This window comes from Podarcis filfolensis (assembly GCF_964270895.1).
Source record: "Podarcis filfolensis genome assembly, chromosome: 16".
In the NCBI taxonomy this organism is placed as follows: domain Eukaryota; kingdom Metazoa; phylum Chordata; class Lepidosauria; order Squamata; family Lacertidae; genus Podarcis; species Podarcis filfolensis.
Window position 1 is genome coordinate 27,749,916 of NC_139620.1, and position 62,515 is coordinate 27,812,430.

General features: G+C 44.7%; 1 protein-coding gene across 4 annotated transcripts; it reads right to left on the minus strand.

Moving 5' to 3' along the window:
- Positions 1-918: 918 nt before the first annotated feature.
- On the minus strand, positions 919-43,683 carry LOC310751246 (carbonic anhydrase 15-like). Of its 4 annotated transcripts, none has more exons than XM_083590502.1 (9): positions 43,090-43,683; positions 16,665-16,685; positions 16,027-16,062; positions 11,618-11,788; positions 10,586-10,746; positions 5,624-5,716; positions 4,431-4,497; positions 3,440-3,606; positions 919-1,358 (listed from the first exon to the last, which is right to left on the minus strand). In XM_083590502.1, exons 1-9 carry the CDS (start codon positions 43,157-43,159, stop codon positions 1,146-1,148), a joined length of 999 nt encoding a protein of 332 aa, XP_083446628.1. In that variant the 5' UTR covers positions 43,160-43,683; the 3' UTR covers positions 919-1,145. The 4 variants fall into 4 exon arrangements, with proteins under 4 accessions (XP_083446628.1, XP_083446627.1, XP_083446629.1 ...); XM_083590501.1 differs by lacking the exon at positions 43,090-43,683 and adding an exon at positions 17,377-17,512 and having other exon boundaries at positions 16,665-16,849; XM_083590503.1 differs by lacking the exon at positions 16,665-16,685 and having other exon boundaries at positions 43,090-43,682.
- Positions 43,684-62,515: the final 18,832 nt, after the last annotated feature.

Below are 62,515 nucleotides of genomic sequence, written 5' to 3' on the forward strand. Positions count from 1 at the left end.
TGATTTAGCGTGTTCTCCAATAAATGAGAGCACGTGTTGCGGTGTGGGCCACCGGGCCAGGCCTCTTGTTGCCAGGCAGGTTAATAGTTGTTGCCTGGCATTGTGATTGGATAACCGGGTTGCTGGGGCAAATTGTATGTTGCAAATTGGGTGGGTGGGACCATAGTCTTTAAATATTGGTGCACTCTGGTTTCTCTTTCTCTTTGCAGAGTGCATCGGATCACCTGCCCGCCCGCCCTCTTTTCCGGTTGACCTTGCTTTGCCTGTCATGGGGTCGTCTGCCTTGGCGCAGGGGCCTAGTAGGAATTTTGCCATTTGGTGATTGGCTGTGCCATTTGGTTTTTGCCTACTACTCAGCAATTCGTCACAACTTGTAAGGTTGCGGTTAGGCATTGGTTATAATATGCTGGTGGTGGAGGGGTCAGGATAGGCTGTGCCTGCCCCTCCTATTGCACTGAAGGGAATTCCGTTAAAGGAATCCTGGGGCTTGCCACAATTTCGTCCAATCCCTGTCATGGGACCAGGGCCGCCCAATCCCTGTCATGGGAATCCCTGTCATGGGACCAGGGCCGGCAAGCTTTCGGGGAGCTGCTGGGGTGAGCGGCGTGGGTCCGACGCTTAGCTCAAATGACCCCCAAGTTTGACTTTCCCTTCTACTGGCTACCAAGGACCTCAGGATGTCAGTTCTGTCCCAGGCGGGGGGACAGATAGTCATAACCAATGTCTAAACAACCACTCACTGATTTTGTATTTTAATAAAGTTGTGGCCAAAATAGTGCCCAAAAAACCAAAACTAAATTACGTGTTAGGTGTGAAGTTATTTGAGGGGTGGCCTGGGGACCTACACACGCAAAGCACACTTTTTTTTTTTTGCTAAGGAATTAATTCCTCAGCAATGCCAACAGGATTTCTGGAGGCCTCCTCAGGATTTTGAGCCAGTCTGTTAACAGAATGAAAGCACCTTTCCCCAAAAAAATAAGCAAAATACAATCGTCAGATATTGCGTTCTTTTCTCTTTGCCAGTTTTGTTCCAACTCATTCAGCGTTCAGATCAGTGGCTAGAAAAGGATCACAGTGAAGATGCATGGATATGAAGATGCCACGAATCCATCACCCATCATAATTATTGAACTCGATAGAGACACCTAGGAGGGGCCAGAAAGCTGGCCAATCAAAACAGCCAAAAGCAGAGGGAAGAGATGATTGACAGCCAGCAGGGAGCCATGGCTAACGGTGGCGTCTCTGGAAGCGTAGACTTTGCGACCATGAAGAGGCTGCGGTGGGCGGAAGTTGTTGGTCATTTTCAGGGAAGTCGTTCCAGCGCTTTTGTAGTAAAGGGTGTTGACAAATGCATTCAGCTAAATAGAGGAATGAGAGAATGGTTTAGCAGTTACTAGTGGATAGGTGCTGGCATGTATTCATTTAGAAAGATTTATAAACCGTTTGTCATATGACGCTGAATGTGGAAAGTGTCAGTTTGCATTTCTTAGTGCAGAAAGCGTTGATCTGATGTGTAGAGATCTTTCCTATTCTAATAAATTCAAGAGGGTTCTGGAGGCTTCTCTGTGTGAAAGAAACAAGCAGAAGGTTCGTGATGTTTGGCTTACTCCTTCAGAGAAGCTGAGTACAGCTGGCTTAAACTGGTCCTGTTATCTCTTCTGTCAAGGTCATGCTGGCTATAATTATAGGCCAGGAGGAGCCTGGGTTTCACTTTCTCTTTCTATCGCTCTCCCTTCTGGTGTGGTGTTCTGTACATAGCTTGCTTAGCGTTAAGGTTTAGACTTTTTATAAGTTATTGTAAGTTTAAGTTATGTTTGCTGCAACTGGATTTCCTATGGACTGTGCCAGTCCTGAATGTATTGGATTTGTGACCATTATGCTCATTTGCCTTCAGTAGCAGTAAAGCTCTGCTGGATGAAATATTAATTGCCTCTGGTCTATTTTTGGGGAATCCTGCAATGTGTTTAAGTTTTTACTCTGCTAACTATACAGTGGTACCTCAGGTTAAGAACTTAATTCGTTCCGGAGGTCCGTTCTTAACCTGAAACAGTTCTTAACCTGAAGCACTACTTTAGCTAATGGGGCCTCCCGCTGCCGCCGCACCGCCAGAGCACAATTTCTGTTCTCATCCTGAAGCAAAGTTCTTAACCTGAGGTACTATTTCTGGGTTAGCGGAGTCTGTAACCTGAAGAGTATGTAACCTGAACGTATGTAACCCAAGGTACCACTGTACATTGGAATCTGCCTCTGATCAATACTGAGTGGAATTCAATGACATATGTCAATATATACCAATATATCACAGCATATACCAGGGGTCAGCAAGGTTTACTGGCCATGGGCCAGACTGGTACAGCACAATGCCGGAAATCGCATCTGTGCATGTCTGTGGTGCCGGAAATCGCTTCTGCGCATGTCTGTGGTGCCGGAAATCGCTTCTGCGCATGCCCAGATGCTGAAAATTGCAACTGCGCAGAAGCGATTTTCGGTGTCTGGGCATGTGCAGGCTCGCTTTCTGGTATCTGCGCATGTGCAGACATGATTTCCGGCACCACTCGGCGAGTCCCCGCGCCGCGCTGCACTGGTTTAGCGTAGTGCGCAAGGGACTTGCCGAACAGGCTGCTCAGTTCGAGGATGGCTCATTGGCTGGTAAAACAGTCTTCGTGGGCCGACCCCTGGCATATACCAATATATCATGATGACTGAAATAGGGATGGAGCTCTGTAGAGGCATGGGCTGGCTTCATGGTTTTTCCCACATCGTGATTTTTGCTGGCACCTGCTCTTGCGATTCGCTGCCCCCCTGCATGACGCTGGGGAGAGCTGAACTGGCCAAGTTAACAAGGGCTGCAGGAATCGAGAGAAGCATTGGCTGGCTTCACGGTTTTCCCCACGTTGTGATTTTTGCATAGCACACACTCACACATTGTGATTCACAAGATATTGCCAGGTCAAAAATTATGAAACCAATAACGCAATATGGACTTCAAACCACTGTGGCTAACAATGGCTGTGTTTTCAGCTGACAGAGGCAGTATTTCTTTGAATACAGTGGTACCTTGGGTTACATACACTTCAGGTTGCAGACTCCGCTAACCCAGAAATAGTGCTTCAGGTTAAGAACTTTGCTTCAGGATGAGAACAGAAATCATGCTCCGGCGGCACGGTTGCAGTGGGAGGCCCCATTAGCTAAAGTGGTGCTTCAGGTTAAGAACAGTTTCAGGTTAAGAACAGACCTCCGAAACGAATTAAGTACTTAACCTGAGGTACCACTGTACAGGATGCTTAGCTAGATAGGCCATTGGCCTGATCCAGCAAGGTCTTCTTGTGTCATTTTAGATTGGGAGCCATTTTTGTTTTTCGAAAACCACAGCCTTTTTTGGCTAAAAGGAGAAACATGAGCAACAACACAGAGACATAGAAATGTTTGGTTTTCTCACCTGTGGCTTGCTGATTGGGATGTTCTCTTCGAACACAGTCCATTGCACCACTTCTTCGCAGTTTGGGGTGGTGAGGGAGCCCTTGTAGCGATAATATTTGGAGAGTAAGGCCATGTTGGGGAGGAGGTTGCTCAGAGAAAACGTGGAAGCCAACTCGACATAATCCTCTAAGCAGAGAAACAGAAACAGAGAATTGGGGTGTGAGGAAGGGAAACGAGAACTCCATTTCAAATGGAGAACTTACAGAAATGCATTGCCGTAGGGGAAACTGCTTTGCTAAAACATGCCTGTGAGGGAAATTTGCACTAAGATCCTGCTGGATTTTCATGAGCATTTTTATTTATTTTTTAAATGAATTGATGTGAAGAGGGAACACAAGACTACAAAAATAAGGCATGATGGTTAACAGCAACAACCGGGGGAAAGAAAGACATAACATCTTACAAGTACAGGAAGAAACACTACAGACAGAATAATTGCCACACACAGGAAGAGTGAAGATATAGTTTGAGTTCCTCACTTGTAGCTTTATAAATCATTTAATGTGTCAACACGAATAGAAGTTATTAATATTGCAGTTGTTGTATAAGAGATTATTATTATGACCAGAATGTAATGGAAATTAATAAGATTTTGGAGCGCAGAGATAAAGCAAATAATCAATTCATCAAATCTAGCACACGGGGGGCACTTTATCTAAATGATATAATTCAGTATTTGAACAGTTGGTATCAATAATTGTATTATAAATTGGCATTGTTATAATGAGGCTATTATTGGATTGTAAGTGAAAACTAATAAAATTATTATTGAAAAGAAAAGAAACTGAAATTGGTAGATTCACCCAAACTTGCTGGCATGTTGCTTTCCCTTAGGCAATAATCAATTGAGACCAAGCACTAGCAAGATCCCCAAAAATGTATGGTGTGCGTGTGGCCCTGATCCACCAAATCCAAGCATTCTAAAGGATTGCCTGAGGCTCGGTGCTCACCTGCACGAGTGATATTCCTCAGGCCAGTGACGATGGTGTTGTAATTGGTATTGTCTGCATCAGAAACCTGCAGAGCAAAAATCTAGTATGCATCTTTGGTACTTGACCCATTGCAAATTCCCTTCGTCCTCAAGCTGTTACCCCTCCAGCATCAAGCAGACAAAGGTAACCAAACAGAATAAAGTCTCCTCCCCACATTGTAAACATGGCCTCCGAAAACCTTGCTTCAAGTTAGAATTTTGCGAATGAACCTAAATTATGGATGGATGGATGAATGATAGATAGAGATAGATAATAGATAGATAGATAGATAGATGATAGATAGATGATAGATAGATGATAGATAGATAGATGATAGATTAGATAGATAGATAGATAGATAGATAGATAGATAGATAGATATTGATAGATAGATAGATGATAGATGATAGATAAATAGATAGATAGATGATAGATATAGATAGATATAAATAGATAGAGATAGATGATAGATAGATGATAGACAGATAGATATAGATAGATAGATAGATATAGATAGATAGATGATAGATAGATAGATAGATAGATAGATGATAGATAGATAGATAGATAGATAGATAGATGATAGATAGATAGTAGAGATAGATAGATAGATAGATAGATAGATAGATGATAGATAGATAGATAGATAGATGATAGATAGATAGATAGATGATAGATAGATAGATAGATAGATAGATAGATAGATAGATAGATGATAGATAGATAGATAGATAGATAGATAGATGATAGATAGAGATAGAGATAGAAAGATAGATGATGATAGATAGATAGGTGATATAGGTAGATTAAACAGATAGATGATAGATAGATAGATAGATAGATAGATGATAGATAGATAGATGATAGATAGATAGATAGATAGATAATAGATAGATAGACAGAGATAGATAGATAGATAGATAGATAGATAGATAGATGATAGATAGATAGATAGATAGATAGATAGATAGATAGATAGATATAGATAGATAGATAGATGATAGATAGATAGATAGATAGATAGATGATAGATATAGATAGATAGATAGATAGATAGATAGATAGATAGATAGACAGATAGCTAGATAGAATAGTGAATGAACATATAGGAATGTATGTGTCTCCTGTAGGTACTTTAAATAACATAACAGCAGCTGCTTCTCAGGAGATACCTTAAACAAGAAGCTCAAGACAGCAAGTCCATTGGGGTGCCCTTTGGCTTCTGTGATGGTTTTGTACTTGGTGTTCATGTGAACAATGTGGAGCTGTGGAAAACAAAATGAGAGTTATTCAGAGCAACTTTGGGGATATTCATTCACTGGCAGACTTTAAAGCAGGGGAGGGCAGGGTCAACTGGTAGGTCCCTGGGTGACTTGTCACAGATTGACATTCCCAATTTGCTTAACAACAAACGGGACTTTTCCCTGCCTAAATCCTGCAGCTGAAATTAAGAGAGTTGCCCAGGGGGTAATTTTGTCTCAAAAGAATGCAAACTCAGTCTTGAAATCAAAGTCAAAGGTCTAGAACAGATAGAGTTGCCATATTTCAAAAAGTAAAAACCAGGACATCCCAAAAGTGTAGAAAAAATTGACTCGCCAAGACCCAGGACAAATCCCCCCCCCCCCCGGACGTAAATTACACCATTGAAATCCCGGTGATGTGGACATATGGCAGCCCTGATAATAGAGCTTTCCAAACCCTGTGTAGCGACATTTGTGTATCGGCTGCAGTGTTTAGGTGTGTCGCACGAACACTCCCCACATTCCTCCAAGGGCTGGAAAGGGGTTCGTTCTGGTTTGCTAGTAAAACTGAACTACTGTGTTGTGAAATGATGAGTGTCTAAAATGTGTGTTACCAGCATGAAAAGTTTGGAAAGCTGTGATCTAGAATGTGCTCCAAAACACCCTATTCTTTCCTTCTAACTATGGTTACACTTAAAACACTATTTAGTAAGACTACCAAAAGAAACTTTGCCACGGCCACTGTGATATCATTAGACTTGTATAGTAGGCTTCAGATTTACCAGGCCGATTTGCCAGTAGGGATTTAATCAATAGATCCCTTAAAAGGTAAAGGACCCCTGACAGTTAAGTCCAGTCGCGAACGACTCTGGGGTTGTGGCGCTCATCTCGCTTTACTGGCCGAGGGAGCCGGCGTTTGTCCGCAGACAGTTTTTCCAGGTCATGTGGCCAGCATGACTAAGCCACTTCTGGCGAAACCAGAGCAGCACACGGAAACGCCGTTTACCTTCCCGCCGGAGCGGTTCCTATTTATCTACTTGCACTTTGATGTGCTTTTGAACTGCTAGGTTGGCAGGCGCAGGGACCGAACAACAGAAGCTCACCCCGTCGCGGGGATTCAATCCGCCAACCTTTCAATCGGCAAACCCAAGGCTCAGTGGTTTAGACCACAGCTCCACCGCATCCCAATAGATCCCTAGCTTGCTCATATTGTCCGCAGTGCAGTAGGATATGCCTCATACAATCGACACCCTGAGAGCATACACAGAGCCTATTCTGATAAGGGATCCCTCTTAGTCTGCCATTTAGCACTTCTGATGGAAATACATTTAATCTGGCTTTGGTAAAGAGACGCCGATAAGTTGGCGCAGACAGATTTCTAAGATATGCCGGTATCTGAAAATTGTACCCGTAATGATTTCCTACTGCTATTGGACCACAGATAACATGAGATTGAGATTGGAGATCGCTATGTGATATGTCCCAAGCCTTTGCCTCAGAGATTCAAGGCCGGTATCATAGCCCAGATGGTACAAGACAGAAGGTGGCATTAAGACTAAACAAATATCGTCTCGGTCTCCCTCTCCCGGGGGGTTGTCTGTACGAATCTGCATTTTATTCTGAATCTATGTTACTGGTTTTTGGACCACAATAAAGATTATTCTTATTATTTACCATATTTTTTGCTCCATAAGACGCACTTTTTCCCTCCTGAAAAGTAAGGGGAAATGTGTGTGCATCTTATGGAGCGAATGCAGGTGGGAGGCAGGCAGGAAAAGCCCCCAAGAGCTGCACACACACTCCGTGCGGCTCTTGCAGGCTTTTCCCCAGGAGGGAGAAGGGACTGACTGGCCACGTCAGTCCCTTCTCCCGCCTCGTAGAAAAGCCCACAGGAGCCGCACACACTTTAAAGTGTGTGCTGGCTTTTGTGGGAGGTGGGGGAAGGGGACAGAGGGCAGCCCCTCAGTCCCTTCCCCCACCTCCCACAAAAGCCCCCAAGAGCCGCACTCCCTTTCACTAGCTGCGTGGAGCATGTGTGCGGCTCTTGGGGGCTTCTCCCTCCTGGGAAAAAGCCTGCAAGTGCCGCACACACGCTCCACGCGGCTCGTGAAAGGGAGCGCTGAGCAGAGCCTGGGATGCATGCAGGCTCTGCTCAGTGCTCCCTTTAAAAAAAAATTTTTTTCTTGCATTCCCCTTCTAAAAACCAGATGCGTCTAACGGTCAGGTGCGTCTTATGGGGCGAAAGATACGGTAGTAGTCACGGAGAATCCTGGGAATGGTGGTTTGCTAAGAGTGTGAGGAACAGATTTTAAATTCTGGAACAGGCAGCCACATATAGAACAGAATAGGCAGCCACATATAGAACAGAACAGGCAGCCGCATATAGCTAAGGGGGGCTGCATTAGCTAACCAACTAATGATGGCTGAAAATATGACTAAATAAGGAAAGGAATGTTCAGAGGGTAAGAGGAAAAACAAGATAAGGTACCAGGCATAGTAACAGGTACCAGGCATCTAGCAGCACCACATACGTAATAATCACGTGCACACAGGTATGTAACATTTAACCAATGAATGTATAGCACATGAGCTGATCACGCGTTGCACAGGGCTGGGGAGGGGTACGTGGGGAAGTAAAAGGTATAAATGTCACTGTTTTGATACTATGTGGCGCAGCCATCTTTGCAGAACTTATCTGCTGGTTGCCCCTGCATGCAGAGCTACTGAATAAATCTCTTTTCTTCGACTGAGAAGTCTCTGGAGTCATTTCTTCCCCCTGAGGTCCTGGGGTCGAGGGACAGCTGAACAGCCGGACCTTTTAACTAAGGCTTCAAGAGCACTGAGATCACAGAGCTGCAACTCCCAGAACCTTTAACAAATGACAGTTCCCAGGATGCTCCATGACAGTGAAAGGGACGTCATGCTATGAGCGTATGGTTTGGACGGGACCTGTATGTCTTTTACCCCTTCTCTTGCCACTTCCACTATCTCTGCGGAATTGCTCTGTACATCATTTTGTAGACCGATCCCACTTCCATGGAACTATTATGGCATTTGACATACTGTCCCCAAAATGGCCGATTGTAGCTCTGAGGTAAAAACAAAACACCTCATTATATTTTTACAACCTGTTTTCATACTCTGTATTTAACAGTTAAAGATAATCGAAATGATAGGACTAGTTGCCTGTAATCATCCCAGAGTCTTCTTCTCTTTTTTAATAAAGAAAAAGACGCTTTCATGTCATCCTCATTTCAGCTATCATGGTGAATGGCTGGTTTGTCCATCGTTTAGCAAGATCAAAAGGTGGAAGCGCCAGGGGTCTTGCCTAATTAGTAGCTTCTTGCTAAATATAATACAGTGAGCTGATTTAGGGTTATTCACTGTACGGCATTTAATGGAGTGGCTGTTCCCTATTCCAACAAACAATATCAGAACCTTGTCTCCACTTCTACCCTGAAGGTTGGAGACAGATCAATTTCTGAATAGATCAGTCTTGGAAAATTGGAGGTGGTGTGATTATGGGAGTCATTTCAGGCACTGTATTTCTTGATTTTATTTTATAGTACTACAGTGGTACCTCGGGTTACATACGCTTCAGGTTACAGACTCCGCTAACCGAGAAATAGTACCTCGGGTTAAGAACTTTGCTTCAGGATGAGAACAGAAATGGTGCTATGGCGGCGCGGCGGCAGCAGGGGGCCCCATTAGCTAAAGTGGTGCTTCAGGTTAAGAACAGTTTCAGGTTAAGAACAGACCTCCGGAACGAATTAAGTACTTAACCTGAGGTACCACTGTACTGTATTTTTGTTTTGTTTTACACGAACCTCTTTGAGCATAGATGTACTTGGGGGAAATGTGGCCTACGACTGTGATTATGACTAAAAACACGTTCGCACCACAGATTTACAGCACAATTTTTACTTATTTCTTGCATTTATATACCCCCCCCCTTTTCCTCCAAGGAGTTCAAGGTGGTACACGTGGTTTGCCCCTCCCCATTTTAAGCTGACAACAACCCTGCAAGGGGTGTTAAGCTGAGAGGCAGTGACTGGCCCAAGACCACCCAGTGATCTTCATAGCTGAGTGGGGATTTGAACCCAGGTCTCCCAGGCCCTAGTCCAACACTCTAACCACTACACCACACTGGCTCTCACAAGTATACAGTTTCAAACAGTGATGGCTTCCACCAAAGAATTCTGGGAAGTGTAGTTTGTTGAGGGTGCTGAGCCCCCTATTCCCCTCACAGAGCCACAGTTCCAATTGTTCCCTGGGAAGGTTAAAAAAAGGTAAAGGTGAAGGACCCCTGGACAGTTGAGTCCAGTCAAAGATGACTATGGGGTTGTGGTGCCCATCTCGCTTTCAGGCCGAGGGAGACGGCATTTGTCCACAGACAGATTTCCGGGTCATGCGGCCAGCAGGACTAAACCGCTTCTGGCACAACGGGACACCGCGATGGAAGCCAGAGTGCACCTTCCCGCCGCAGTGGTACCTATTTATCTACTTGCACTGGTGTGCTTTCACACTACTAGGCTGGCAGGAGCTGGAACAGAGCAACGGGAGCTCACCCCATCACGGGGATTCACTGACCTTCTGACCGGCAAGCCCAAGAGATCAATGGTTTAGACCACAGTGCCACTCTGGGAAGAGGGAGGGATTGTTAAACCAGTCTGAGAACTGTCAATCTGTGAGAGGAACAGGGGTCTCTCCTAACAACTCTCAGTGCCCTTAATGAACCTCATCTCCCAGAATTCTCTGGTGGAAGCCATACCTATTGAAAGCAGTATCCTAGTGATTTTAATGTGTGAACATGGCCTATGACTATTCTAGACGGGGCCTTTTCAATACTGCACGACATTGCTAAGAAAATCAAAGTTGGGAAGCTCAATGTACCTCCATTGGGTACTGCTGACCATCAACGGTGTGTTCTGAGCCATTTCGACTGAGATCCCCCCAGTGGAAGTGGAAACTCAAGGCCCGGTACGTGTCCTGAAGTCCTCCTTTGGTGATGTTAATTTGATCTGCAGTAGATGCTCCATCTAGGTTCATGACAACTGCCAAGGAGGCCAGGTCAAAAAGAGAGAGATCAGAGACAGACAGTACTACACTAATGCGACAGAAGACCCCAGAAAGGTTCTCTAAACCTGCATTAGAAAACACTTGGCCCAAGGTTATTTATGTATGCTATTACTGCAGCCCGTGCTTTGTTAGCCCAAAAATAGAAAGCGAGCGAGGTCCCAGCCAAAGAAGAATGGCAACTCAAGTTGAGACTTAACATATAGACTAAGAGAACACGAAGAACATACGTTTAGAGAAGATTGGAAAATGTTTATTGAATTGGGGGAAACTGTGTACACTTGAAAACGTTTGGCAGCATTAAGATAAATTCAACAGTGTAAATAAGTTTTGATAGATGTAATAATGGAATACTGAATGGTATAGTTTCTGTAAAATATGCAGGGATTTATGATATGTAAAATGAACCATGGAAAGAGAGGAAGGGACGTCATTGATATCTTAAGGATGCAAAAATGAGTACTATATAGAAAACACTTGGCCCACATTCACACCAGACCTTTAAGTCACTGTGATGCCACGTTAAACAGTCATGGTTTTGCCCAAAGAATTCTGGGAGCTGTGGTTCAATAAGTGTGCTGAAAGTTGTTAAGAGACCTCCTATTCCCCTCAGTTCCCAGAGTTCCCAGAGAAGTGGGATTGATAGTTGAACCACTCTGTGAATTGTAGCTCTGGGAGGGAATTAGGCATCTCCTAACAACTCGCAGCACCCATAACAAGCTACAGCTCCCAGAATTCTTTGGGGGAAGCCATGACTGTTTAACGTATTCTCATCGTGCTTTAAATGTATGGTGCGAATGTGGCCTTGGGAAGCCTCTCCAGAAGAAGCTGTGTCCTCTCCATGCCCACCTGAGTGCCCATCGTTTATCAGTCTCCACCTGCCAGGAGGCGCCTGGTCGTAGCCTTCAAACAAGATCTCGTCGAGGTTCCTGTCTCGTTGAGTTTTCCTCCTGTCAATGTTAATGGGCGACTGGTTCTCTCCCCCACAGGTTATCATGATGTCCTTCCAGTGCAAAGGACCTAAGGAGAAGGGAAGAGTGAGGTAGAAAGGAAGAGATGGGCCCGAAGGCAGATGAAATCCTTACTCTACAAAGGGTGGAGAAGCAAAGCTTCTTGTCGGAAGGAAAGTGGCCTTCCTGGGACAACTTGATCACTGTAGCCCATTCATTGGTAACCTCAAGGCTGGATGACTGCAATGGACTCTATGTGGGGCTATCCATGGGCCTGGTGCAGAATGTGATTGTCAGGGATTGGGCAGAGGAGGAATGGAGGAGACCCCCTCCCCATCCTGACCCTTCTAGGGAGGAGGAAGAGGAAGACAGTATAGATTGACAACGGGTTTGAGGGAGGTCGCAGCTCAGAGGCAGATGAGGGGGAAAGTAATGGGAGAACTGGAGCAACACCTGGCTGACACCTTGTCATTAGAAAGCATCCCAGACCCTCCATCTCCCAGAACCTGGCAAGCCTTAAAAGTAGGAGAGCAAAGAGCTCAAAGACAGAGGGAACGTAGCAGCACCTGTAGAGGAGATGAATGAGAAAGTGGGAGAGACGGAGGGTGGAGATTCACTCAAGACATCGCCTTTATCCAAGAGGCTGGGTTCTATAGCCTCTCTCTGTAAAGACTGAAATAAAAAAGGACAATAAGAAACTTTTCCTTGTCTTATACTTTCCTGGGCACCAGCCAGGAGCCACTGACAGCATCCTGACAATGATGGCCATAATGGGGTAGCTGGCTGAGTACTTTGTTCAGGGGTGCTGAGTAGCGGAGGCCAGCGGGGCCTGGGCTCCCCAAAAATTTCAAATCAAAGGGCCATCTGCCCCCCAAGTTCTGCAGCGGCCATGCACACACACCACAAGGTGTGCTCACATTACGTGGTCAAGCCATGGGGCATCCGCACGGCCCTGCAGCATGCGCAAGTGACATCAGCACACTGCGGCTGCAGCAGTGGCAGCAGCTGATGCATTCCTTGGAGTCCACATCTGTTTCCCCCAGGAATCCTGCCACCCGAGGCGGTCACCTGACCTCCCCTCAAGGGTGGACCGGTCCTGCATGGCTGGAAAGCGTGTTCTCCATAATAGAGAGCATGTGTTGCGGTGGGGGCCAAAAAGGCCACCCCATTGTTGGTGGGCAAATTGGCCACATGCTGTGATTGGGCAAGGAGTGTTGCTGGGGAGAATGTTATGTTGCTAAAGTGTGGGAGGGGTCAGAGGTCTTAAATACAGGGCTCGCAGTCTGGGGCCTTCTCTTGGGCTGCGTGCACCGGATCACCCACCCTCTCTGAAAAGGGGGGGGGGGTTCGTTGTCCTCTGACCTTGCTATGCCTGTCATGGGGTCGTCTGCCTTGGGGCAGGGGCCTGGTAGGAATTTTGTCCATTTGGCTGATTGGCTGTTGCCATTTGGTTTTTGCCTACTGCGTAGCAAATCGTCACAACTTGTAAGGTTGGCGGTTAGGCACTGGTTAAAATTGGTTGGTGGAGGGGTAAGTGCCCACCCCTCCAATGGTGGTGCTGAAAGGGAATTCCGTTAAAGGAATCCAGGGGCTTGCCATCCCTTTCGTCCTAGTCCCTGGCATCAGACTTGGGCCGTGCAAGCCCCAGGGGGCATGAGGGTGAGAGATGGGGGACTGATGTCCAGTTTCATTTCTCCCCAATATGGTTCTCCCTGACTGGCTTCCACTGGAATCCGGAGGTCAGTTCTGTCCCTGGGGCAAGGACAGATAGTCGTAACCAATGCCTAAGCAACCACTCACATGTGTGTATTTAAATAAAGTTGTGGCCAAATTCATGCCAAAAACCTTAAACAAAAATTGATGTGTGAAGTGTGAGTTGTTGGGGTGGCCTGGGGGACCTCGACACGCAACGAAGGTAAGAGTCTCATCCGTTGCTCTCCCCTCTTCTTCCCCTGGCCCCACCACTTAGCACTGGCATGCGGCTCCTGGAAGGTTTCCCAGAAGGGAGTGCGGTCCTCGGATTGGAAACAGCTTCCCCCTGCACCTGAGTTAAATGGAGGCTATTTGTATCGATTAAAATCAACACCTCCGCCAGCAAACCTCTGCCACGCAGATGCCTCAGCCAACACTCTCATTAGTCTCTATGTTGTTCCTTCCTCGCCTCCTGCCGCCAACGGGAGATGCCCTCTGGCTGAGCTGACCTTCATTAATAATCACGAAGCAGGGCTTTTTCTTATTTATAATTCAGCAGGGTTTCCTCGCCGGACCTATCTTTAGTCTGACAGGCTAAATGAGCTATTTTGGTGAGCATTATCGCCTCTGAAGACCAACAGCAGATTCCATTCCAAATTCCTATTTCTATCCACCTTCTCTCAAGGCATCCCTGGATTGGCTACAGCTCAGGGGCAGAATATATACATATATTGTGTGTGCACAGCATCCCTACTTTACAGAGGACTGTTATGAGAAGGGATGTAGCTCATCTATCTTGCATGCAGAAGGACTCAGGTTCAATCCGCATCATATTTAGGTAGCACATCTTGCCTGAAACCCTTAGGTAGGCTGTACCAGTGTTATTTTTCTAGAAAAAGGGGTGCCAGAACTCACCAAGGGAATGGGAATGACACCCACCTGAGAGGTGCCGGAACTGAGTTCCAGTGAGTTCCTGCTGAAAAAAGCTCTGGACTGGACACCATTTGCACCCACGTCTTTCTGCCACATAAGACCCATCTATGATTCTTCAGTTGTTCTGAGAGATAGTATCAGGGACCAGGCAGAGGAGGAATGGTGGAGACCGCCTCCCTATCCTGACCCTTCCAGGGAGGAGGAAAAGGAAGACAGTATAGATCCATAACAGGGGTTTGAGGGAGGGCACAGCTCAGAGGCAGATGAGGGGGAAAGTTGGGAAATAATGGAAGAGGAGGAGGCAGAAGTGGAACGGCAGCTGGCTGACACAATATCTTTAGAAAGCATTCAGACCCTCCATCTCCCAGAACCCGGCGAGCCTTAAAAGTAGGAGAGCAAAGAGCTCAAAGACAGAGGGCACATAGAAGCACCCGTAGAAGTGACGAATGAGGAAGTGAGAGAGATGGAGGGTGGAGGTTCACTCGGGACAACGCCATTATTCAAGGGGCTGGGTTCTATAGCCTCTCTCTGTAAAGATTGAAATAAAGAAAGGACAGTAAGAAACTTTTCCTTGTCTTTATAATTTACTAGGCAACCAGCTTGGAGCCTCTGGGAGCATCCTGGAAGGTTCCTGCAGCCAGTCAGAAGCCATGATTTGGACTTCTGGAACAGATTCCGTTCAACTTCCAAGGTGTGACTGTATACAGTGGTATCTTGGTTCTTGAACGTAAACCGTTGCAGAAGTCCGTTCAACTTCCGAAAACATTCAAAAACCAAGGCACAGCTTCCGATTGGTGCTGGCGCCCCAGAAACAATAGCCTACAACCGCATTTGACATTCGGCTTCTGAAAAACATTTGCAAACCAGAACACCTACAGTACTTCCAGGTTTGCGGCATTTGGGTTCTGATTTGTTCGTCAACTAAGCCATTTGAGAACCAAGGTTCGTGTGTGTGTGTGTGTGTGTGTTTGTGTGTGTGTGTGTAATTTTTATGAGTTTTCAATTACAATCCATGGAAAGGGATTCTTTTAACCTCCAGTTTGCTAGTAAAACTGAATTATAAAGTTCTGTGAAATGATGCAATAGTGAATTACTGTGTCGCGAAATGATGCATGTCGAAAAAGTGTGTCACATGGAAAGTTTGGAAAGCTCCAAGATAGACCAAGAGGCCTGGAGGACATAGCTGGGGCTGATGGGAGTTGTGGTCCAAAACATCTTTTGGGCCCCAGGTTGAGGGGAAACTGTCTTAGGGCCCAGACACGCCATGCATTTAAAGCAAATTTGATGCACGTGACTTCTATCCCAGAATCCCAGGGTCTGTCCTTTGCCCTGCACAGAGCTACGCTTCACAGCCCCCTTAACAGACTATATTTCCCATGGCTCTTTGGGGAAGAAATGGAAGTGCAGACAGAGAAGAAGAGTTTGGATTTGATATCCCGCCTTTCACTCCCTTTAAGGAGTCTCAAAGCGGCTAACATTCTCCTTTCCCTTCCTCCCCCACAACAAACACTCTGTGAGGTGAGTGGGGCTGAGAGACTTCAAAGAAGTGTGACTGGCCCAAGGTCACCCAGCAGCTGCATGTGGAGGAGCGGGGAATCGAACCCGGTTCACCAGATTACGAGACTACCGCTCTTAACCACTACACCACACTGGAAAATTGAAAACCTCATTTCAAGTACTTACCACACTTAGGATCTTGTGAATCGTAGCACCAGGTACCTGGATTAGAGGGCATGGGAGGGACAAAGAAAGAAAACATGTAAGCTGATTGGAAGGGAAGAACCAGCCAAGAACCAGGACCTGCTACTTCCAATGGGGGGGGGGGGCCGACAAGACATGCATTCTCCAACAAAACAGATGAAAGGATCTGGGAAAGGTGCAGAAAGGGGCATTGATTTCTGGGAGATATTATGCTGCGAAATCGCATGAGGTCACGGCAACCAAAATAGCCATCATTCCCTCGCAATAAAAAACGTGGTGTCCCATTTCCCCCCAGGATTTTTGCAGGGTATTGGCTGGAATCTGGCTCAGAAGCAACCAGTTCAGCTGTTTTAAAAAAGAGGTCCTATGGGTTCTAAAGGAAACCCCAGTCAGGAATCTTGCAGCTTTGTTTCAGAGCACTTGACTGGACCGTTAAGTTTTCAGGCGGAATATTTTCATAGGTCGTTCATTACACACACACACACACACACACACACACACACACACACACACACACACAGTCTCCTTAATCCCGCCCGCCCCCCAAAAAATCTGCAGCCGTGCTCCTTTCTCCCCCTGTAATGTCCAAATCTCCCCCAAGCCAGCATGCCAAACCATACCTGCTCCTTTCCTCTTGGGGCCTGCAGCAGTAAGAGAAAGGAGAAGCAGAAAGAGAAGTGAATATGAAAATGGACCCTTAGAAGAGAGCTCCCTTGATCTGATGCTTGGATTGGAAAAGGTTCTGTGCCTCATTTCCTCGGGTCTCTTTCAGCCCATGCCAGGAATGGAACCTGGGACCTTGTTCCTGCAAATCAGAAGCTCCATCCCTGAGCTATGACCCTTCCCTTAAAAAGAAACTGTCTTATACTGAGTCAGGCCATTGGTCTTCCTCATTCGGGACTGGCTACCCAGTATACCTGACGGAGCGTCTCCACCCACATTGTTCAGACCGGACACCGGGTTCCACCTCCGAGGGCCTTCTGGCGGTTCCCTCATTGCAAGAAGTGAGGTTACAGGGAATCAGGCAGAGTGCCTTCTCAGTGGTGGCACCTGCCCTGTGGAACACCCTCCCACCATATGTCAAGGAAATAAACAACTATCTGATTTTTAGAAGACATCTGAAAATAGCCCTGTTTAGGGAAGCTTTAAATGTTTGGTGCTTTATTATGCTTTTAATTCTGTTGGGAGCCTCCCAGAGTAGCTGGGGAAACCCACTCAGATGGGCAGGGTATAAATATATTATTATTATTATTATTATTATTATTATTATTATTATACACCGAACGGCGGCAGCTCCCCATGATTTTAGGCAGGGGACATTCCCAGCCCTACCTGGAGGTGCCAGGAATTGAACCTGGGATCTTCTGACACCAGGAAGAACTTTCTGAGGATAAGAGCTGTTTGACTGTGGAACAGACTCCCTTGGGCACTTGTGGACTGTCCTTCACTGGCGGTTTTTAAGTGGCAGTTGGGTGGCCTTCTGTCACGGATGCTTTAGTTGAGATTCCTGCATTGGGGGGGGGGGTTGAACTAGAGCAGGGGTCAGCAAACTTTTTCAGCAGGGGACCGGTCCACTGTCCCTCAGAGCTTGTGGGGGGCTGGACTATATTTTTTGGGGGGGGGGAATGAACGAATTCCAATGCCGCACAAATAACCCAGAGATGCATTTTAAATAAAAGTACACATTCTACTCATATAAAAACACGCTGATTCCCCGACCGTCCACGGGCCGGATTCAGAAGGTGATTGGGCCGGATCCGGCCCCTGGGCCTTAGTTTGCCTACCCATGGACTAGAGGACCCTTTGGTCCTTTCCAAATTCCATGATTCCGTGACTGCAAAGCAGATCCGCTGTCACTGAGCTACAGCCTCCCCCTGATCGTAAAGAACCAACCAGCCACATAATTGTACTGTCCCTCTTCATTTTGGTGGGATGACCAAATGGAGGGTGGTTCTTTATATATATATATATATGGTGTCTCAGGTTCAGTGAAGCATGTTAATGCATCTCCCCAGAGGAATTCAAAGTGGGCTGAAGAAAGAACAGCGAGGCATCGATTAAGGACTTGATGGATTGCGACCAAGAATGCACAGTGATTAATCTCCATGCATCGTGCTTTGGGGAGAGTGATCCCTCAAGCTGTTTCTCAGAGGATAAAGTCAGGTCCAACTTCATTGCACGCTATCAGAAATCGTCAGGGATGGACCAGCCAGCATTATGTGGGTGGGGAGTTGTCACAACAGACCCTCCAAGTGTTGCTATTTCCCAGGGAGGTCCCTGATTCAGAGAAGCCGTCCCGGTTTCTGATTTGATCCTGGAATGTCTCACATTTCCTTAGGATGTCCCTGTTTTCATTGGAGAAATGTTGGAGGGTATGGAGTTATCCAATCCCCGAGCCATCTGAAGGCAATCCTTTATAGGGAACGTTTAATGTTTTATTATGTTTTTAGCTGCCCAGAGTGCCTAGGGCAACCCAGTAAGATGTGTGGGGTATAAATAGGGAAATTATCGTTATGGAATGGGACGTCCCTATTTTCATCAGAAAAATGTTGGAGGGTATGTCAGAATGATCCAAGTAATTTAAGGCCAGCATCCAGGGCTAAAGGGTAGCTCGTAAAAATATAGAACAATTTTATTGTGATTGATCTGTTTCAAATCATCAGACTTCCAGAACGGGAGGCCGAGTGAAATACAGGTGAAACTTGGAAAATTAGAATATCGTGGAAAAGTTCGTTTATTTCAGTAATTCAACTTAAAACGTGAAACTAATATATGAGATAGACTCATGACATGCAAAGCGAGATATGTCAAGCCTTTATTTGTTATAATTGTGGTGGTTATGGGGTGCAGCTGATGAAAACCCAAAATTAACAATCTCAGAAAATTAGAATATTGTGAAAAGGTGCAGTAGCTATTCAATCCATAACACCTGCAATGGGCTCCTGAGCCTTTAAATGGTCTCTCAGTCTGGTTCAGTAGGAAGCACAATCATGGGAAAGGCTGCTGACCTGACAGTTGTGCAGAAAGCCATCACTGAGACCCTCCATAAGGAGGGAAAGCCTCAAAAGGTAATTGCAGAAGAAGTTGGATGTTCCCAAAGTGCTGTATCGAAGCACATTAATGGAAAGTTATGCGGAAGGGAAAAGTGTGGAAGAAAAAGGTGCACAAGCAGCAGGGATGACCGCAGCCTGGAGAGGATTGTCAGGAAAAGACCATTCGAATGTGTTGGGGACTTTCACAAGGAGTGGACTGAGGCTGGAGTTAGTGCATCAAGAGCCACCACACACAGACGGATCTCATGAGATCTCACCAGAAATTGGAGGTAAAAGTGGTGCAGTGGGGACGCCGGTGGAGGCAGGTGGCTTGGTTGCAGTGCCAACGACAGAGGGGCTTTCACTTCAAGCGGCGAAATGAGACATTGCAATCCCTGTCTGCTGCTCATAAACTATCAAATAATCTCCGATGAGCTTATGGCAGCCATGGGGGTTGCAACTGGCCTACTTCGCAAGGCCGTTGTCCAAGGAAGCGGACTGTCCTAGTCTCCCCCTTCCATTATATGATGAACCTTGGGGCCCAGCAGCCAAATATTGCCCCTGAGGCCTCTCCATTTAGCCACATCCCTCCTCAGATATACATCACCATTGAATGCTTTCAACTGGCTAGAATGTGCCTTTGAACTCTGCTCAGGCCTTTTGCCTGCCTGTACGGAGGAGGGAGAATGACTGCATACAGAAACTAGACTACTCCACAAAGGCAAAAGTTACATTACAGTGGCACCTCGGGTTAAGTACTTAATTCGTTCCGGAGGTCCATTCTTAACCTGAAGCACCACTTTAGCTAATGGGGCCTCCCACTGCTGCCGCGGCACCAGAGCCCGATTTCTGTTCTCATCCTGAAGCAAAGTTCTTAACCCGAGGTACAATTTCTGGGTTAGTGGAGTCTGTAACCTGAAGCATATGTAACCCGAGGTACCATTGTAATTGCTTTGTGAAGTTTTCCCTCTGGCCCTGCCCCCATGTGGCCCCTGGAAGGTTGCCTGGACAGATATGTGGCCCCAGTCCACACAAAAAGTCTCCCCACCAATAACAGCCACCTGTCCCATTAAAACCAAACCCATTCCCATTCTTAAAGGCCCTTTTAATGCCTTCTTTCGGACTCTTCAAAGGGAGCGACAAATCTGCCCACTCCTTAAATTCAAACATTCAGACCCCTCCTGGATTATTATTTTTTATCTGGGTTGAATTTTTTTTTTGATTTTTTTTTTCTTTCATCTTCTGTCTATTAATAATAGATCTGAAGAGCCTGTATTTTATTTAGCCAAGAGAATCTCTTGTTCGGCATTCAATATTTGCTTTTCTCTTCTAATTATCCCTGGAACCTGCCTGTGTTTGTTTTCCTAGCGCCCCCTTTGCAAACTGGTTGCATACAGTTGTGTGTTTTTGTGTGTGTTTGTGTGTGTGTGTGTGTGTGTGTCTTTCTCCCCCTTCTTTTCTTTACATCTCCTCTTAACCGGGTGCCCTTTGCCGGGTGTTTACGTCAGATTCCATCAAAATGAAATTCCGCTAGAGTTACCCTTCCAGCTACTCTTTAAATATTTCCACAATATGGGTCCCTGTCAAGACTCGTGAGATCTGGCCTTATTATTTCTTCCGGAAAAGCACTTAACATTTTATAGCTCCAGATCCAGAAGAAATACAGTGGTTTTATGTTTCAGCGGGGAATTATTTAAAATGAGTAAAATAATGCAAAGAAAACTCTCTTGTGTTTCCTAGCCTCTGTCCCAAGCCGTATCCTCCACAAATGTGCCTAATCTTTGCTTTAAAAGCCATGCAAGTTAGTGACCCCCATTGCATGCGTGAATTCTGTGTGCTGTGAATCGGGACGCCTGATGCATAGATAAAAGTAAAGGTAAAGGGACCCCTGAACATTAGGTCCAGTCGTGGCCGACTCTGGGGTTGCGGCGCTCATCTCGCTTTATTGGCTGAGGGAGCCGGCGTACAGCTTCCGGGTCATGTGGCCGGCATGACTAAGCCGCTTCTGGCGAACCAGAGCAGCGCATGGAAACGCCGTTTACCTTCCCGCCGTTTACCTATTTATCTACTTGCACTTTGACGTGCTTTCAAACTGCTAGGTTGGCAGGCGCTGGGACCGAGCAACGGGAGCTCACCCCGTCGTGGGGATTCAAAGCGCTGACCTTCTGATTGGCAAGTCCTAGGCTCTGTGGTTTAACCCACAGCACCACCCGCGTCCCATACTGAATGTAGGCACCCTGTATATAGAAATGAGTGATATTTTAGGGAGCAGGCTAGCAGGTGGGGCCCATTACTTACATAATATGAGCCTACACAACACAAAACACTGTTGCTGTATGTAGGTTTTATTTTATTTCTTTTTTATCTTATATTTTGGAAATGTACATCCAGTTTTTTTCCCTTTAGATTTTTTTGGGGGCCCCAAGAGAGTGGGGTCCTAAGCTGTAGCTTGTTTAGCTTATATGTAAATCCGGCACTGGGCTAAGAATACACTGTACATGTTCAGAAGCACTCTTATCACAAGTTCTAGATTCAGTCATTTGTGAGCCCTATCACAGAGTTTGCCTTGTGCCAACGCTGGAGCAAAAACTGCTGGTTTTAAGGCTTGGATGGGCAAAATTCCACATTTTTTGAAAATATATAATGTGTTTTATTGGTTTCATTTAAAACACAGCAATAACAATGAACAAGTAACACGGAAATCCCACTGAGGCAAGGATCGTTGGTCAAGAGTCTTTTGTTTCCAGTACAGTGGTACGTCGGGTTAAGAACTTAATTCATTCTGGAGGTCCATTCTTAACCTGAAACTGTTCTTAACCTGAGGCAGCACTTTAGCTAATGGGGCCTCCTGCTGCTGCCGCACCGCCGCCATGTGATTTCTGTTCCCATCCTGAAGCAAAGTTCTTGACCCAAGGTACTATTTCTGGCAAGGTAAAGGTAAAGGACCCCTGGACGGTTAAGTCCAGTCAAAGGCAACTATGGGGTTGCGCCGCTCATCTCGCTTTCAGGGTGAGGGAGCTGGCGTTTGTCCGCAGACAGCTTGTGGCCAGCATGACTAAACAGCTTCTGGCGCAACGGGACACCATGACAGAAACTAGAATTCACAAAAACACTGTTTACCTTCCCTCTGCAGTGGTACCTATTTATCTACTTGCACTGGTATGCTTTCTTTTGCCCAATGTGTCATTACAGATTTTACTTCTTCACCTTTTGTATGCCATTCCAAAAGTAACTTATACATTTTTGACAATATTTACACATTATTATCTAACAGGTCCATTTCAAACCTTGATCTTATAAATTCAAATCCATTTTTCTTTTTGTCTTCTCTAAACACTTCATATATTTGGCGATAATGCAACCATTCATTTACCAAACCTTTTATCTCCTCATAAGGCTTCAGCATACAGCGTACAGCTTCCGGGTCATGTGGCCAGCATGACTAAGCCGCTTCTGGCGAACCAGAGCAGCGCATGGAAACGCCGTTTACCTTCCCGCCGGAGCAGTACCTATTTAACTACTTGCACTTTGACGTGCTTTCGAACTGCTAGGTTGGCAGGAGCAGGGACCGAGCAACGGGAGCTCACCCCGTTGCGGGGATTCGAACCGCCGACCTTCTGATCGGCAAGTCCTAGGCTCTGTGGTTTAACCCACAGCACCACCCGCATCCCAACTATCACCAAAAAATGGCCAGTCTGCCCAGGTAATGCAATCAATGACCATTCTCAGGTATCCTGGCAAACAGGATTTCTGCTGTTTCACCTCCTGTGATGTATTTCTGCTGTAGACCACTCCCTTCTGTGATGTATGTATGATGTTTTGGAAGGTGGTCTTGAGCTGCAGGGTGGGCTTGCACACCATTGTTCTGGGTTCCTCTTCCCTCCCTGCATAGGTTGAGTGAGGACCCTGTTGCAACAGTTTAATAAAGATCAGGCTTACTAGCCGCTTTGCTTCTCAATATGCTCTGGTTGGCCTCTGTTATTTTCTCCTACCGGTAGAGAACACACTTAAGGACTCTTTACAGGCTCTTGGATACCCCATAAAGGAAAAGGAGCAGTTTTTTCTCATAACAGGGTGTGACGTTAACATATGAGAGTGCTGGAGGTGAAATAGTTAAACAGGTTACCCAATCAGAACCCAGGGGGATGGAGTCAGAGGGACTATAAAAGCAGCTCTGGGAGGGGCGAAGGGAGGAGTTCGTTGGGAGTTGGGTGGTTGGTTGGAGTGGGAGTGAATTGGGATAGAGTCTGTGGGTAGGTTGAGTTAGTGTAGCGAAGTAAGCTGAGTCAGGAACAGTTAAGAAGTAGGAAGACAAGTAAATACAGTGGTACCTCAGGTTACATACGCTTCAGGTTACATACACTTCAGGTTACAGACTCCGCTAACCCAGAAATAGTGCTTCAGGTTAAGAACTTTGCTTCAGGATGAGAACAGAAATCGTGCTCCGGCAGCGTGGCAGCAACAGGAGGCCCCATTAGCTAAAGTGGTGCTTCAGGTTAAGAACAGTTTCAGGTTAAGTACGGACCTCCAGAATGAATTAAGTACTTAACCCGAGGTACCACTATATCTGAGAGGTGGTTTAGTGAGTGAGAGCAGGTAGCGGAAGTTATAGGTCTGGATAGGCACCCCATGATTGTAATTGACCGATACCGTTTATGAAACCACACGCTTGTTAAACTGCAATAAATAAACAGAAGTTTATGTTCCAATTTAACCGTGACTGGACTCAGTATTGTCCGAGGTAGGGCCTGGGTGGTGGCAGCGAGAAATAAAGTGGTGGCACAGGGATCAATAGACAGTGAAACGTCCGGGGACCCTGTGTGATCGCCACGCAGGGCGGTCAGTTTCCTTTAAATAAATAAAATAAATGAAACCTTACTGAATGCTTCAGTAGAGGAGCATCTTAAAACAAACACCATCTTTGAAGTACATGGAGATGCCTTGCAAACACAGGAGGAGGGGAAAGGACTTATCGGCAGACTTCCAGTCACACGGCCATGGGACAGAGAGAAGATGAGGCTCCCATTTTCTTTAATTACACACATCTCTCTTTTTCGAGTAGCGGGAAGGCACAGCCAAAGCCAGGAGACCTTAGGGACTCTGGCTGCTCCTGCTCCTGCTGTGCTCTTTATTTCTCCTACAAAACTTTCACTGTTCTTCCCTTCCCTTCTATGCCTCTCTAAGGATGGATAGAACTGTTTCCGTCCCTCATTTTTCCAGGCCAATATTCCACCTTTTATTTATTTATTGAATTTATATACCGCCCTGTACCCATGGGTCTCAGGACAGTTCACAGAATAAAATCAAGATATAAAACCACTAAATACACAATAAAAATAATAAAAGCAACAACCCAATAGCCCCACCCCCCACGAACAAACCCACATTTTAAAAGGGCATAGGATGTAAATCAGATCAACCAAAGGCCTGGTTAAAGAGACCTTTGCCTGGTGCCTAAAGATGTATAATGAAGGCAGCAGGCAAACTTCCCTGGGGAGATCATTCCACAGATCTGATGCTTTTGAATTATGGTGCTGGAGGAGACTCTTGATAGTCCCATGGACTGCAAGAAGATCAAATCTATCCATTCTGAAGGAAATCAGCCCTGAGTGCTCACTGGAAGGACAGATCCTGAAGCTGAGACTCCAATACTTTGGCCACCTCATGAGAAGAGAAGACTCCCTGGAAAAGACCCTGATGTTGGGAAAGATGAAGGGCACAAGGAGAAGGGACGGCAGAGGACGAGATGGTTGGACAGTGTTCTCGAAGCTACCAGCATGAGTTTGACCAAACTGCAGGAGGCAGTGGAAGACAGGAGTGCCTGGTGTGCTCTGGTCCAGGGGGTCACGAAGAGTCGGACACGAGTAAACGACTAAACAACAACAACCTCCAAGCTATGAACCTGCTGCTTCAGAGGAAGTGTAACCCCATCAAGAGCAGACAATCTCCCATCCCTCTGTTCCAAGGAACCACCCACTAATAGTGCCTCAGTCTTATCTGGATTGAGCTTCAGTTTGTTGGCTCTCATCCAGTCCATTACTGAGGCAAGACACCGGTCCCGCACTTCCACTGCCTCACCTGCAGATGTAAAGGAGAAATAGAGCTGAGTGTCATCTGCATACTGAGGACAACGTACTCCAAACCTCCAGATAACCCCACCCAGCGGTTTCATGTAGATGTTAAACAACGTAGGGGATAGGATTGAGCCCTGTGGAACCCCACATTGAAGGTTCCATGGGGCTGAAAAGCATCCCCCAAGCAACACCCTCTGGGAACGACCATCCAAGTAGGACTGGAACCACTGCAAACTGGTGACACCCACTCCTAGTTTGGAGAGTCACTCCAGAAGGATACCATGGTCAATGGTATCGAAAGCCGCTGAGAGGCTGAGAACAATTTACAGGGACATGTCTCTGTCTCGACAGAGGTCATCGTACAGGGCGACCAGAGCAAATTCTGTGTCAAAACCAGGCCTAAACCCCGACTGAAATGGATCCAGAAAATCAGTTTCTTCCCAAAGCGCCTTTGGCATCATAGAACCTGTAGAGTTGAAAGAGATCCAGAATGCAGCAGCTAGACTGGTGACTGGGAGCGGCCGCCGAGACCATATAACACCAGTCTTGAAAGAGCTACACTGGCACCCAGTACGTTTCCGAGCACAATTCAAAGTGTTGGTGCTGACCTTTAAAGCCCTAAATGGCCTCGGTCCAGTATATCTGAAGGAGCGTCTCCACCTCCATCGTTCTACCAGGACACTGAGGTCCAGCTCTGAGGGCCTTCTGGCGGGTCCCTCGCTGCAAGAAGCCAAGTTACAGGGAACCAGGCAGAGGGCCTTCTCAGTAGTGGCACCTGCCCTGTGGAACGCCCTCCCACCACATGTCAAAGAGAAAAATAACTACCAAACTTTTAGAAAACATCTGTATTTTAGTGTTCTGTTGGAAGCTGCCCAGAGTGGCTGGGGAAACCCAGCCAGATGGGCGGGGTAGAAATAATAAATTAATAATAATAATAATAATAATAATAATAATAATAATAATAATAATATCATCATCTAGTCCAACCCTCTGCATTGCAGGAATATGCATCTGGCCCATACAGGAATTGAACCCGCTCCCTTGGCATTATCAGCACCATGCTCTAACCAGCTGAGCTTTTTTTTTTTTAAGTCATGAAAATTCCTTTGTTTTATATACTAATGAAAAATACGTTATCAGCTGCATTACTATAAAGCTGGTGGTCGCCACATGTAAACCTGTTGATAATTTAGTCGGAGAAGATGATCTAGCCGGGAATAGATGTTTCCATACAACCCTGAGGGAATAGCATCACGAGAATCCCGTAGCAAAACTAAATAGAGGAATGAATATTGTAAGATGCTTGTGAGATGGGGAAATGTTTATGTTATTTTTTTATGGCCATGTTTAGTTTATCTAGTTTTATCTTTTCATGCATCTGTGAAAAACCAATAAAAATTAGGTTAGAAATCTTTTGTCAGCATTTCGGTGCAAATTGCTTCTTACAAACGAATGCATTTTTTATATGTTGCTTTCACAAAGCTATGCCCTCTTTGGGCACATTTTTCCTAATGTAAGTAATTTTGTACCCAGAATTGGGTTGGAGAACTGCGTCACAACATCTGTAGAAGTATGGAGTTCGGAAAAAAGGTGGCTGTACTTCAGCTGGTGTGTCGTTTTCAAAAGTGTGAATTTGGTAGGTGTTAGGTTGTGGGTGAACTATCAGACGACACAGCGATTCTTCAAACAGCTCTTGTTTATTCACAGGCCAGAACAGAACTGAACTGAAGGGTTCAGCCAGCCTGCTTATATAGAGCTCCAGTACAATGTAACTGTAACAATTTTCTAAAACTATCCAATTACTGAAGGTCACTTTCGATCCCTTATTTGCCTAACTATCTACAGTATCCCCCTGCTGGCCCAGGGTGAGAACTTCAGTACATAACAGTAGGGTTGCATTAAGATCCACACCAAACCAAATTGCTTCCCCAAGCACTGTCATTGAAATTCTAATCAATATTGATCCAGAGCAGATTCCAATGTATAGTTAGCAGAGTAAAAACATAAACATATTGCAGGATTCCCCAAAAGTAGACTAGGGGCCATTGTATTTCATTCAGCAGAGCTTTACTGCTATTGAAGGTAAATGAGCATAATGGTCACAAATCCAATACATTCAGGACTGGCACTGTCCATAAGAAATCCGGTTGCAGCAGACTTAACTTGAACTTACAATAACTTACAATAAGACTAAAACCTTAACACTAAGCATACCATGTACAGAACAGCATACCAGAAGAAAAAAAAGAGACAGAAAAAAATGAAACCCAGGCTCTTCTTCTGGCCTTACTTTTATAGTCAGCATGACCTTGACAGAAAGAGATAACAGAACCAGTTTAAGCCAGCTCTATTCAGCTTCTCTGAAGGAATAACCCAAACATCATGAACCTTCTGCTTCTTTCACACAGAAAAGCTTCCAGAACCCTCCAGCAACATCAGCGGCCCTCAGCCAATTCCAGCCACCTTCCTTCCTAAAACCTGTCCAGGGGATGTCATTGCCTCCTAGCTCCCTCCTCCTTGGAAAATAAGAAGAACCAGCTAGATCAAACCTACAGCCCTGTTGGTCCAACATTCTGTTCTCCTGGTGGTCAACCAAATTCCTGCAGGTAACCCGCAAGCAGGACCTGAGCACAGCATCATCTCTCCCCTCATATGGCTTCCAGCAACTGGTACCCAGAAGCATTGCTTCTTCCAACCATGGAGGCAGAGTATAGCCATCAGGACTCGTAGCCATCAATAGCTTTCTCCTCCATGAGTTTGTTCAATTATTTTTTAAAGTGGCCGCCAAGACCACATAACACCCGTCCTGAATGAACTACATTGGCTCCCAGTACATTACTGAGCACAATTCAAAGTGTTGGTGCTGACCTTTAAGGCCCTAAATGGCCTTGGCCCAGTATAGCTGAAGGAGCATCTCCACCCCCATCGTTCAGCCCGGACACTGAGGTCCAGCTCCGAGGGCCTTCTGACGGTTCCCTCAATGTGAGAAGTGAAGCTACAGGGAACCAGGCAGAGGGCCTTCTCGGTGGTGGCACCTGCCCTGTGGAATGCCCTCCCACCACATGTAAAAGAGAAAAATAACTACCAAACTTTTAGAAAACATCTGTATTTTAGTGTTCTGTTGGAAGCTGCCCAGGGTGGCTGGGGAAACCCAGCCAGATGGGCGGGGTAGAAATAATAAATTATTATTATTATTATTATTATTATTATTATCATCATCATCATCATCATCATCATCATCATCATCATCATCTAGTCCAACCCTCTGCATTGCAGGAATAGGCATCTGGCCCATATAGGAATCGAACCCACTCCCTTGTCATTATTCCACCTCCGAGTACGTTTCCCTCCAGGTAGGGAAGGACCCCTGCCTGGAATCTTGGAGAGCTGCTGTCAGTCAGTGCAGGCAGTATGGAGCTAGCTGGAGTTTAAGGTAGTTTCCTAGGTTCCTCACTCCCTCCCTCTCCATAGAAGCAACCAGGAAAAGCAAGTGTCAGATTTGAACTCAGATTTGAACTCAGCTCTGTTCGGCAGGCTGGAGTCCATCAGGCTGGGAAGGTCATCCAAGAGGCAGTGAACCCAGAGGATTTCCGGGTTGGCGCCTCCGCCAATGGCGGAGCTCCTCTGATCGGGAGGAACTTGCTCCGTGAAAAGCAGGGTCTGACTGCCACGGCGAAGGCGGAGACCCATTGAAATCACAAGCGGGAGAAGCTTGTGAACCTGGGATTCGGCTGGCACCTTTTGCGCCTCCCCTACTCGCGGGGAAACCCGGTTTCGGGGATCCGGAGCGACGTGGGGTGAGTGGCGCAGTGCTTTGAATCGACCGCTTCTTTCACGGAGTGAAGCTGCATTGCTGTTGCCGGAGAGCGCTGACTTTTTCCTGTGGACAATTGGATTTTAAACAACTACCCGTGAGTAGAACGGAAAATTGGATTTTTAAATACCTTAATTTGGCACCAAAATGGGGAAGGTTTTAAACAGGAAGTCCGCCTTCCCCTTTTGTAAATAGATTGAAGCAAAGACGTTATAAGCTAAAGCCTCTGAAAGCTTTTGGCAAAGGATTAAATTTTCATCGGTTAAAACTACAAAACCCCTCTTGGAAGCAGGAGAAGAGGGGGGTATTTTGGACTTAGTGAGCCTGCAGGAGAGAGTGAAAAACCAAATTACCACTGCTCCGAACCTGGAAAGGTCTGCCAGAAAGAGTGAAGTTTTGGGAGAGTTCATTGACTGCGAACAAAACATTTTTGACAGCTAGTTAAATAAGAGAAAGATACTGTTTCCATTGTCCTCATCTGTGTTTAAAAAGGAGGAAAAGTAACTGGAAATTGAAACTATTTCTATGGCTTGAATTGTGTCTGAAAGGTATGATACAAGTGGAGACTGTTTCCCTCTAGAGGGAGTTTTTGAAACTGTCACAGGAGTGCAACTGGGGAATCACCAGCTGCAAGATAAGTTATAGTGAGAACCAGAGATTGGCCTTGGACCACTCAAAATGTTGACAGGAGAAGCCATTGTGACGGTATTATGTAAGATAAGCGACTCACTGGAACAGCTTCATAAGAAGACGGATGACATGTCTTTTAAAATTGACAACTTGGATCAAAAAGTGACTAATTGGAGTCAAAAAGTGAGCACCAACACAGAAATAATTCAGGACTTGGTACAAGAATTTACTTTGGCAGGACAAATTGTGGAGGAGAAAGAGAAAGCTGTGGTTGTTGAGCCTAAAGTAATACAAGCGGGATCCTCAGTCTTACAGAAGCAAATTGAGGACTATAAGTTGAGGCCTTCTATGATTGAATTTAGAAAAAGCCAGATTTTGAGGATTGGATCCCAGCTTGGACGGAAGAAGGAAAGTTGGAAAGATCCCTCTCTATGCAGGGATTAACTGACTTTTGGGACATGGACTTGGGTCTGGAGGAGATTGGAGTTCTGGGGGCCTTGGGATTTCAAGGAATTTTGAAACATGTCATGAAACATCTTATAGACCTCAGCTTCAACCATGGAAATTGGGCTGACCTGCCTGGAAGGAATAAAAGCATCGTTAGGTTGGAGTCTTCCCGAGATCTGCTCTTTGGCATTAAAGAATATGAAGAAAACCTGCAGAAGGGACCTGGAAAAGAGTTAAGAGCCTCGGACACAAGATCTCCAGGTTGATGGACTATATGGAATTGATGGAAAGGACTGGCAGAATCCGAAACCAGGGGGAGGAGATGGTGGAAGAAGATTAGAGAATTTAAAGTTTATATATAGAAATACTGTAAAATTAATGAATGATAGAAAAAAGGTGGAAAGGAATTTTATGGCCTTAGCAGAAATGTTATAAGGAGTTAAGCATATATAAGTATTCTAGTTTTAATGATAAAAAATATGTCAGGATATTTATAATATGACAGAAAATAGAGAAAAATGGAAAGGATTTGCTGAAACAATTAATAGAAGTGGAATACAAAAAGGGAGGTGAGAGGAAGTCGAGGAAACAAGGGAATGAAAGATAGAGTATGGAAAAGGTGTGTTGTATGTTTTTAAATGGTTATTGTTTTTGTTTTGTTTAGGGTTAAGGTGGGTTAGGGTTATGTTTAGTTTAGTTTAATGTGTTTAGGTTGTGTTTTGTATTGTTTATATATTGTATTGTATTGTTTTTGCTTTCTTTCTTTGTTTTTTCTCTTTTGTTTTTTGTTTGTTTTTCTTTTCCTTTTCTGTAAACTTTAAAAGTAATAAATATTATTTTTTTAAAAAGAGAGAGAGGGAGAAATGAGCACAGGTAGCATAAGACACACACACACCCCAACCGCTGTCAACACTGCCTTCTCAGGCTGCGACCGATGGAAGTAATGAGGAAGTTTTTTTTGTGCAGCAAGAACGGGGCGAGTTCCACCCTGTGGCCTCCTCATTGTGCACTTATTAGATATCAGTCATTCTGCTCCATCCTTTCCCAGCTGGAGAAAAACCAGAGGAGCCTTTGATTCGCTTATTGGTTGGCGACAGCTGTGTCTGAACCACAGCAAAGGCGCAGGCAGGTAAAGGTGTTGAGGAGAATCCTCAAGCAAATCCTTCTCATTCCAACTTTCCAACTTTTTGTTTTAAGTGAGATTTATCTTGCAGATCCAGAATTATTATTATTTTCTCCAGGAGGAAAGCAGGTTTTCAAAGTCTGTTAAACTCAGTTTGGTGTTGGAAAATTGAAGCGCCTGGTCTCAGGCTGGGGAGGCAGTGTCACCTGAGTGCAGCAGCGACTGTCCCTGCTTGTGATTCCCAGGAATTGGAATTCTGAAGCATATTGCCTCTGACCATGGGGGACGGAACAGAGCCTGATCTTCCATAAGTGTAAGATAAGCAGTCAAGTACAACACTTCCTGTTTGCCCAGAGTGGACACGCAGGGGGGTGTTACTCCAGCCAGGAGGATTTCCTGTTACACCTGGTCTGGAGTTCCTCCACCTGCATATGACCAGGTAGGTGGGCATGACCCTGGAAGACCCCATAAAAGGGGCTGGTCACACAGCCATCTTCCTCTTCCTCTTCTTCTTTTTCCTCTTGGTGCCATGCTCTCCTGATACTGATGTATTTTGCTATCTGCCGGCTCTCAGCCAGCAAGACATGAGCTCATTCCCATATGGGATAAACTCAAACCCTCTTCTGTAACTCTAAGCTAAAGCCTGCCTTCAGGGATCCAACCGTGAACTGAATGTGAGTAAACTTTTTGTTACTTTTAAAAGAAGCTTTATGCTTTTTAGGAGAGATTAAAAGGGGACTTACCAGGAACAAAACCCAATTTGAACAAAGTCAGATTGGATTGCTTATGTAAAGAGATTCAAAGGAATCTACCAACTAGCTTCCTGCTATATATTGGAGAATGTCACTCTGCTGCTGACTCACAAGCGTGATTTAGGAAGGATACCATTAAATCAATATATCCGCTCCTAGTATCTACATTCCCACATGTCTGTCTGTCTCTCATTGTGACTTGTCTGTAGAGAGCTTTCCTTTGACTGGCCAAGTGATGGCAGCTGGGAAGGCCAGTTCCAGAAGATGGAACATTTGACAAGGCCCCCAAAACTGAAGATGGTCCACCACTCTCACAGTGCTATCATCTCCACTTCGCTGAGAATATTGAAGAGTATCAGATGCAGTCCGAGACCCCACTGGCTCTAAACCTTAAATGCAGCGTCATACCACTTCAAACAGTTATGGCTTTCCCCAAATAATTCTGGGAGCTGTAGTTTGTTAAGGGTGCAGAGAGTTGTTAGAACTCCCTACTTATGTCACAGAACTATAGTTCCCAGAGTTCACTGGGAAGAGGGATTGATTGGCTTTAAAAGAAGATTGGACAAATTCATGGAGGAAAGGGCTATCCATGGCTGAGACTGTAAGAAAGAGCCAGGGAGTGGAGTTGAAATCAAAGATGAGGAGGAGCAAAGAGCACCATCTAGTGGTCATGGCATCAAACTCCACTGCCCTTCAGAAGGAGAAAGTCAACAAATATCAGCTGTCCTGTCATTGACAGCAAGCCTTTCCTTCTGTTTAAAAGTGACGGCTGGTGAAATGGTCCACCAAGCTTAGTCTGCCCTCAGTTAGGCTCCACTGGTCTGCCTTCTTACTGACACCCAGCCCAGGGCATGGCCCAGGCTACCAGCTTCTTCTTCCTCCTTTCAGTATTGACTCAGCAGTGAGGGGGAGGTAAGAGAGAATTAGCTGCCTCGGGTCATCGTTGGCTTTGCCTGTCAATTGGTTTTGGGGTTTTGGTGTCCCCTACTGGTTTCTTCCCTGCCTTCCACCCTATCAGTCTGAGCGGGCCACAGAAGCTACAAATCCAGAAGAAGAGCTTGGATTTGATATCCCGCTTTATCACCACCCGCAGGAGTCTCAAAGCGGCTAACATTCTCCTTTCCCTTCCTCCCCCACAACAAACACTCTGTGAGGTGAATGAGGCTGAGAGACTTCAGAGAAGTGTGACTGGCCCAAGGTCACCCAGCAGCTGCATGTGGAGGAGCGGGGAAGCGAACCCAGTCCCCCAGATTATGAGTCTACCGCTCTTAACCACTACACCGCACTGGCTCTCCATGGGAGAAACTCCACATGGAAACTCCATGTGGATCCTTTGTTCTTGCTGACATGTGCAAAATAAAAAATGACCTGCTAACTTCTTCTTTGGCGATCCCTCGTAACCGATTAAGATTGTCTTCCATAAACACGGTCTTAACAGTGAGTCCGTAAGTGACTGGGGAGGCCAATTCTGGATCCACACCATAGCTGTCAACCTTCCCTTTTTTCCCCTTATTCCAGCACCATTTCCCGCTGCTTCCCACTGCTATCCCAGATTGTTAGATATCCCGTAGACTGTCCCCGGGACAGGTGAGGCTGCTGATCCCTTATTTTCAAATCTGAAAGTTGATAGACATGATCCACACATCCTTCCACAGTGGGGACATAGATTTCTGGGCAGGAGTTAATCACGGTGAGGGTTTGCCAAATGTACCTTCCTCTTAGTTCATTTCTCCTGTTCACCCTGAGTTCGAGCGTCTTCAAAGCCCATGACACCGTTGGTAAAGGCTGTTCTCCAATTGGAGCATTCGCAGGCCAGTGTTTATCAGTTGTCAGTGTTTATGTTACATTTTTTTAGATTTGCCTTGAGAGAGTCTTTAAACCTCTTTTGTTGACCCACCAGCATTATGCTTTCCATTTTTAAGTTCAGAATAGAGTAGTTGCTTTGGAAGACAATAATCAGGCATCTGCACAACATGACCAGTCCAACGAAGTTAATGTTGAAGAATCATCGCTTTTCCCCCTCCCACATATTTTCATGTTTCACTTCCCAATAGACAGTGAGCATTCTCCAAATGCGCTTGAGCACATGCGGTCTTCGTGGCGATGTTTATTAATGTTCCTCTAAGGGTTTGTCTTCCCGATAATTTTTTGAACTTCTGCAAACCTGAGGGTTTACCCATGTTTGCAGATCTCTTCATCTCGTTTTACTGTTTTCACTACGTGAGCCAACGGCACTCACAGCCTGAGCACTGGGAATAACAGGGGGAAATGATGGGGCCAAAATTCTGCTATATAAAAGAAATAAACTATCCAGAATGGGCTGGCAGAATTTGATGATGATGACTGCAATCCTAACCCTATCTACGTACTAGAATATAAAAGGTAAAAAAGGTAAAGGACCCCTGGACGGTTAAGTCCAGTCAAAGGTGACTATGGGATTATGGCACTCATCTCGCTTCAGGCTGAGGGAGCCGGTGTTTGTCCACAGACAGCTTTTCCGGGTCATGTGGCCAGCAGGACTAAACCGCTTCTGGCACAACAGAACACCGTGATGGAAACCAGAGCACACGGAAACACCGTTTACCTTCCTGCAGCAGCAGTACCTGTTTATCTACTTGCTCACAGAAACACTATTTACCTTCCCACTGGAGTGGTACCTATTTATCTACTTGCACTGATGTGCTTTCGAACTGCTAGGTTGCCAGGAGCTGGGACACAGCAACGGGAGCTCACTCCGTCACGGGGATTCGAACCACTGACCTTCCGATCGGCAAGCCCAAGAGGCTCAGTGGTTTAGACCACAGCGCCACCCACATCCCACTAGAATATAAGAACCTAAGGCAAGCCTGCCGGATTAGGCCACTGGCCCATCTAGTCCAGCATCCTGTTCTCATAGTGGCTGACCCAAAGCATGTGAGAATCCTGCAAGCAGGGCATGAACACAACAGCACTCTGCCCACCTGCAATTCCCAAGCAACTGATAATTGTTCAGAGGCATAATGCTTTTGGCAGTGGAGGAAGAACTTGGCCACAAAGACTAGTAGCCGCTGATAGCCTTGAACTCCATGGATTTGTCTGATCCGCTTTTAAAGCCATCCAAGTGAGCATGTCAACTTCCGCTTGCCCTTTCTCTATACTAAAAAGTCCCAAGCACTGCAGTCTTTCCTCGCAGGAAAGTCAGACCATCCCCTTGATCATTTTGCTTGCCATCTTGGCTGCCCTATCCAGTAGGATCTGCTTCTGAGTACATCTGGTTAGGATTGCTCTGTTAGTTAGATTAAACGAAGGAAGCTAATTATTTAAGCTTGTGTTTATCTGCTGTCCAAAATTGGAATTTTCTTATTGGCCCAATAAGACATGTTCATATGAAGTCTCACCTCCAGACTGGATTATTGTAACTCGCTCTACGTGGGGCTGCCCTTGAGACTGACCCAGAAACTCCAGCGGGTGCAGAATGCCGTGGCGAGACTCCTTACAGGGTCCTCGCTGCAGGATCACATTCACCCAGTACTATACCATCTGCACTGGCTCCCGGTAGAGTACAAGATCAGGTTTAAGGTGCTGGTTTTAACCTTTAAAGCCCTATACAGCCTAGGACCCTCGTACCTACGGGACCGCCTCTCCTGCAAGGTTTGAAGACCTTACCGTCTTCAAACAAAAACATCTTGGAGGTCCCAGGCCACAGGGAGGTTAAGCTGGCTTCAACTAGAGCCAGGGCTTTTTTGGCTGTGGCTCCGATCTGGTGGAACCCTCTGTCACAAGAGTCTAGGGCCCTGCGGGACTTGACATCTTTCCGCAGGGCCTGCAAGACAGAGCTGTTCCACCAGGCCTTTGGCCAGGGCACAGCCTGACTCCCTCCTTTGGCAATCCTCACAGAACTCTAGCCCAATGGTTGCCATTAATCTGATTTGAACTGATTTTATAATGAAATGATTTTAGAATGTTGTATCATTTTACTGTTGTTAGCTGCTCTGAGCCCAGCTTCAGCTGGGGAGGGCAGGATATAAAGAATAAAAAAATTATTATTATTATTATTATTATTCCACGGTTTAGATTTGACTGATGCATCGTAAACACCAGTGCTGTTGGATGCTGAGCTAGATGGATCAATGGTTGGACTTGCCAGCAGACAGATTCCTGTATTCAGGGGATGAACTGTAGCTCAATGATAGAGCAGCTGCTTCTTCTTCTTCTTCTTATTATTATTATTATTATTATTAATTATTATTATTATTATTACTTTTTTCAACCAGAGCTCAACAGAGCTCAGCTCCAGCACCTTTTAGGTGGATGCCATTGCCATTCTAAGGAAACAAGTGAAAAGTTCGTGGTGAGCTCCAGAGCCTCTTTTTCTAGAAAAATAGCACTTATTACTATTGCTGCTATTGTTAATTTGATTTATATGTGACCCTTTATCACAAGATCCCAGGGCAGTGTTCAGTATTACATTTAGTCTACCTATAACATATAACCTACCAGGCACCATTGATTTCATCCCCAAATTTCAAAGCTAAATCATCTCAGTTGCCACTTGCAGCAGAGAATCTTTTCCATGCTAATATTCTTAATATTTTTTATTTTTTGAGCACCCAAACCCTTCCTAGCAAATACCCACCAGTTCCAATGAGATTACATTGAATCAGCTCCAAACTTGTTGACTCAGGTTGTTGGTGGTTTTCCTTCTTTTTCTTCTTCTTCTTCTCCTTTTTTAAGTAATAGGCTCCAAGTAAAAAAAAACCCCAACACTCACATCCTGCTTGGCAGAGAACAAATGTGTTTGACGGTAGGAAGCAACGCCATCCCTGCTGAGCTACAAATTGAATGGCACTGCAGAGAAAATACTGCACGCTCATTTCATTCATCCATCCATCCACCCCCCAGTGACGCCAGGCAGCTCAGGAGCTCAGAGATAATAGCCAATGGATTCACAGGAAGTGAAAGTGAAAGACGAAGGGGGTGAGAGGTCATTGGGGTCACTGGGGGGCGTTGGGGGATTGGGCACTGCTGAGTTGTTTTTTTAAAAAACCTAACTAGCTTTAACAAACTAGCTGTGCGAGTTGTCTGGAGACAGTTGGAGGATGGATGGCAGTTAACAGATTGAATCCTGACAAGACAGAAGTACTGTTTTGGGGGGACAGGGGACGGGTGGGTGTGGAGGATTCCCTGGTCCTGAATGGGGTAACTGTGCCCCTGAAGGACCAGGTGCGCATCCTGGGAGTCATTTTGGACTCACAGCTGTCCATGGAGGCGCAGGTCAATTCTGTGTCCAGGGCAGCTGTCTACCAGCTCCATCTGGTACGCAGGCTGAGACCCTACCTGCCCGCGGACTGTCTCCCCAGAGTGGTGCATGCTCTAGTTATCTCCCACTTGGACTACTGCAATGTGCTCTACATGAGGCTATCTTTGAAGGTGACCCGTAAACCACAACTAATCCAGAATGCTGCAGCTAGACTGGTGACTGAGAGTGGCTGCCAAGACCATATAACACCAGTCCTGAAAGAACTACATTGGCTCCCAGTGCGTTTCCGAGCACAATTCAAAGTGTTGGTGCTGACCTTTAAAGCCCTAAACATCCTCAGCCCAGTATACCTGAAGGAGCATCTCCACCCCCATCATTCAGCCCGGACACTGAGATCCAGCGCCAAGGTCCTTCTGGCAGTTCTGTCACTGCGAGAAGTGAGGTTACGGGGAACCAGGCAGAGAGCCTTCTCGGTAGTGGTGCCCTCCCATCAGATGTCAAGGAAATAAACAACGATCTGACTTTTAGAATGCATCTGAAGGCAGCCCTGTTTAGGGAAGTTTTTAATGTTCGATGTTTTGTTGTGTTTTTAATATCCTGTTGGAAGCCACCCAGAGTGGCTGGGGAGGCCTGGCCAGATGGGCGGGGTATAAATATATTGTTGTTGTTGTTGTTGTTGTTGTTAACAAAGAGAAATAACAGAAAAGGGTGCTACACAAAAGCTAACACCAGAAAGCTAACACAACAAGAGAGTTTCCAACCACACTGTACTCAGCCCCTGGTTTTTAAGTGCCCCTTCACCGATTCTAGCGTCACCTCCTGCTCAAACCTCTGCCAATGTTTAAAATTGTCACTTTTTCCCTCTTAGTACTTTTCCACCCCTGCTTTAGTCAAGTCCCTGGCTGTTGTTGAACATCACCATTTTCCTCTCAGTGTTTCTCCATCCACACTTTACTCAAACTCCAGCCACTGTTTTTAGCAGGCACTTCTCCCCCTTTCAGTATTCCTCCTTTCACTGTGTACTCCAACTTCTCCCTCTTCTGTTCCTAAGCTGCCTCGCTTGAGAAAGATCAAGGATGTAGAGCTTTCAAGTATTCCATGGTTCTTTACTAAAAACCTCTGCCCTTGTTTAAAACTGCCATTTCCCTCTCGGTTTCTCCCACCCCAACCTTATTCAAATTTGGGTTGTCGTTTTAAATCACCACTTTCCCCCTCTTAATGTCACTCCCTTCTCAGCCGCTGCTGTTTCACAACCTGCCTTCCTTTTTGCTCCCCTGACTCCATGCAAATCCAGCATTGGTGAGGACACAGCCTCCAATGGCAGCTGCACAATGACATCCTTATATTTTTATTATATTGAGAGATAAAAAGAAATATAATGCTCTTAGTACGTATTGACATTCCACATTTCCTCTGCAATATTTTCTGGGATTATTTGTCCTGCGTCATTCGTATTTGCTCCAATTGTTATCATTACACGTTAGGCTTATTTCTATGGATTTTTTTAATCATTTCGTATGCATATATATTTCATTACAAGTGTGAGATTCAACAAAATGAGAGAGAGAGAGAGAGAGAGCGCGTAAGTATTGGTCATTGACATTCATTCCAAGTATCTGGAGGGTCAAAGATGAATGCTCTTCCATTAATATATATATATATATATGTTTCTATATCTGTGTCAAAATTAGAAACAGCTAGCCTAACAACCAGAAGATCTGGGAGCCACAGCTGGAGGGAACCATGCAAGAAAGAAAGCTAATGTTTGTTGTTCAAGTGGTGGTGCACTTTAATTTCTCACTTAGAAATGAAATGGTCTCTCAGGGTAGTACTTGGGCCAGAAATATTTTATTTTTAACCAACTGTTTATCTCTTCTTGAAAGTAAGGGTCCAATCCTTCCGTGTGTGTGTGTGTGTGTGTGTGACTCCACAAGTAATATCCAAAGATACACCCACACAGAGTACACCCATGGTAAATAATAGCCATGACAAACCTAGGCCTATTAATTTCAATGGTTCCATTCTGAATAAAATATAGTTGCATATGTGTGGAAAGGGAAAGAAATATGGCTCAGTGGAGTTCTCCTGCGTTCTTAAGAACATATCAATACAGTGGAACCTCTATTTGCGACCATAATCCATTCCGGAGGTCTGTCTGGAGGTCGAAACGGGTTGCTGGGAGAGGCGCCGTTGTGCACATGTGTGAACGGTGGCAAACCCACCGGTTACTTCTAGGTTTGCCGTGGTCATGACTTGGAACAACCGTAAGAAGAGGCGATGGTAAGTAGAGGTTCGACTGTAGTTTGTTTAGTGCAAGACACATGCTTTAGTTAAAATGGGTAGTTTTTAGTTGCATCCTTGCTTGTATCTTCCTATATACATAAAAAGGTAAGGTCGTCATCACACAGCTCCCACTGGAGGATTGGCAATGCCACATCACAATCCTGGATTTTCATGGAGGAAATTTCAAGAGGTCAAGAAAAGTGGGCTTAGCATGGGGTGGGGAAACTCTAGGCAGAGACAAATTCAGGGGAACGTGACCCTTTCGATCGCACTGGGCACAAAGCCTTGGGTGTGCCACCAGGCGTACTACAACCATAATATGTAATGAAAGGAAGGGGCGCTAAACAGGGTGCCGCTGAAATTTGGGACCCCAAGGTCTGCTACTACTCTAGGGGGTTAATGTGAGGGGTGGGCAGGTGGTTAGTGAGTGGAGTCAGCAAGGGCACAGTCGTGTGCATGTCTGTGTGCCAAAATCAAACTTTTCTATTTCTATTTTCATTGGGTTGTAGTCACCTAAATTCTACTCAGAGTAGAACTTCCCACTGGGATTATTAGTAAACATTAGTAAGTTCATCCTCTGAGGCCCTTCTCCCTTTGAGGGTGGTAAAACAATCACAGGCCTTTTCAGTCATGGCTTCCTGCTTCTTTTCAGCCAGACTTTTGGTCTTTCGCTTGGTAGTATACCTGACGGAGAGTCTCCACCTCCATCGTTCAGCCCAGACACTGAGGTCCAGCTCCGAGGGCCTGCGAGAAGTGAGGTTACAGGGAAACCAGGCAGAGGGCCTTTTCGGTAGTGGCACCCACCCAGTGGAACACCCTCCCATCACAATGTCAAGGAGATAAAGAACTATCTGACTTTTAGAAGACATCTGAAGGCAGCACTATTTAGGGAAGTTTTTAATGTTTGAAGTTTGAAGTTATTCTGTTTTTAGTGTTCTGTTGGGAGCTGCCCAGGGTGGCTAGGGAAAACCAGCCAGATGGGTGGGGTTTAAATATTATTATTATTATTATTATTATTATTATTATTATTATTATTATTAAGTTTTAGATGCTGTGGCCCTCATGAGCAAGTGCGGTGTGCCTTTTATGTATATACATGTTTTAAGCTTTTATTTGTTTTAGTTTTATATTAGTTTAAACTTTTGCATTATATTGTAAATGGCTTTAAGTTTACTGGTCATTTTAAAAGGTGACTAATAAGTGCAATAAATAATAGCAGTCATGTACGTCAACTTCCATGGATCTACTCTGAGTAGGACTAACGTGGAATATCACCCATTGTAATTTCTGTTGGAATAACACACATTTATTATTACTGTTCTCTATTTGTTTTGTTCTTGATTACCAGCTTTCTGTATACTGCGATCCTGGAGTGCCCTCACCATAGCTGAGAATTTGGTTCAGAAAAATCACCTCCCATCAGCAAATCAGAGTGACTCCAAATCGACTTTCACCAACCGCCCCCTTAAAATGCATTTGTGGTTGATTCCTCTGTGGGGGGAGTTGCATCACTCTGGATTTACACCCAACCTGAGTGAAATATATTCAGAGTTGAGAGTGGATTTCATGCTCTTTATTCAGCTCATAGTGGTGAGGAGGGATAGAAGTTCCCCCAGAATGTCTGCTTTATATACATTATTTACACAATGGGCCCCACGTGATTGGCTAATTCTGGGATTCACCTGTAGGCCAATCTGGTTGCGGATTCACTTCCACCTGGAGCTGGATTGGGTGACTCCTGTGGACCAATCAGGCTGCTGCATTCTGAATCCAATTGTTCTAGGACCAATCAGGCTGCTGCATTCTGAATTCTATTGTTCTAGGACCAATCAGACTGCTGCATTCTGAATCCTATTGTTCTAGGACCAATCAGACTGCTGCATTCTGGACCCTATTGTTCTAGGACCAATCAGACTGCTGCATTCTGAATCCAATTGTTCTAGGACCAATCAGACTGCTGCATTCTGAATCCTATTGTTCTAGGACCAATCAGACTGCTGCATTCTGGACCCTATTGTTCTAGGACCAATCAGACTGCTGCATTCTGGACCCTATTGTTCTAGGACCAATCAGACTGCTGCATTCTGAATCCTATTCAACTCAGTACATAACACTGAGAATCAAATCCACTGGAGTCAAGATGCGTGGCCAAATTTTACATTGACATGCGCACACTGTCAACGACTCCAGCAGGGGCCTTGATCCCAAATGCGCCAACACATCCCTGCCTTTTGCAGCACCTCCATTAACACACCCTGCCAGTGGTTTGGTTGGGGGTGGCATGATCACAAGCATGGGCACATGCTGGAAAGATGCGAAGAGAGACGGCCATGTGGCCATTACAATGTGGCCACAGATCCAGTCTGAATATTCTCAAGGCTTAGGTGTGCATGCTACCTGCCATGAATCAGCCCTCTGCGATAATGATTCATTTAAAAGTATCTCCATCTCTCACACACAGCAACAGAACCCATCAGTGACGCCTGTTAAATAGGGAAGAGAGGACTTCAAAGTTCTGGCACAAGGATGCCTCTCTTTTAAGGTAAAGGGACCACTGACCATTAGGTCCAGTCGTGGCCGACTCTGGGGTTGTGGTGCTCATCTCGCTTTATTGGCCGAGGGAGCCAGCGTACAGCTTCTGGGTCATGTGGCCAGCATGACTAAGCCTCTTCTGGCGAACCAGAGCAGCGCACAGAAATGCCGTTTACCTTCCCGCCAGAGCAGTACCTATTTATCTACTTGCACTTTGACTTGCTTTCGAACTGCTAGGTTGGCAGGAGCAGGGACTGAGCAACGGGAGCTCACCCCGTCGCGGGGATTCGAACCGCCGACCTTCTGATTGGCAAGTCCTAGGCTCTGTGGTTTAACCCACAGCACCACCCACGTCCTGCCTCTCTTTTAGCCCATCTGCAAATTACAAAGCACGGCGCTTAATCAAGATTGACACCCAGCCGAGGATGAACAATGGCAGCCCAGTCTGGAATTTGAGGGAGGTTTTTCTGTCTCGGTTCAACAGCATCAGGAAGCGCTGAGGAGCCTCAACAGAGTTGGCCAAGGACCAACAGGTGTCTAGAGCAAGGTGGGTCCAGGTGGGAGATAAGGGGTTGCTGAACCCTGGTCTAAACTGTACTATTGACCAGCAATCCACCCACACTTTAAGAGGGTCCCTCCAACTCGTGGTTTTTTTGGAAGGGGGGTATTCAGTTCAGTTCACAATTCAAGGCAAACTCTACCCGATTTGAACCAAACCACAGCCACTCATCAAAATTCGCACTTCTCCAGCAGGTAACATGTATTTTTTTTAAAAAAACAAAACCACACACACTAGAGCAAAACGTGCCTTAAAATGCATATATTTGGGTTTTTTTAAAAAAAATGGTGTATGAGGAACCGGCTTTGCCCAAAAAAATGTTTGTATTAGATAAGGTTACAAAGAAAAACGAGGATATTGACACTAACACGAATTCTCACGGGGACTGAGAATTTTGTTTTGTTTTGCTTTAAAATGTAAATTGATGGGCAAAAGGTGGAGAAGCGGAAGGGAAGACGGGACCAAACCGAGAAATTGAAATTTGACTAAAGCACCCATCCCTAACCACATCCATTCAGAAGAGAGATAAAGAGCATGTCATCTCTCAATGACCAGCTCACCTGCTGTGCCCGCTTGAATGACAAAAGGCAAAGTGAGAAAAGTTATCCCAGGAAGATGCAGCATCCTCATTGCAGCCAGACGGGTCCTGGCAGTCAGGAGACTCCCCGAGGGATGAGATGCGCTGGAAACCCCAGGCAGGGGGAAAGATCCAGCAAGCAGTGTCCTCAGGTCTGTCTTCTGCGCCCTTCTTCTTCTTCTTCCTCCTGCTGCTGAGAAGAAAGTCCCCGGGCATCAAACCCCCGACCGGAGGAAGCTCCTTCTACACCAGCCACGGCTGTCAAGAGAAGCCAGGCAAGAAGGGATCTCCAGCGCCAGCTCTTCTGTACCGGCTGCTGTTAAATATTCATCGCAAGGAGAGCAAGGCTGAGCGCTTAACTCTTTGTCTCCTGACAAGAAGCAAGCCTAAAAACGAGGGGCAACAGGAGTGTTAACCCCCACTTGAAAAAGAATATGTATTTGCCAGCCCTGATAGCTGACATCAGCGCTGGGCAGGAAGCGATGCCAATGTGATCAAAAGGATCTTAAGGACAAGAAAGGCTTGCTATATCCAACAGCAGTTCCTATTTATTTATTTTTAATTTTTATTTATGCTTTTCATGTTTATACATCTCATTAATTTTACAATCGTTCCAACGTTTCAAAACTCGACTTCCTCCCCCCATCTTTCTGCGGTTCCGTAAATTTATTTTTTAATATCTTCTGCAGATCCAAATCCATTTAATTTGCTCGTTTATTTATCTGCTTTAAATATATACTCTTATAAAACTGCAGGTGGTTACAATGTTCTTATCGGCTTGCAATTTATCTGTAAATATTAAATAAACCATTTCCATTCGTTGATATATAAAGTTTGTTATCTTGATTTCTTATCTTTCCGGTAAGCAGTCCCTATTTAAGTTCCTGGGATCTGGTTAATCACAGTCCTGGTTTGGACTTAGGGAATTTTTTAATTTTAAAAAATTGCTGGGTGCCTTTTAAAAAAAGAGGATTTCTTAGCTATCCTTCTGTTGCATTAAGCAAACTGATTGCAAAACTTGCGACCAGTCCAGAGTGGTGATTTTTTTTGGGGGGGGGCTGTATTCTGCTATATCTCATTGATGCCAGTGCATGACCAACAGAGTGATCATTTTTGCTTTATTCTTCGTTCTACAGTGCTCCCCCAATGTTGCTGTGTCATTACTGTCTAGATGAGCACTCTTGTGGGGCGGGGGGGGGGGGGGAGACCAGGCCCCCCCCAAAAAAACGGATTTGGGGTATAAAAAGTTACAGGATTTCAGCAGGGTGTTGCAAGACATACATGCACTAGACACAAAACAGTGTGTCCATCCCCCCAAAAAACACACTGGCAAACAAATGATGAAAGCCATATCATCATGTATAATGGCCCCAGTACCTTCATGAGCATAATTGCACAATAAGGAGAATGTCTCAAGGGGACCTTAGGATGATGATAGTAATTATTATTATTATTATTATTATTATTATTATTATTATTATTATTATTATTATTTATATCCCACCCATCTGGCTGGGTTTCCCCAGCCACTCTGGGTGGCTTCCAACAAAACATTAAAATACAATAAATTCATCAGATAGTAAAAGCTTCCCTAAACAAGGCTGCCTTCAGATGTCTTCTAAAAATCAGATACAGGGGTACTTTGGGTTACATACGCTTCAGGTTACAGACTCCACTAACCCAGAAATATTACCTCAGGTTAAGAACTTTGCTTCAGGATGAGAACAGAAATTGTGCTCCGGCGGCACGGCAGCAGCAGGAGGCCCCATTAGCCAAAGTTGTGCTTCAGGTTAAGAACAGTTTCAGGTTAAGAACGGACCTGCGGAACGAATTAAGTACTTAACCCGAGGTACCACTGTAGTTGTTAATTTCCTTGACATCCGATGGGAGGGTGAGGGAACCGCCAGAAGGAGCAGGACCACAGTGTCGGGGCAGAACGATGGGGTGGAGACACTCATTCAGGTATACAGTTTGCATCTATGCTACAGAGCGTGCCCATTGCTCCTTACTGCAGATAAGCAAACACGTGTTTGCCTTCTATTCAATAGTACATTCTTACTTACCGGTACTTATTTCTTTATTGGCACTACTGTTTTAGTCATTCTGTATAAGCCATGCCTTATTGAAGCCTTCCTTTTAGGAATTCTATGTGCCGAAATCCCAAGGGAGCAGAAAAGGCTATTTATGTATGTGACCACTGCACAGATGTTATTGGCCCAAAGATGGAAAGAAGATAAAGTCCCTACCAGAGAAGAATGGCAGATCAAGTTGATGGATTATGCCAAGATGGCAAAAAATGACTGGAAGAATCAGAAATCAGGAAGACCAAAATTTTAATAAGGAATGGAGGAAATTTATAACTTACCTTAAAAACCATTGTAAACAGTTTAAATTGTTAGTAGGATTGGAAAAACGCTTGCAGTTTAATGGTGAATTTTGGACACAATGGAGAGGTAAAAGATTTGGATTATCATAAAAGATGCAGGAGGAAATGACTAACAATAGGATTCCACAAAGGGGAGGAAGGAACTCCAGGAGATTCTTTGGAATCTTGTTTTTAAGATGTATGTTGGATATGTGATTGTAAAACTTTAATTTGAAAAACTATATATACATATATATATATATATATATATATATATATATATGCATATATATGCATGCACACCATACCTTAAATTACTGTACTTTTCCGTGTATAACACTATGTTTTTTTCTGTAAAAATCATGCTAAAAAGTTGGGGTCATCTTATACATGGGTGGTGCATAGGGTGGACGCTTGATTGGTTGCTGCCGAAGCTGCCAGTGGCTATTGTGCATGCTATTGGTTGCTGTGTCGATGGGCGGTGTTGATTGGGTGGGCGCAGTTGGGCGGGCGATTTGCAGCTTCTGCCAGTAATGGGACAGGCAGAAGGCGGATGTGTGTGGGTGAGCGATTTTCTGCAATCTCCGGGCAATCCTCTGCCAAAAAAAAGCTCAACAACTCTGTGCCATCTCCCCCCAAAAATAAGAGTCCCCCAAAATAGGGGTCGTCCTATACATGAGGTTGTCTTCTAGACAGAAAAGTATGGTTGTTGTTGTTGTTTAGTCCTTTAGTCGTGTCCGACTCTTCGTGACCCCCTGGACCAGAGCACGCCAGGCACTCCTGTCTTCCCCTGCCTCCCGCAGTTTGGTCAAGCTCATGCTGGTAGCTTCGAGAACACTGTCCAACCATCTCGTCCTCTGTCGTCCCCTTCTCCTTGTGCCCTCCATCTTTCCCAACATCAGGGTCTTTTCCAGGGAGTCTTCTCTTCTCATGAGGTGGCCAAAGTATTGGAGCCTCAGTTTCAGGCACTGTCCTTCCAGTGAGCACTCAGGGCTGATTTCCTTCAGAATGGAGAGGTTTGATCTTCTTGCAGACCATGGGACTCTCAAGAGTCTCCTCCAGCACCATAAAAGTAGGGGAAAGTATGGTAGCCTTGCCCAACTTGGTGCCCCAGCTGTCATCAGAGCCATTCCTGCAAGCATCCCAGAGGCATCTGACTGGCTGCTGCAATAACAAGATCAGGGGTCAGCAACCTTTTTGAGCCATGGGCCAGTCCACCGTCCCTCAGACCATGTTGGAGGCCGGACTATATTTGGGGGGGAGGGAATGAACGAATTCCTATGCCCCACAAATAATCCAGAGATGCATTTTAAATAAAAGGACACATTCTATTCATGTAAAAACACACTGATTCCCGGACCATCCGCAGGCCAGATTGAGAAGGTGATTGGGCCGCATCCGGCCCCCAGGCCTTAGGTTGCCTACCCATGAACAAGATGGTAGACTAGATGGGCCATTTGCCAGAGCCAACAGGGCTCTTCATTTGTCCTTATTTTGAAAGCTTGAACAAACCTATCCAGACATGTAGATGTTGAGGTGTTTAAATCTTTTTCTTTTTACTGTTAATTTTAATTACAGTGGTACCTCAGGTTACATACGCTTCAGGTTACAGACTCCGCTAACCCAGAAATAGTGCTTCAGGTTAAGAACTTTGCTTCAGAATAAGAACAGAAATCGTGCTCCAGTGGCCCGGCAGCAGCAGGAGGCCCCATTAGCTAAAGTGGTGCTTCAGGTTAAGAACAGTTTCAGGTTAAGAACGGACCTCTGGAATGAATTAAGTACCGTATTTTTTGCTCTATAAGACTCACTTTTTCCCTCCTAAAAAGTAAGGGGAAATGTGTGTGTCCGTCTTATGGAGTGAATGCAGGATGCGCAGCTATCCCAGAAGCCAGAACACTTTCACTGCGCAGCGATCCCTCTTGCCGTTCTGGCTTCTGAGATTAAGAACATTTTTTTTCTTGTTTTCCTCCTCCAAAAACTAGGTGCGTCTTGTGGTCTGGTGCATCTTATAGAGCGAAAAATACGGTACTTAACCCAAGGTACCACTGTATCTGTTTTTGACTGTTGTTAACTGTTTTTATTGATGGTTTTAGCATTTCTTGTAAACTGCTTGGAGGTTTTCCTACAATCAACTGTTATATGCATTTTGTTAAATAAACCACAGAGTCTCTAATTTACTATTGCTTTGTTCTGCCTAGCGCATTGGCTTTTAAAACAAGTCGTTAATTCAAAGTACTTGGAATTTTGGACAAAGAAGAGGAAGCAGAAGGGAATCCAGATCAGGAAGGATAGTGGAGGCTCCACCATGAGGTCTAGCTGCTTGATATTTTAAAGATGCAGGGGAATCAGATTCTCCGGCTATGATTGTAACTTGTAGGATGTGGAATATACACATAGCCTAATGTACAGTTGGGACACGGGTGGCGCTGTGGGTTAAACCACAGAGCCTAGGACTTGCCGATCAGAAGGTCGGCGGTTTGAATCCCCGCGACGGGATGACCTCCTGTTGCTCGGTCCCTGCTCCTGCTAACCTAGCAGTTCGAAAGCACATCAAAGTGCTTTCTCTGGTGGGAAGGTAAACGGTGTTTCCGTGCGCTGCTCTGGTTCGCCAGAAGTGGCTCAGTGATGCTGGCCACATGACCCGGAAGCTGTACGCTGGCTCCCTCGGCCAATAAAGCGAGAGGAGCGCTGCAATCCCAGAGTCGGTCACGACTGGACTTGATGGTCAGGGGTCCCTTTACCTTTACCTTTAATGTACAGTTGAACAACACCATATTGGCGAGAGCTCATTCTCTGCATTGTTATGTTTTAAGAGAAGTCACATGCCCTAAGTGTCATTTTTGAGAAATGGTAAGCAACATTAATCGGGTGCATGCAGCCGTTATTGTCATCGATCAATACATGCAACATGATTTACAATGTAATAGGAGGGCTGTGAGCTAAAAGCAAAATGGAAAAAAAAACAAGAAAAATCAGATTCTACATCAGTATTCTCTTTGAAAACTCAAAGACAATGTGCAAATTATCTGCTCATTTTGCACAATTAATCATGATTTTTATTAGTTTTCAGTTACAACCCAATAATAGCCTCATTACGACAATACCAATTTATAATGCAATTATTAATACCAATCCTTCAAATACCAGGTAAAATTTTAATTTTCCTTCTGCCAGTTAATAAGTGGTTGGGGCAACAAGAACCCTTTGTACAGTATCCTGATTCTGTTCTGGATTCTGAGACTTTGCCACATACTAGAAGCACTGAAAGCTTGCAATTACAGTGGTACCTCAGGTTACATACGCTTCAGGTTACATACGCTTCAGGTTACAGACTCCGCTAACCCAGAAATAGTGCTTCAGGTTAAGCACTTTGCTTCAGGATGAGAACAGAAATTATGGTCTGGCGGCGCGGCAGCAGCAGGAGGCCCCATTAGCTAAAGTGGTGCTTCAGGTTAAGAACAGTTTCAGGTTAAGAACTGACCTCTGGAATGAATTAAGTACTTAACCCGAGGTACCACTGTATTACTATTTTAAGGAAGCTGAAAATCTCAAAACGCTGAGTTCTGCATCCACCTACCAAATTAGCTGGCTCAGCACTTGGGCGCAATTCATTGAGCCATGAAATGACAGGAGATCGATGCTCCATCCTTTAGATCATAAATGGCAGAGGGCTGAAACCCGAACCACAACCTTTCAGGAGCCTCAGAGTCCCACATTGAATCTACCTTGAGGGACCTGTACCACTCTTCTTCTTCTTCTTTTAAGTTTTTATTTATACTTTTCAAATTTATACATTTCATTCGTTTTACAGTGGTACTTTGGGTTAAGTACTTAATTCGTTCCGGAGGTCCGTTCTTAACCTGAAACTGTTCTTAACCTGAAGCACCACTTTAGCTAATGGGGCCTCATGCTGCTGCCGCGCCGCCAGAGCACAATTTCTGTTCTCATCCTGAAGCAAAGTTCTTAACCTGAGGTACTATTTCTGGGTTAGTGGAGTCTGTAACCTGAAGCGTATGTAACCCAAGGTACCACAGTACAATCAATTCAACATTTCAAAGTTTGACTTCCTCCCCCCCCCTTTCAGCGGCTCCTTAAATTTACTTATTTCTTTAATCTTCTGCATATCCAAATTCATTTAATTTGCTCATTTCATTATCTACTTTAAATATATACTCTTAGGAAACTGCAGGTTATTACAGTAATCCTGCTCATGTCTTTATCTGTTTGCAATTTATCTGTAAATATTCAATAAACCATTTCCATTCTTTTATTTAAAAAGTTTGTTATCTTGAGTCCTTATTTTTTCCTTTGTCCTTAAGTTTTGCCATTTCTACATATCCCATCACTTCTTGTATCAGTTCTTCCTTTACTGGGACTTCTGCTTCTTTCCACTTCTGGGCAAGTAGCATAAATAAATTTCTATACAATTTAGGTAGTTCTGTCTCCATAATTCCCAAAATAAAAGCTTCTGGGTTTGTTTGTTTTTACAAAAGTTATTTTGAACATCCTTTTCAGTGCATTGTATATCATTTCCCAGTAAGCTTTAACCTTACTAAAGCAGGGAACATAGTAGCTACTAGATAAACATGCCCAAATTCTAAGACATGAGCGAGGAACCTTTTTCAGCTCTGCGGGATATATCCTCATCTCCCAGTTCCCTTCATTTCTCACTAGCGATGGAGGGCTTTGTCAATTTTGGTTCTCTCCATTTCTCATTTTCCCAGTCGTAAATTCAGTTCTCCCCATTTTGAAGCAAATTGGGGGGGGTGGATGTTAAAACATCCTCCTGAAAATTCATCGGCCTTTTAGTGTGAATTTCTTCTGACACACGCGTTTTCATATGCAGTTTTGACTACCATACACATTTTTAAAGCAACTTTCCCTAGCAGAATATGTTTGTGCCTGTGTTATCTTCACCAATATATTCATTTTTAGGCAAGCTTTCCCCTAATATAGGCATTTTGGTGAACAAGGTTTGGTTGGATAACTCCATAGCTAAATTCAAATTTTAAGGGATAGCTCTGATCCATATTCTCAATCTTTTCAGAAAGTGCAGATTTGATAGGTTCAGTTTCAAATGAGACCTTGATCAAATTTCCCTACCATCCATGCACCTAACAGACATACCTTTGCAAGCTCTTATCTGTAATGCAATGCTCTTTCACATGCTACTTTTACTAAAATCATACGCATTTTTATGCACGATTTCCCGTAAAGTACATACGTTTGTGCGTCCCTTTTTGGTTACAGAACTGCATCACAAAATTCAGAGACGGACACAGTTTGAAGGATAAAAGGTAAAGGGACCCCTGACCATTAGGTCCAGTCGTGACCAACTCTGGGGTTGCGGCGCTCATCTCGCTTTATTGGCCGAGGGAGCCAGCGTACAGCTTCCGGGTCATGTGGCCAGCATGACTAAGCCACTTCTGGCGAACCAAGGCAGCGCACGGAAACGCCGTTTACCTTCCCGCCGGAGTGGTACCTATTTATCTACTTGCACTTTGACGTGCTTTCAAACTGCTAGGTTGGCAGGAGCAGGGACCGAGCAACGGGAGCTCACCCTGTCGTGGGGATTCGAACCGCCAACCTTCTGATCAACAAGTCCTAGGCTCTGTGGTTTAACCCACAGTGCCACCCGCGTCCCAGAAATCCACGTTAGAAGTTTTCAAGAAAAACACAGACATTTTGGATTTGGAAGGTTTTAATAACATCTTTGGGTGGCATGCATATTTGTGGTATGACAAGGTTAAAGCACATAAAAGTTTTAAAAACCATATTGTCAGAAAAGCATTATTAAATGTTTGGATTAGATATAAAGATCTGCTGGAAAATAAAACTCCAAGGTGGCTGTCGCCAATGGAAGCTAAGGCAGTTAAAAAGTTAAACATGGAGTCGAAGTGGCCAAGATACTGGGAAATTCTGGAAAAGGAAGGGGACAAATTGAGATTGCAGAGTTTTGAGAAATTAAAAGGGAAGGTGAGAGATTGGCTACACTATCATCAAATAAATGAAGCGTTTAAATTGGACAGTAAAATTGGCTTCCAGGTGGAAAAATCAAAATTGGAGACAGAATTGTTAGAACCCAGTACTAAGAATTTGTCAAAAATGTACAACTTGCTGCTGAAATGGAATACACAAGACGAAACGGTTAAATCAGCTATGATTAAATGGGCTCAGGACATTGGTCATAATATTTTGTTTGCTGATTGGGAAAAGTTGTGGACCACCGGGATGAAATTTACGGCATGTAATGCTCTAAGAGAAAACATTATGAAAATGATATATAGGTGGTACATAACCCCAGTCAAGCTTGCAAAGATTTACCATTTGCCTGATAATAAATGTTGGAAATGTAAAGAAAAGGAGGGTACATTTTTTCACCTTTGGTGGACGTGCCCGAAGATTAAGGCATTCTGGGAAATGATCTATAATGAACTTAAAAAAGTATTTAAATATACTTTCCCTAAGAAACCAGAGGCCTTTCTCTTGGGTATTGTCGGACAGGGGGTGTTAAAGATGGATATAACTTTCTTTTTGTACGCTACAACAGCAGCTAGAATGCTTATTGCGAAGTACTGGAAGACACAAGAACTACCCACACTGGAAGAATGGCAGATGAAGGTGATAGACTATATGGGCCTGGCAGAAATGACGAGCAGAATCCGAAACCAGGGAAAAGAAGCAGCGCAAGAAGAATGGAAAAAGTTCAAGGACTATTTAAAGAAATATTACAAAATTAATGAAAGTTAGAATGATGTTGGACTGGAAAGTAAACGGTTACTATTAGCAAGGGTTAAGACAAGGAGAATAAGGAAGATTAGATTAAATTTAAATTAAAATAAGGGAAGATTTGCTGAGTAATTGATAAGAATTTGGAATACAGAAAAGGGAGGCATGAGGAAGTCGGGGAAGAAAGGTATAAGAAATTAAGATATGAAATGGTACATGTTTTTTGTTTTGTTTTTGTTTTTGTCTGTTTATGTATTTGTTATATGTTTGTTATTGTTATAAAAACCTTTAATAAAAAATTATATATATATATAAAAAAAAAAGAAATCCACGTTAGAAGGATAGCTGCCCCCTTTTGTTTGCATTCGGTTCCAGGAAGGCCAAATTAAAGGTAGAACCACATGGAAATGCAATCACAGCCAAATTCCCCTTACCAGGGACATTTGCTAGCATAGCTGATCTTTGTGGCAGTTGGCAGCATTGGAGAGGTGGAAGAGAACAGCCCAGTTTTGAGTACTCGGGACTCCTCCCAGCTCCATGGCCCTGCTCTGGATTCCCTGTTCTTCTGCGCTCAATGGCTGATTGTGTTGGATAGCGGTGGGGGCAGGCGATTTTTGCAGCTGTCCCAAGAGTAAGACAAAAGCCTTCTTTCCAAGGCAATTAACCCTCAACTACCTGGCTCAACAGATGGTCTCAATCACAGCCAACTAACCCAATGCTCAGCTTGATGTTCTGCCTCACAAACTTTTAGTCCCAATGAAGTTTCACCATGGTGGGATCAATCGTCTTATCTGGGGCCATAGCTGAGGTGCACAGAGTCTGCTTTGGCATCCAGAGTGGCTGGGGAAATGCAGTCAAATGGACAGGATATTATTATTATTATTATTATTATTATTATTATTATTATTCCATGCAGAAGGTCCCAAGTTCAGTCCCCAAAAACTGAGACTGAGGAGACATGATAGCTATCTTCCGGGCTGTCACATGGAAGAGGGAACAAGCTGGTTTTCTTTTCTTCTTAAAATGTTATTTATTTGCTTTTTCAGATTTAAATTTTACAATCACATATCCAACATACAACATAAAAAGCAAGATTCTGAGGAATCTCTTGGACTTCCCTCCTCCCCTTTGTGGGTCCTTTTCTTAATCATTTCCTCCTTTTATAACAATCGAAATCTTTTACCTCTCCATTGTGTCCAAAATACACCATTAAACTACAAGTGGCATTCCAATCCTACTAATGATTTTAACTGTTTACAATGGTCTTTAAGATAAGTTATAAAATTTTCCCCATTCCTTATTAAAATATTGGTCTTCCTGATTTCTGATTCTTCCAGTCATTTTAAGCCATTTCGGCATAATCCAACAACTTGATTTGCAATTCTTCTCTGGTAGGGAATTCTTTTCCCCTACTCTGAAGTAGGGGAACCAATGGCTTCAAGTAGCAAGAAAGCAGATTCCGACTAAACATACGGAAAAACTCTCTGGCAGTAAGACAGTAGAACAGTCTCCCTCGGGGACTCTCCTTCCTTGGAGGTTTTGGGTTTTTTTCCCAAAAAATTTATTGATTTTCCACATTTTTAAACAAACAAGCAAACACAAATCATAACTAAACTTAGTCCAATATTAATATCATAGTTAAATGACTTCCTCAAATTCCCTTGACTGAATTTCATTATATATCATTGTAACAGTTTCTCATAAAATTAACTTACTCCTTAACATCTTTGTCGCTTTTCATCTTAACTTTAAACATATTGCTTTGTAATTTCACATATTTAAATCCTTAGCCTATCTGTTATTTTGCAAGTGTTTCTATTTAATTTATCTTAGCATATTTAGATAAATAGTCTTTGAATTTCTTCCATTCTTCCTGATGTTCCTCCTCCTTCTGGTCACGGATTCTTCCGGTCAGGTTGGCTAGCTCCGAAAAGTCCATCATCTTCATCTGCCATTCCTCCACTGTTGGTATTTCTTGTGTTTTCCAATTTTTGGCTGATAAAATTTGAGCTGCAGTTGTGGCATACAAAAACAGTCTAACATCTTTTTTGGGCAATTCCAAACCTGTTATTCCAAGAAGAAAGGCCTCTGGTTTCTTAACAAATGTATATTTCAACATTTTTTTCAACTCATTATAAATCTTCTCCCAGATGTCTTTCACCTTGGGACAGGTCCACCACATATGATAGAAGGTACCCTCCTTTTCTTTACATTTCCAGCATAGATTGTCAGTATTGTGATAAATATTTGCTAACTTTACAGGGGTCAAGTACCATCTATACATCATTTTCATTATATTTTTCTTTAACATTGTACATGCAGTGAACTTGACCCCTTTCCTCCACTACCTTTCCCAATCTTCAAACATTATGTTACGTCGCACATCTCTTGCCCAGTTTATCATCACGGATTTAACTTGTTCATCTTTTGTATGCCACTTCAACAATAAATTATACATTTTAGACCAATTTTTAACTTTAGAATCTAACAACTCCGTTTCCAATTTAGTTTTTTCCAAGGCAAAGCCATTTTTCTTATCTATTTTGTACAATTCATTAATCTGGTGATAATGTAACCAATTTATTTTATCTTTGATTTGGTCAAATGGTTTTAATTTATATCCTCCTACTGTCACAGGAATACCCCCCCCCAAATCATTCAGTTTGTACAAACTTCACACACTCACACACTACATACTCTATGCTTCTGCTATAAATTCATAGAAAATCAACCATACATCGGATCTGCACTGTTCCACTTTTATTTTACTCCGTGAAGGAAGGACTACAAAATGGGGAAGGTTTGATACAGGACAGCCATAATCACTTGAGCATACCAGCACATACACAGGAGCCCTACCCAGTTGGCATGACAGCCTTGATGGTCCCAGACAGAAGACCATCAAGGTCACAAAGGACTTGCATATGGGAGCGGATTCAACATGGACTGGAACAAAGGACAATGATCAGCTCTTCCCTCTGGGGGCAGGAAACTGCAAGCACCCCTTTGTCACCTGGAAAGTACTCATGGGGAGGGGGAAAGGAGGAACCAGCCAGGTGACAGGACACTCAGGTTACCACCACAACTCCTCCCTCAACCCCTCCTTTTTGTCATGTAGTTGTGATGTAGTCTTAGGGGTGTAGTTTGGGGGATTAGTAACTAATAAAAGCTGGGGTCTTCTTTTGTTCTGGGCTTCCATTTTGCTTCATCTTGTTGCGGGTGGGAGTCCTGTCGCAACAGTATTCAATAAAGGCCAAGCCCACAGGCTGCTGTTTTGCTCCAAGTTATCCTGGTTGGTGTCTTTGTTTTTGTCCAAGGGAGCCCTCGGATTTTTCCATTAACACTACCTTGGAGGTTTTTAAGGAGAGGTTGGATGGCCATCTGTCATGGATGCTTTAGTTGAGATTCCTGCATTGAAGGGGGTTGGACTAGATGACCCTCGGGGTCAGTGGCGTAGCGTGGGTTGTCGGCACCCGGGGCAAGGCAAGTAATTTGCGCCCCCTAACCCGTGGATTTGCCCTAACCCCAGATGTTGCGCCCGGTGCGGCCGGCCCCCCCTGCACCCCCCACGCTACGCCACTGCTCAGGGTCCCTTCCAAGTCTACAGTTCAATGATTCTATCCCCAGGTAGAATCTGAAGCCCTGGAGAGATGCGGCCAGTCAGTGGAGACGTCACTGAGCTGAATGGATCAATGGTCAGACTCCATATAAGACAACTTCCTTTTAAGTGGGACATTCTCGAGTTTTCTACTTAGGAGAGCCCAGAAATTTCCTTTCGGCGGTTTCCCTTCAGTTTCAAAATTCTTTTTAAACTGAGAAATCCATTCCCCTTTCTTTAACCTCTTAAGCAAAGTTGCTTCCAGGGTGCCACGTTTGGGGTTGGTCCTGCCAATTATCTTTTTTTAAATAATAATAAAAAGATATTTATTACTTTTAAAACTTACAAGAAAAAAGAGAAGAAAAAAGAAAAGAAAAAATAACAATACAATACAGTATATAAACAATACAAAACGCAACCTTAACACATTAAACTAAACAAAACAAAACAACAATTTAAAAACATACATCATGCCATTTCAATACTCTATCTTTCATTCCCTTGTTTCATCGACCTCCTTTCACCTCCCTTTTTGTATTCCACTTCTGTTAATTGTTTCAGCAATTCCAATTTCTCTATTTTTTGTCATATAAATATCTTAACATATTTTTAACCTTATTTTCCATTAATGCTAAAGTACTTATTTATGCTTAACTCCTTACAACATTTCTACTAAAGCCATAAAATTTCATTCCAACATTTTTCTAACACTCATTAATTTTACAGTATTTCTATATATAAACTTTAAACTTTTCCAATCTTCTTCCACCATCTCTTCTCCCTGGTTTCGGATTCTGCCAGTCCTTTCCGTCAATGGTCCTGCCAATTATCTATCCTTTGAGGAGAATCACGTTGATATCTTCTGACAGAATCGAGAAAGAATTGCCCTTATTCCCCTCCCCATTTTATACACACACACACAAATATGCACATATAGACACAAACATAGATATGCAAATATAACCAAAAGAAATTTCAGCTCAGATTAACAACAAGAATATATCAGTCCTGATTCAAACATACACCTTCATTTAAGCAGTACATCTTTCCCAACAGATATCAAAACAAGATCAATGGTTATAAGATATCCCCTGCTCCCCTGAAATTGACCATTGGTTTTCACCCCTCTCTTTTTGCTTCTGGTGGCCCAAATTTTGAATCACAACTTAGATAAATCCAATTCTCGGTTTAGTCACACACACATTAGGTGCACGCATTCTGAAAGCCTGGAATATAACTGATCGATCAATCCGAGATGTGAATTTTATGTCTGTTGGTTAAGGGCTTTCTCTTTTTTTCCCTGTTGTTCTTGGCTTTATATAGCATTTATTTATTTTTGAAAGAGAAAATCAATGAGAGGTTTGTCATTCACAGGATGTGGATTGCACCTTTGAATACAGCCGAATGGCAATGATCATGGGTGTAGCCAGAATTTGTGTTGGGGGGGTCAGAACCAACATGATTGGTCAGTTAGTTTAGTATTTCTATTGTTTTACTTCAGGCATAGGCAAACTCTGGCCCTCCAGATCTTTGGGACTACAATTCCCATCATCCCTAGCTAATAGGACCAGTGGTCAGGGATGATGGGAATTGTAGTCCCAAAAGATCTGGAGGGCCAGAGTTTACCTACGCCTGTTTTACTTGATCTGGGAGGGCAGCTGCCCTTTCCTGCCCCCCACCTTGGCTACCTTTCGAAATCTGCACTGGTCAAAATGAGACTTGAAGTCGTGGTGCGCTCCAGACCCAAGCCAAATTCAAGGGGTCTGCGCCGACACCTCCTTCCCTGCTCACAGTTAAACTGGCTGGGAAATCAGAGCATCTCTCCTTTTTAAGACAACACTGAAAAGGGAGAGAGAGAGACTATTTTGGCAATTTGGCAAGTCAAGACAGGCTGCCTCTAGCTCTCTTGTGCATCACATAAATTCGGGGAGCCTGCCTGGGCTCTGCAGGGCCGGATCTTTGCAAATGAGGACATTCACTGGTTTGGCACAAAGTTTCCCATCCCTAATGTGATTGCCTTGAAAGAGGTTCCTGGCTGACGCAGCCTGAGCCGATATTAAATGCAGCGTTGGCAATGAGGTTCGTGCATCTCCTTGAAGAGTGACTCAGGTACAAGACAGGGGAGAATGTCTGGCCCGGAGGACACAATAATCGTGCCCAGAATTTATGTGTTTCACCTTCCTGCCCTCTTATGCCTGGAGCACACCCCTGCCTGCAATAAAAAGAGAGTTACCTGCATGATCTCAACTCTCCTTTTTTGCTCTTGCTTATATGTGCCAAGGGACGCAGGTGGCGCTGTGGGTTAAACCACAGAGCCTAGGACTTGCCAATCAGAAGGTCGGCGGTTCGAATCAATGCGACGGGGTGAGCTCCCGTTGCTTGGTCCCTGCTCCTGCCAACCTAGCTGTTCGAAAGCACATCAAAGTGCAAGTAGATAAATAGGTACAGCTCCGGCGGGAAGGTAAACGGTGTTTCTGTGCACTGCTCTGGTTTCGCCAGAAGCGGCTTAGTCATGCTGGCCACATGACCCGGAAGCTGTACGCCGGCTCCCTCAGCCAGTAAAGCGAGATGAGCGCCACAACCCCAGAGTCAGCCACGACTGGACCTAATGGTCAGGGGTCCCTTTACCTTTATATGTGCCTGTACCTCAATGGTAGATCAGTTGTTTTGCATGAAACATCCCAGGTATGATCTCCAAGCAGGGCTGGGAGTTGCTGAGTTCCTGAGAGTTGCTGCTCTTCAGTGGAGACAATACTACGTTATATGAACCAATGGTCTGACTCAGTGCAAGGCCAACTTCCCATGTCCTCAAAACCCACCAGTGGCAGACCTTGGGGCCCCAAATTTCAGTGGCGCCCTGCACAAGGCCAAAATATGGTGTCCCCTCAGCCCTGCATCTCGCCTTCCATTGTACGGCATAGTTGCGGCACCTGCTATAGCACCCAGTGGCATAGCGAGGGTTGCTAGTGCCCGGGGCGGGTGGGAACGAGGGAAACGGATGGAGTACGCATGCACATTCAACCGCCCCATGACGTCCACAGAGATAAGAAAAGAAGAGCCATTCCGTTGTCTGAAGAGGTCACTTCCTGGTTTGCATGGAGAAGCCATTTTCAACGGAGCCCAGCAACGGAAGCACACAGCTGTTTCAAGGTAGCACCCGATGTTATAATTTTGCGCCCACAGACAATTTTGCACATGGGGCAACTGCCTCGGCAGCCCGCTCCCCCATGCTAAGCTACTGGCAGCTCCATGCCTGGCACGACCAAACCGGTCACACTCCCCTTGATCTGTCTTTACACTCACCTTTTCCAGAGAGTCATTCTACAGCCTTCTAAATGTGATTGTGGGAGTGGGGTTGTTCTTTTAACAGTTTCCATGTCTTTTTACCTGGTGTTTTCATCCTGTGAACTGCCCCAAGATCTTGCGGTGAAGGGCAGTACATACCGTATTTTTTGCTCTATAAGACTCACTTTTTCCCTCCTAAAAAGTAAGGGGAAATGTGTGTACGTCTTATGGAGTGAATGCAGGCTGTGCAGCTATCCCAGAAGCCAGAACAGCAAGAGGGATTGCTGCTTTCACTGCGCAGCGATCCCTCTTGCTGTTCTGGCTTCTGAGATTCAGAATATTTTTTTTTCTTGTTTTCCTCCTCCAAAAACTAGGTGCATCATATGGTCTGGTGTGTCATATAGAGCGAAAAATATGGTAAATTGAATAAATAAAAATAATAGCATTCTGCAGCACACATTGTGTGGTGTGGGGTCAGGTTTCCTTCCCCATTCGTGAGATTTTTAAAAAACCTCCTGGAGACTTCCGGGGCTTCTGCAAATCTCAGGGTCTCCCTGAGTCTGCATACATTTCCCTCTTACCTATCTGTGGGGGTGACTTGTGTAACCAAAAGAGAATGGCACTCAGAACTAAACGCTGCAATTGGAGGGGCAGGGAGAGAGTGAACTCTTTTCTACCCACTTTGCAATTTCCAAAGCAACACATCAACCCAAATGGAGCTGGTTTTTGAAATGCACCCTCCTCCAAATTTGGCAATGCATGCATGCATGTATAATGTGTGCAAAAATTAGTGCATTGAGGGAATGTTCATAAAAATGCACATCTTGGTGAACATGTATAAAGTGCATTTCCTTGCAATAATGGGGGGGCGGATTGCAATTCAAAAATATTTGGAGAACTTTGTGCTGAAAGGCTAACAAATTTTCATGAAGACTTTCTGATTTAAAAAAAAATCACAAAGTGATGCAGAAATGAGAACTCGGCGCAAGCCTGGATTATTGGAAATTTGCAACAATAAAAATATGCTGGTGAATTTCCAGGGGACCTTCAGATAAATAAATTGAAGGCTGATGCACAAATATGGAGATCTGAAGACTAGAAAATCAGAACTGGAGTGGGGAAAAGGGACAACTTTGTTCATCCCTACTCTGCCTAAATTGAAGCTGGGGCCATTGGCCCATTGCTAGTCACAAGTTAGAAAATACACATAGCTATGAATATATAGTGGGATGTGGGTGGCGCTGTGGGTTAAACTGCAAAGCCTAGGACTTGCCGATCAGAAGGTCGGCGGTTCGAATCCCCGCGACGGGGTGAGTTCCCGTTGCTCAGTCCCTGCTCCTGCCAACCTAGCAGTTCGAAAGCACGTCAAAGTGCAAGTAGATAAATAGGTACCGCTCCGGCGGGAAGGTAAACAGCATTTCCGTGCGCTGCTCTGGTTCGCCAGAAGCGGCTTAGTCATGCTGGCCACATGACCCAGAAGCTCGACTAATAAAGCGAGATGAGTGCCGCAACCCCAGAGTTGGCCACGACTGGACCTAATGGTCAGAGGTCCCTTTACCTTTATGAATATATAAATAAAGACCTTTCTGTATCTGTTATGGCAGCAATGCAAAAACATCAGAATTTATGTGATGCCCGGTGGTGGCGGCTGTAAAGAAATGTGCTCACTTGCATCAAATCCCTAGCCTTACACACACAAGCAAACGCACGGACCTTCTTGTGAAAATGCGTTTCAGTTCTGTGCTTGTGGGCACACAGCCAACTTTGAAAGGTGTTGCCTGGCCCTGGCGGAGAACACAGGTTGGGGGGGAAATCCCCCGCCAAACCCACAGCAGAACAGTTGGAGTAACAGCAGGTGCCAGAAGCTCCCCCTACTATTTTTTTCTGACAAAACACACAGATGAGCGTTGAAGGCAGCAGATGATGATGATGGAAAAGCAGCCTGCAGGAGCTGATTTGGCATTGCTGCTGTTATTTAACTTCCTCACCCAATGTGTGTGGCACTTTTCAACAAATCAAGATGATGGGGGGCCTCTGCCCTGAGGAGCTTACAAATTCAAACAGAATAGAGCGGAGGAAAAAGAAATAGGGAGGAAGGTGGATGTGAACAAGGGAGGGTGAGTTCTTCAGTTTCATGTAAGCCTTGAGCAGGACCCACCTGTCAGCAGTAAAATAATATTTCTAAGGCATTTTATAAAAAGAAAAAGAAAGAAAAACCACTTGAACACAGGCCAAGAAGTATTGGCATGAGATGGAAATCCCTGCATATGCAAGCCAGGTGCATTGTGGGAATATCTCTGAGCCTTTCTTAAGCACAGAATTAGCCAGTCTGCTTAAGCACGTGAAGGCAAACCCATCCAAGCCATCTGAGCTGTACAGAAAGGGGATTATTGGTGATGCTTAGCCAACTCCAAGGGAGGCACAATTGAAGCTGAGCTCTGAGAGAAAGGAGATGAAGCACAGGTTGCTTTCCAGCAGTTCAGACCACTAGTCCATCTGGACGAAACTTATGAAAACATTGCTCCATCAAGCTCAAGATGCCCAACACTGACAGGCAGCAGCTGTCTATGGTTTCAGAATTCAGTTTTTCCCTTCAGGCAGGAGGCTGCAGCTCAGAGGTGTGTGGGGAGAGCAGAGCCACATGTGTCTCCCTCGGTCATCTCCCCAAAGCATTGACAGCATGTGAGATGTGCCTATTATGGGATGTGGAAACAACAATTGCATTACTCTAAGCAGCCTGGACGCAGGTGGCGCTGTGGGTTAAACCACAGAGCCTAGGACTTGCCAATCAGAAGGTCGGCGGTTCGAATCCCCGCGATGGGGTGAGCTCCCGCTGCTCAGTCCCTGCTCCTGCCAATCTAACAGTTTGAAAGCACGTCAAAGTGCAAGTAGATAAATAGGTACCACTCCGGCGGGAAGGTAAACAGCGTTTCCGTGCACTGCTCTGGTTCACCAGAAGCGGCTTAGTCATGCTGGCCACATGACCCGGAAGCTGTACGCCGGCTCCCTCGGCCAATAAAGCGAGATGAGCACCACAACCCCAGAGTTGGCCACGACTGGACCTAATGGTCAGGGGTCCCTTTACCTTTAAGCAGCTGGGAGGCAGCAGAAAACAGCAACAGAAGGAGCAGGCGGAACAAAATTAGAGCATTTCATATTTGGAAACCTTTCAAAACAAAGTGCCAACAGTAGGGGACGTTTTTTTGGGGGGGGAGCAGATCTACAATGAAACTAATAAAGCTTAAGCTCCAGGGCCCCTAATCCTGAAGGGCCCCCAGAAGCAATTTCAGTCCACGTTGCTTTAAAAAATTGGGTCTGCTAGGCCCAATTTGAGTCCCACAACTCAAATTGATCATTTTTTTGCTGTACGTATTTCAGCATTCTCAGAGTTTGAGAGTCAGCAGCTCGTACATTGTGAAGGTTGCTGTAAAT

What these genes read in the sequence shown, in the direction of transcription:
- LOC310751246 (XM_083590501.1), bottom strand. Translation starts at nt 16,797, where the DNA reads ATGAGGCACAGAACCTTTTCCAATCCAAGCATCAGATCAAGGGAGCTC. An exon ending in CCCCAAGAGGAAAGGAGCAG is followed by an intron (nt 16,063 to 16,664) that starts GTATGGTTTGGC and finishes CCTCTAATCCAG; the next exon opens with GTACCTGGTGCTACGATTCA. An exon ending in TTCACAAGATCCTAAGTGTG is followed by an intron (nt 11,789 to 16,026) that starts GTAAGTACTTGA and finishes CCTTCTCCTTAG; the next exon opens with GTCCTTTGCACTGGAAGGAC.